At 35.9% G+C, this 70,218-nt stretch overlaps 7 protein-coding genes across 12 annotated transcripts in view; all 7 read left to right on the top strand.

Annotated features, from left to right (window-relative positions):
- Window positions 1-12,363: 12,363 nt before the first annotated feature.
- On the top strand, window positions 12,364-14,084 carry LOC121987585 (putative Myb family transcription factor At1g14600). Of its 3 annotated transcripts, none has more exons than XM_042541331.1 (7): window positions 12,364-12,463; window positions 12,566-12,714; window positions 12,803-12,879; window positions 12,950-12,986; window positions 13,068-13,188; window positions 13,278-13,389; window positions 13,662-14,084. In XM_042541331.1, the coding sequence occupies exons 2-7, from the start codon at window positions 12,573-12,575 to the stop codon at window positions 13,887-13,889; spliced, it is 717 nt and encodes a 238-aa protein (XP_042397265.1). In that variant the 5' UTR covers window positions 12,364-12,463; window positions 12,566-12,572; the 3' UTR covers window positions 13,890-14,084. The 3 variants fall into 3 exon arrangements, with proteins under 3 accessions (XP_042397265.1, XP_042397266.1, XP_042397264.1); XM_042541332.1 differs by having other exon boundaries at window positions 12,371-12,463; window positions 12,550-12,699; XM_042541330.1 differs by having other exon boundaries at window positions 12,371-12,463; window positions 12,550-12,714.
- Window positions 14,085-17,562: 3,478 nt separating this feature from the next.
- On the top strand, window positions 17,563-24,507 carry LOC121984795 (glutamate receptor 3.1-like). Its single transcript, XM_042537928.1, has 8 exons — window positions 17,563-18,337; window positions 18,427-19,775; window positions 19,899-20,176; window positions 20,268-20,299; window positions 20,383-20,789; window positions 20,875-21,335; window positions 23,559-23,646; window positions 24,455-24,507. The coding sequence occupies exons 1-6, from the start codon at window positions 18,073-18,075 to the stop codon at window positions 21,331-21,333; spliced, it is 2,790 nt and encodes a 929-aa protein (XP_042393862.1). The 5' UTR covers window positions 17,563-18,072; the 3' UTR covers window positions 21,334-21,335; window positions 23,559-23,646; window positions 24,455-24,507.
- LOC121984796 (UDP-N-acetylglucosamine--dolichyl-phosphate N-acetylglucosaminephosphotransferase-like) lies at window positions 21,759-28,537 on the top strand. Its single transcript, XM_042537929.1, has 11 exons — window positions 21,759-22,195; window positions 23,559-23,646; window positions 24,455-24,546; window positions 24,715-24,833; window positions 26,418-26,533; window positions 26,611-26,738; window positions 26,849-26,935; window positions 27,697-27,757; window positions 27,856-27,896; window positions 27,981-28,101; window positions 28,191-28,537. The coding sequence occupies exons 1-11, from the start codon at window positions 21,846-21,848 to the stop codon at window positions 28,248-28,250; spliced, it is 1,263 nt and encodes a 420-aa protein (XP_042393863.1). The 5' UTR covers window positions 21,759-21,845; the 3' UTR covers window positions 28,251-28,537.
- A 6,026-nt stretch (window positions 28,538-34,563) lies between these two features.
- On the top strand, window positions 34,564-51,217 carry LOC121984792 (rhodanese-like domain-containing protein 8, chloroplastic). Of its 2 annotated transcripts, XR_006112998.1 has the most exons (9): window positions 34,564-35,011; window positions 35,147-35,200; window positions 36,072-36,221; window positions 36,600-36,774; window positions 48,972-49,063; window positions 49,962-50,065; window positions 50,176-50,454; window positions 50,532-50,753; window positions 50,936-51,217. XR_006112998.1 is itself a non-coding variant. In XM_042537923.1 (8 exons), exons 1-8 carry the CDS (start codon window positions 34,697-34,699, stop codon window positions 50,662-50,664), a joined length of 1,302 nt encoding a protein of 433 aa, XP_042393857.1. In that variant the 5' UTR covers window positions 34,564-34,696; the 3' UTR covers window positions 50,665-51,217. The 2 variants fall into 2 exon arrangements, 1 of the variants encoding a protein (XP_042393857.1); XM_042537923.1 differs by having other exon boundaries at window positions 50,532-51,217.
- A 497-nt stretch (window positions 51,218-51,714) lies between these two features.
- Window positions 51,715-55,451, top strand: LOC121984794 (probable U6 snRNA-associated Sm-like protein LSm4). Its single transcript, XM_042537927.1, has 7 exons — window positions 51,715-51,856; window positions 51,940-51,981; window positions 52,069-52,167; window positions 52,292-52,369; window positions 54,174-54,216; window positions 55,050-55,211; window positions 55,299-55,451. Exons 1-7 carry the CDS (start codon window positions 51,854-51,856, stop codon window positions 55,319-55,321), a joined length of 450 nt encoding a protein of 149 aa, XP_042393861.1. The 5' UTR covers window positions 51,715-51,853; the 3' UTR covers window positions 55,322-55,451.
- Window positions 55,452-55,813: 362 nt separating this feature from the next.
- LOC121984793 (anamorsin homolog) lies at window positions 55,814-58,988 on the top strand. 2 transcript variants are annotated; one of them, XM_042537925.1, is made up of 8 exons: window positions 55,814-55,971; window positions 56,194-56,347; window positions 56,564-56,724; window positions 56,812-56,916; window positions 57,951-58,101; window positions 58,191-58,327; window positions 58,416-58,490; window positions 58,584-58,988. In XM_042537925.1, exons 2-8 carry the CDS (start codon window positions 56,197-56,199, stop codon window positions 58,620-58,622), a joined length of 819 nt encoding a protein of 272 aa, XP_042393859.1. In that variant the 5' UTR covers window positions 55,814-55,971; window positions 56,194-56,196; the 3' UTR covers window positions 58,623-58,988. The 2 variants fall into 2 exon arrangements, with proteins under 2 accessions (XP_042393859.1, XP_042393860.1); XM_042537926.1 differs by having other exon boundaries at window positions 55,841-55,998.
- Window positions 58,989-66,596: 7,608 nt separating this feature from the next.
- LOC121984791 (WD repeat-containing protein 44-like) overlaps window positions 66,597-70,218 on the top strand; it is a 5,744-nt gene continuing 2,122 nt past the window's right edge. For both annotated transcript variants that reach the window (XM_042537921.1, XM_042537922.1), the window contains exons 1-6: window positions 66,597-68,247; window positions 69,390-69,480; window positions 69,581-69,738; window positions 69,828-69,879; window positions 69,967-70,049; window positions 70,162-70,218. The exon at window positions 70,162-70,218 is cut by the window's right edge and continues 37 nt beyond it. In XM_042537921.1, the coding sequence (XP_042393855.1) occupies window positions 66,805-68,247; window positions 69,390-69,480; window positions 69,581-69,738; window positions 69,828-69,879; window positions 69,967-70,049; window positions 70,162-70,218 (1,884 nt within the window). In that variant the 5' untranslated portion in view covers window positions 66,597-66,804. The remainder of the gene's footprint in view (window positions 68,248-69,389; window positions 69,481-69,580; window positions 69,739-69,827; window positions 69,880-69,966; window positions 70,050-70,161) is intronic.

The following is a 70,218-nucleotide window of genomic DNA, read 5'->3' as shown; positions in this document are numbered from 1 at the left end:
CGGGCGCTGAGTAAAAGTCCAGTCGGTCTGGAGGACCGATCTGGCAATAAGTAAACTCTCTTGAGTGGAATAGGTGAGGATGTGTTCCCCGGTGAGGGAACAAAGGCGTCAGTTTAATTTAGGATTTCCGATTGGGAATCCGAAGTTAGAATCAGACAGTCCGATGACTGTCAAATTCGTTATCCTTTATGTCTATATTATCCTAACTTTATTTTGCAGGGTATGTTGGACTAACATATTTTGCAGGAAGTGAATTGGACATGTTTGCCTCGGGTAACCTGGAGAAGCAACCTCGCAGCAAGGCACGAGGGCGCCCTCATGGTGCTTAAGGGCACCCTCGACCTGGTGCGAGGGCGCCCTCATGGAGGTTGAGGGTGCCCTCAGGCGGATAGGTTGTGATTGGGTCAGAGCTCATCCACGCTACGAATTCGGTGCGGATGAGGGTGCCCTCCACGCTGTTGAGGGCACCGTCAACGGGCTTTATAAGGCAGGTTCGAGCAACAATAAAGAACAACAACGAAATTGCAATTTGTCTTCTCCGTGCTGCTCAAAAGATGATCCAGAAAAACTATAGCAAGACCCCGACGACCAAGAGCTTCAAACTTATTATTTTTGTTGTTGGTATAAATTTTACTATTGCTCTAATATTGTACTTAAATTGTAAAGAATTCCCGTGCTTATAGTTATTACCCAAAGTAAACGCTCAACGAGCGTGGGCCTTGGAGTAGGAGTCGCCCCTGCCAGAGTGTATACTAAAAGTCTAACTTTTTGTAAATATTTATTTTGAAATAAAGAATCACATTGGTTAAATATCTACATTTATATGCTAAGTGTAGTTGTTCAATTAATTTATATTGTAGATAATATGATGTATGGTGTCACACATAGAAGATCATGTTATCAGTTCCTTATAAATTATAAACAATAGCTCACGACTAAGATGGAAATGAACAAATCATTGGAATAGTCATAGTGTAATTTGATATTAGTTTATCTTAACTATAAAATTACACTAGTATACTCTAAGTGTATTGAGCAGGACTATTTAAGGTAAGTTCTTTTTATACTGACTGCATAAAAGAACAAGACCTTTGTTATTATGGAAGTGTGTGCTCTTAATCATGATATAATAACAAGCACATATACTCAATATCCATTTCTTTAATTTATCAAAGGGTGTGATTTAGTTCGATAAATCAATAGGCCCAATAAGTTGGAAAATGGTATTATTTATATAATGTGTTGTTGATTATAGAATGAAACTGTGTCCTAGTAATCTAGGTTGATGATGTCCCCTTGAGAAGCTCATAAGGATTGTCATGTAAACCCTGCAGGTGGACTTAGTTCGACATGATGATAAGGTTGAGTGGTACTATCCTTGGAGCTAGATATTAATTAAGTGAGTTGTCAGTAACTCATTTAATTAGTGGGCGTTCTATATCTTAAACACAGGGAGACTAACACACTCATGATAAGAAGGATCTTATATAGTAATATGGGATTGGTGAGGTAGTTCACTAATAACTCTTTAGTGAAATGAGATATTATTGATGAACTCGAGTTGGGTGTTCGGAGCGAACACGGGAAGCTCAAGTTCATCGGGAGACCAAAATCAATTCCTCCTCTCGGTCCCTGTCGTAGTCTCTTAATTATAAAGTGTTATATCCACCCATACCCACCTTCTTACCCACCTTAAGGTGGTCGGCCAAGCTTAGCTTGGAGCCCAAGCTAGGGTCGACCAAACCAAGGTTAGATGGGTCAAATAGGTGGTCGGCCCTAGCTTGAACCCAAGCTTAGGTGGCCGGCCATAATAAATTAAAAAGATTTTATTTTTTAAAATCTTTCCTTATGTAGAAGCTATGATTTTAAAAGAGAGTTTAAAATTTAAATCTTTCCTTTTATAGTTTTCTACAAAAGATTAAGAGAGAGGTTTGATATATTTCCTTATTTGTAGTTAAAAGAAAGATTTTAATTTTTTATAAAACTTTCCTTTTTTGTAACCATCCTCATGATTTTAAAAGAGAGTTTTAAAATTAAATCTTTCCTTTTATAACTTTCTACAAAAGACTAAGAGAAACATTTGATATCTTTCCTTATTTGTAGTTAAAAGGAAGATTTTAATTTTAGAGAAAACTTTCCTTATTGTAATCATCCACATGTTTTAATAGAGAGATTTTAATTTATAAAAGTTTCCTTTTATAACCAACCATGAAGGGAATTTTTTAAAGTGAAATTTTTATTTTAAAAATTTCTGGAAACAAATTAGAAAGTTTTAATTTTGTGTTTAAAACTTCCCTTGTTTGGAAGAGTTGTAGGGGTCGACCACATAATAACTAAAAGGATTTTTAATTAAATTTTCCTTTTCATTGGCAATGAAATTAACGAAGTTTTAATTAAAACTTTCCTTATTTGCCAAGACCAAGGAATATAAAAGAGAGGGTAGAGGTGCCTCACCTCATAACAATCTATCTTCTATTATTCCTCTCTTCCTTGTGGTGGCCGACCCTCTCTTCTTCCTCTTCCCCTATTCTTCTTCTTAAGTGGCCGGCGGCATCATCTTCTTGGAGAGATCTTGGTGGCCGGATTTTTCTTGGAGAAGAAGAAGAGATTGGAGACATTGTTTCTTTGCATCCCTTGGAACTTGGTTGGTGGCCGAAGTTCTTCATCTCAAAGAGTTTGTTGATTGGCCAAAACTTGCTTGAAGAAGAAGGAATCTTGTGTGGATTCTCGTCTCGGTAGATCGTCGCCCACATGACGCCCGAGATAAGAAGAGGAATACGGCAGAAGATCGTGGTGTCTATAAGCTATAAAAGGTATAACTAGTTATTAGTTTCCACATCATAACTAGTTCATCCTTTTATTTAGATCTTGAAATACCAAACACAAGAGGCTAATGAATCTAGGTTATTGAATTTATGTTTTTGATTTTGTGTTTCTTTTGTTTTTCAAATTTGTGATTCGATTGTTCTTTTTGGTTAAACCTATGGTTACTATAAGGAAATTAAATATTGAATTTCGTTGAAAGGCTTTGTCTAGGAAGTGGTGGATGCTCCCATACCCAAGAAGGCCTAGTGTCTCGCCATGTTTAACCTGGAAGTCGATCTCTGAAATTAATATTTAATTGAATTTGTAACATGGGTGGATTTGGATCAATAATGTTAAGCATCGTTTGCGATCCAAGTCTTAACCACTAAGAACAGATAAGTTAAATTTGGAATCAATAATGTTAAGTTCTATTTGTGATTCCAAATTTAATTTCTAAAGAACACAATAGGTTGTTAGGAATGGTTCAGGACTTGTACAAAATTTTTGTACAGGGGAACCGGTACGATATTCTGAGTAGCAACCAACAACCCCAGGCTCCAAACCAAGTAAATCTTGGTGTTCGTGTGTTTTATTATTCTGTTGTGTTCTATTCTTAAGTCTTCCGAAATGAAAGTGAAAGTCATGAGCGCTATTCACCCCCCCCCCCCTCTAGCGCTTTCGATCCAACAAGGCGCTCCTCGTCGGCACTGACCCGGGCACCTAGAGCAACTCCAGGCACTCAGACATCTGGGTGCTTAGACAAGCTCTGGGCACCTGGAGCCCTATTTTTCCAGCCATCTCTTGCTTTCAATCACTTGCACCACATAGTTAGAAAGACAAACAATAATATATAAAGTAATGTAAATTTTGACAGTCTCCGGACTGCCCGATCTTAACTTTGAGTTTTGCTGAAACTCTAGGTCGGATCGGCGTCAACTATTCCCTCAACCGGGAACGCGTTCTCGCTGGATCTCTCCTCTAGTTGCTTACCTCCACTTACCAATACAAACTTCCTTGATGTCAAGTCCCTTGACCCACTAGGACTTCCTACCAGATTTCAACCAATTTAGATTTCAGCCAGTTATCAACCTAATTGGACTTCCTTATGTCAGATCTCAACCAATCTGGACTTCGTGCCGGCTATCAACCTAGCTGGACTTCAGCATGGTGTTTCGGTCCTCTAGACCTATCAAGTTCATATCCTGCATGCATGGTAGATAGATTAGACAAACATAACATTTAACTTTAATCCATTTATTATTCATCAAAATCTGAGTTTGATTATCGATGCTTATTGCACGAATAGTAGGTTGTTAAAATGTCCAACAACCATAGGAACAACAATTTGAGAATAAGTAATGAGCAAAGGTATTTGTACCCTAACATCTTGAATTTCCACATCACGTGGTTTAACACTCCCACTAGTTTCACCATTCTTAATGAACCTAGCATTTCCAATTTCAACAATTTTTTAAGAATGATTAGGATAATAAAATCTATATTCTTTAGACTTTTCTTGATAACCAATGAAAATCCACTAGTTGTTTTTAAATCTAGTTTATTTTCATGTGGATTATAAATTTTTTACTTCCGCCCAGCAACCCCAAATATATAGGTTCCTTAAAGTAGGTTTCTTTCCAGTCCACAACTCAAAAGAAGTTTTTGGAACTGCTTTACTTGGAACCCTATTTAACAAGTACATAACAATTTTTAAAGCATACATCCACAATGATAAAGGTAAAGGAGAATGGCTTAACATACTCCTAACCATATCCATTAGAGTACAATTACGCTTTCTACAACATCATTTTGTTATGGTATCCCAGGCATTGTGTATTGAGCATAAATGTCATGTTGTTCTATATATTTAGCAAATAGACCAAGGCACTACCCAGAGTTATTATATTTACCATAATATTCACCACTCATATCAGATATGATAATCTTCACCTTTCTGTCTAATTGTCTCTCAACTTCATTAATAAATATCTCTAATATGTTTACTGATCGAGGTTTTTCATGCAACAAATAAACATAGCCATAGCATGAATAATCATTAATAAAGGTCATGAAATTTTGTCTCCACCAAGAGATGGAACATCAAAAGGTCAGTGTGTATAATTTCTAAAAGTTGTGTGCTTCTTGTACCTATTTTTTTAATTGTGTGTTTTGTATGTTTCCCCTTAATACAATCTACACAAATATCTAGATCAGTAAAATCCAAATCATGAAGGATTCATTCTTTACTAATCTTTGTAATCGTTCTTTGGATATATGACCCAAATATTTATGCCACAAGTAAGTTGAACTTTCATCCATTAAACTATGTTTTATTTTGACATTATGATGCAAGGTTAATAGAGTCTCAGCAAACAACTTATTAAGCTTTAATTTGTATAAGTCATCACAAAGAACACCAGAACTAATAGAGTGATTATTCTTAAATAAACTAAAATATATATTTTTAAACTTAAATGAGTATCCAACAACTATATCAAGTTTTGATAAAGAAGTTAAATTTGTACTAATAGAAGAAACATAAAGAGTTTGAAAAAGATTTAAATGATATCAAACAATAAGTTCCAATAGCTTTAACCGGAGCCTTGACTCGATTTCCCATAAAAATAAACTTTTCATTTGGTTTTATGGTTTGGATTCTAAGGAATCCCTGCATTATATTTGAAACATGAGTAGTACAACTAAAATTAATCCATTGTGTATTATAAGGAACTTATGCTAAATTTGATTCAAAACATACAAAAGTACTAGGCTTACCTTTTTTTTTCGAACCAAGCTTTTCGTTTTTTGGCAATCTTTTTGAAAGTGTCCAGGCTTGTGATAAAAATGATATTTATCATTCTTTTGTCCCTTCTTTTAATTTTAGACAGATGACACATTTAACTTTAAGTGTTTATTATTGTCCTTTGTATTTTTGTTTCTTAGTTTCTTTCTGGTATTAGGATGACTTATAAAATTAATTGAGTGAACTCTTTATTTTTTACGTCTCGCTTCCTCTTGAATAATCATACTTTGCAATTCTGTCACATTCCATTTATCCTTTATGTATTATAATTGATTTGGAATGAACCATACTTAGGAGGCAAGGTGTTTATAATAAATTGCACAAGAAAGCTTTCACTCAATTTCATTCCCATGGAATTCAATTTTGTTGTAGTATTCGTCATCTGAGTAATATGATCATGCATGGTATAAGAACCATCAAATTTCATGGTGATCAATATACTCATTAATTTCCCACAAAGTGACTTATCAACAAACTCAGATTGAGATATATATTCTACAAACTTCATAAATTCATTAGCATCATGAATTTTAAGGATTGTTAGCTTAATGATGTCTACTACAGTCATTTGCATAAATATCAAGTTAAGTATGTTTGATCTTTCCCAAACCTTATGGAAAGATACTTGTTCAATGCTGTTAGTATCAGTAAGTGCAGCAAATTTATCTGTAAAAAGTGTCAGATCAAGATCCAAAACACCTAAATGTAACTGGATTTGTTCACTCCATTTAGAAAAATTAAGTCTATTAAACATTGTAATTGACGAAGTTTGCAAATGAAAAGCAACAGTTGTTGATGCTACAAAATATGTAGAATGCTCATACTTCAATGCTTTGATTCATAAGTTATAATACAAAATTTAGATAACATTCATATGAACTTTAAATGCATATTGAAGTTCTCCATTAGGTGATATTACAATATACACACATAATTGATGCTCAAATAACATTTTATATAATAGATAATTAAATATGCTCTAATTAAATATGTTTGTTATCTTTGGATATACTAAACATATCTAATAAACTATATAAATTAACCATAATTATATTTATGATCATAAAATAAAGTAATCAATCTTTGGATGATTCTTAATTATTTTATAATCACTGAACTTTAAATTATTCATGATAAGAGTTAAGTGTTTTCATCATATCATCTCATAGCATCACATACTCATGAATAATTTAATAGTATTTAATTAATATCTTAACTTTTAAATTTGGTCACTTTAGTGACTAATAAATTATGCATAATATACATATTAAATTAAATAATAATGATAATAATCATTTAAAGGTTCATATGTGTTTAATTTTAATTTAAATTTTAACTTTATGATCCATCAAGCATAAAACATAAGTAAACATAATAATCATGCTCATAGTGATCTAAACATAATCATGCTCAAAGTAAGAAAATATTCATAACTTACATACTAAACAAATATGTGATTATCAAAATCATTTATTTTTAATGAATGGATATATTAGAAAGCATATAAAGTGTTGGTGTAGTTTGCACTAATAATCAAACTCAGGTTTTGATGTATGACAAAAGGTTAAAGTTAAGTGTTATATTTATCTAACATTTTTACTAAGTGTGTAGGATTGCAAGGCTTAGGACCTAACACCAGGTTGAAGCTCATGTAGGTTGATACCTGGCAGGAAGTCCAGTTAGGTCTGCGAGGCTTGACAACTGGCTGAATCCGATGTAGAAAGTCTAGCTGAGTCTGCGAGACCTGACAATTGGCTGAAGTTCAGATGAGACATCTGGCAGGAAAACTTGGTGGATTAAAGAAGTTAAGTAAAGACTACAACTAGTAAGTGAAGGTAAGTCACTGAAGGAGAGAAATCCGGTGAGAAAAAATCTTGATTGGACTATAGGCATGGTCTAGCTTAGAGTCATTTTAGATGTCTAAGTTGAGACTATGACTAAATCTTGGTTTTAAGAAGACATGATCTAATTAATAATTATTTTATTTTAACTGTGCTAACTCAGTTTTGTAGATTATATTTTATTTATGGATTAATGCTTTTTTGTAGGGTTCAAATGTAAAATTGAAGCCCAGATGAATAGTATCCCAAGTGCCTCAAGTGGGACATGAGGCACCTCAGTTCACACTAAAGGTGCCCTAGATGGCTGAGGGTGTCTTTACATGGATAAGTAGCAAAGATTAGAATTTAACGTTGGAGGCGCCTTAGCTGGGAACCAAGACACCTCAATTCGGACTCGAGGTGCCTTGGATAAGACTAAGGGTGCCTTCGAGAGAATAACCTACGCAGTTTGCGCATAAGATTAAAGCTACGAAGTGAGGCACCTTAGTTGGGAACTATCAAATAGAATTGCTAGAAGAACTATCCCGATCATTATGTCATTTCGTTCTCTAACTGCTACGATTCTACTATGCCCGACTGCTTTTGACAGATCAATACCAATACACGAGCTCGATCAAATTCCATTCTTCTAAGTGTTGGTAACGATTTCATTTATTGTGTATCTTTTATGCTTGCAAAAGGAAAGTGTAGGGTGTTACACTTTTCTCATTTATGTAATCGACTACTCTACCGGGAGTTTACTGGTAGAGAGATTTAGTGATTACTCGTCGAAAAAGGTCCAAGGGGTCTAGGTCTTAGAGTGGGAGTTGTCGAAGGCTCCAAACCAAATAAAAACCCTTGTATTCTTCTGTTTGTGTTTTTGTTCGTTTTTGTTATGTACTCGTATTTCTAAAAATTGAAAAAGAAAAATTTTAAAATACACGTGATTCACCCGCGCCCCCCCTTATGTGCAAAGATCTAATAAAACACAAATAAATGTAACATGATCAATACATTATGTCCATTAGACAGTTGAGATGGTAATAGAAACATACACAACTTTTAGTCTCAAAAATCTCTTTTGGACAATTACTCGACATGTTAATCATATAAGCTTTCTCAATTAAGTTATCATACATGTCAAGAACATTCATAATTACATGTTCATACTTGCACATGTAAATCACAGAGGAAGAAAACATAAAAAAAAATTAACATGGGATCGATCAAGAGAAAAAAAGTATTCTTTAATGGAAAATCATAAGTTTTTAACAAGAGCACTGATACCACATATTAGCATAACATATATCTTCATGAATGTAAATATGCATATGTAAATTAAGTTATTACATATTCCTTAATACCCAAGGTTTTGAACCAAATCATTTTTACAATATGATATTTAAAAGTAAAACATACCTTAGCTCATGATAATCTTTAAGCATGAATTAAGAAATTAGAACCCCTTAGACAATTGTGTTTCTCCTTCTTGACCTCTCTTCTTACTTAGCCTCTTTGAGCAATGTGGTTGGGTAGAGGGAGAAGTATTTTGTAATCTTTCATTTACACATTTCATCAATGTGTGCATTCAATTATCCCTTAATGCAATACGTTAATTCTCATATTGCATGAATATGAGAATAATCTTTTCCTCTTCCTTTAAATTCATTTGTATGAATATGAAAAGAATTGTCTTTTCTCAATATAAATATAGTCATTAATAATAATTATAATTACTTAATCATATTATTTAATTATAATAAAATCGAGACACATGAGCCATTGAATAAAGAAATAAATGATACATATGACATTAATTAAAAATAAGAATTATTTCTAACAATCATATCACAACTAACTTGTACACTCAATGCAATAGCATCAAATATACACTTAACACTCAAAGCACTATGGTGCATTAGTATTAAATATCGATCTCAGGGCGTAGCCGGGTTGGTTATCACATGACGTGTTTGTAAAATTGAGCAAGGCTCGAATCCCGACAAAGACTGAAGAATCCCCCCCCCCCCCCCCCCCCATGTGATAGTTAACTTCCGTTTTCTGGTTTACTTTCAATGATATAGGACAGTCATAGGGGGACCGCTAGAATGACAAATTTCACCTTATTACGGAACTAAGGTTAAATATAATCTCCAAGGAGAAATTATTTCACCAATACACTATGTTTATCTTTTTCCAATTTATCGAGCTCACTTATTTCTTTCAATCAATCAATTGATCGACTTTATCTCTCCAACTTGACTAGCTAACTCGATTTATCAAGCTCTTTCAAATTTCTTACTTATTTAATCGAATTGTTTCATCTAATTAATTTATTGACTCTAATTATTTGGTATGAACTATTTACTCTATTTGGTATAATCTAATTTGTTTATTGCCTAGCTCATTAACTCAATTTTCCTATACTAGCTATCTATTCTACTAAAATAATAAACACATTCAGTTAGGTTCATCCATTTCATCTGGTTGGTCGAACACCTTCAGTCCATTTAAAATAATAAACATTCCAAAGACAAGAATACTTTCTATTTGATAACATTCCAAAACCTACCAAACAAAACATAAATGATCATTTCTGATATCCATATCTACTAACACTCTGAATATCCAATACTCATGTCAGTCATGTCTAATTTTTTTTAATAGAAATACTCATATAGAACATCTAAATTTAGACAAATGTCCAATGCTCATATCCAATATCTGAGTAACCAATCCATTCATCTGATGCGTTCTGTGATCACCCAAACCAGAGTCAGAACTATCAACATTATGCTCTGTGATCCATGAATAGATTGTGGCTATGACCCTTTGGGTGGTCCATCCTCTCTTGAACTAGTACATCAGATAGTCAGAAGAGCATTTAGTGCTGTTTGGTTGCTTATGCAGTGGAATTACAAGGTTTTAGGAAACTAGGGACCCCTCAATGACAGTGCATTTAAGGCCACCATGTTCCATTCCTTCCTCCACAAGTGCAGATCATTTTTCATCCATGTTTAACAACTAAAATCGTTATAACTGAGTTGAATTTTCATTAAAGATGTAACTTTGCATAACAGTAGTACAGTACATCAGTTGTCCATCAAAGCTCGACCTAACTTTGTCCAAGGCACCATGATTATGATTTGACTAACTCTCTGAAGATCGCCTACATGAGAGAGAGAGCGAGAGAAAGGAGAGAAGACTAAGGAAAAGCCATGAATGAGAACAATCTGTGGAGTGGGGACGCTGCTCAGGAGAAGCCATGATTGCAGTTTGCTCGTGGAGCAGGAAAACTGTGTTTGATTGATATTGATTCCCAATGTAGTGTTTGTGTATATTTTATTTACATATATCCAAAAGCCTTTCAGCAAAACTTTTGCTGCTGTGCATGGAGCATGATGGTGGTGGTGGTGGTGGCCTGGCCTGGCCTGTGGCCTAAGTGTAAGTAAGTGTTCACCACCTTCATGCGCTGCCTTATGATGTGGTCATCCTCCTCCCTCGCCGACCACCTTCAGACCCTTCTATCTCCTCCTAAAGACAGGTCTCTTTCACAGTTGTCTCACACACCCCTCTTCCACTTATGATCTCAGTGGCATGAAGGGGATGAATAAGTTTTTTTCTTTTTCATGTGATAGCAAATACTCAATCGATTCACTGTCTACACTTCACTACTATTACATGGAAAAGAAACAGTAGCAGCAGTACCATTATTATTCCTTTTAATAGTTTGGCAACATGAATTCTGCAACCGCAGCAATTCCCATCATTCTTTCTGCAGACCCACCTCTTCAGATCAATGGCGACAAAAAGAATTAGACCGTGCAGCAGATTTAGCTCCCAAGTCCGCAACTTTATCAACACCTCTGGAGAAACATTCAGGACTAGTTATGTGAGGGCTGAGTTGGTTGCACCTCAACCAAGTTCAAGTCCGTCCGTCTAAGTTTGTGTGGTGAAGGAATAACAATTCTGAACCTACTGGTTTTGGATTCAGATTTGGGTATTTGTTCTCTGAACTTCCATTAGTCTAATCTTGGCACCAATCTAGCAGCCATGCATGTAATTTAGACGACTGGACTAAACCAGTCGATCGCTGGAGGTTTGGTTTGGTCTTCAAAGCATTGCCCAGTAGTCCTTTATTAGGTCTGATCAGCCCTGCACGAGGCAGGAAGAATTTTCAGAGGTTGGCAGCCACTGACTAGGCTTTCAAGTACTCACCCTGCAAAAGAGTTCAATGCATGCAAATACTTTTTCCTCTTTGTTTGCTTCTGCAACACCAACATTGCTCCTACAGGGCTACTCCTGTGAGCCCATTTCAGTGCAATATTAGCAAAAAAGGGAAAGGCTTAAATCCCTGAGCAGGGAGGACCTCATCACTAATCTGTGTAAATAAATGTGGTTGGTTCAGGCCAGCAGTTCTGGTTTGGTTTTAAACACATTTCAGGACTCTGATCTCTGGTTTGTATTTCTTCCACTAAGGGACAAACACTGTATCATATGAATGGGTGATGGAGGTTTAAACCATTGAATTTGTACTGAAAGTGCATGCTTAAACCCTCCATTCCTTTTTCTCGAAAAGGACCCTGATAGATAAAAACCTGAATAATAATAAATGAATAGATAATAGCTTTAGTGAGATTGACACAAGATAAAAGATAGTGAGTTTTGGCACAGGAATGGTAAAGAAATCCCCTGCTCAGAGATTCTACGACCGTTTTCTTGTGTTGCTCCTTCCAATGAACTACGAGCTAGCCTTTTGGCTCCTCAAATCTGCTATCTTTGTCCCTAGTGTGTAGGGGGTCAAAAAGTCTGCAACTAAATAATCATGATTATTTAACATTTCTTCTCAGGTCATGGTGGCCATGGAGGAGCCGAGGAACATCACCACTTTGTCCTCGCCTTCTCATATATAATAAATCCCCACTCCACTCCGATGGATTTTACATGCAATGCAAATATGCAATGCCAGTATGTTCTCTTGTGTGCTTTGTATCAATGATTAATCTCATGCAGGCCACGTGTAAGCACCTCAAAGGTAAATGTTTTGAAGAGAGATTTTGTAGTTTATTTTAATGTAATTTGTCTGCCTATAAAATGCCACTCTCGTTACACCTCAAGAAGACTGATCGCCATTCAGAGGAAGAATGGGGAACTGTGGGAGGAACGGAGCAGTGAGGCAGTACACAAGATCTAAGCTTCCTCGCCTCAAGTGGACTCCTGACCTCCATCACCTCTTTGTCAACGCGATTCAGAGGCTTGGAGGCCAAGACAGTACACATCGTTCCCGTCTCTCATTCATTTCAATCATCAAACAATATCTCTTCTTCTTCCTCCTCTCAATTCTCATTCCTTGTTGTTTTTCCTCTTTGCACAGAGGCCACTCCTAAGCTTGTGCTTCAGTTGATGGATGTCAGAGGCTTAACTATATCTCACGTAAAGTCCCATCTCCAGGTAACTAACCAATTTGTGTATCAAGATTCATATGATCTGATACATTACCGGGTTTTCGCTTTCGTTTCAGATGTATAGAAGCCTAAGGAGTGACCTGAGCAGACAAGGTAAGGTCAATTATTAGTATGTTCTTAATTCATTGACAATCATTCTTGCTGCATTACTTCTATTCACTGTTTTTAATTTAGAGTTGCAAGCGAGAAAGCACCCTGCGAGCTACGAAAGTGAGGAGAAAGTTGATGCTGCTTCATGTCCTCATTCGAAGTTCAGCAAAGAGTTGCACTCTCAGTTCTTTAAGCCTCTGAAAAGGTAGTTAAGTTTGTTATGTTTCTGCAGTTAAACCTTATCAAATTTGCTCTGGCCACGCACTGTCTTATTTGTGTTTGATTTGCTAAAAGAATTAGGGCGGAAACGCAGCAGAAAGAAGCTGATTTCTTAGGGTTTAACGATCGCCATGCCAAGCTCATTAATGCTCCAGGAACAGTGAAGCAGGAATTCAGGCTTTGTAAGGTAAAAGTGCAGAAACTGAAGTTGAGAGAGCTTTATCATATTTCGTTCTTCACATTGTTAAAATTTTCTTGAAAGACTACACTGAAATGCTTTATTATCAGGAACAGTGTATTCAAATATCTGACTAATTATGTTCTGTAAGCATCTGTTCTTTTATTAAAAACACAAAAAGAAAGTGCAAGAAAAGTGGCAAGAGATTCAAGGTGTTTATAAGATCTCATTTTGAGCATCATTAAAGCTGATCGTTTGTTTAACTTTGGAGAAAAGTGCAGAACAATTTAAACACCAGGCACTGCTACGTAAATGGATGCTACAAGTCCCCAAACTTTATTGATGAGATATTGGACAAGGAAGAAGCCTATGGCTGTTCGTTATCGCTATCGTTATCACCGGCTTCTGCTCAAAGAAAGGCAGTTTCTTCGTCGAGTAGGCAGATCAGTGGATGCTCTGGTGGTCGCAGAATCAATCTGGATCTTTCCATGTCTATTTGCAGCTCTTAAATAGAGACTCTTGTGTGTGGAATTGTGAGACAAGTGATGTATACTAGTTCACTAGAGGGATTAATTGAAGCTGCTTTTGCTGTAGGATTCTTTTTGCAAGCCCTGAGTGAAGTAAAACCTCTTCTTGTAGGATGAAAAATATGTTTTATGTTTTTTTATGTTTTTTTTTTACAAATAAAACATCTAATTGCAGGATGGAAAGCATCATTTGACTATTTATGTGCCAGGACAAAATTTGCTGAGTGGCACTTGAAGACAGGAAAGACTGGATGCAAAATAGTCTAAAAGCTAAGAAAATGGCAATTAAAAAAATACTCAAAAGAGCAATTAAAGAAAAATCAAAATTTAAATAAACGTGTATAAATTAGGTTTCGAATTTATCAAAAATTAGGATGGAAAAATATCCACCTGTAAGATTAATAGACAAAATCCTTCTCTAGGGCATAACGGAGTTTATTATCACATGATAGATTGAACATGATCTAACGGGAGTTTAAAGTTACTTGACTAAGTTCATGATTTAGGCTCCTTCCAAGAGCACCTTCTTCAGCAAAGAACAAGCAAGGGATATATTGTAAGGAGGCTGAAATGACAATAACATTAGCAAATTCGATAAATATTCATCTTTAAAAAACATTTAGAGAAATAACTAAGAGAATCCGAATTTAAATCAAAGTGAGATGAATATCAACCAGAAATGATCTTTAACTTCAAACTCACTAATGATCGAAACCAAAATGAGCACCCAAGAACGCAAGGAGAAGAAATGCATCGTCCATATCAAATTTAAACTATCGTGTCACAATAAAGAAAGGGAAAAAAAAAGTGGAGACCTCCAATAATGTATTTTGGAGGAACACAATTGATCTCGTCTGAAAGTGGTGAACTGTGGTATGCTGATAAGTTGGCTGGGAGTTTGACTAGAAGAAGACTTCGATAGGGGAACGTTGAAGAACGCCCACAAACATCAACAGAAGGAGGGAAAAATCATCAGTAGACAAGTCAGAGATCCCTGGTGTAGCTATTCCAACGATCAAGTCAGAACTCAGAAAAAAGAAGAACAATGACGTAATGAGAGAGAGGCAATAGACTCGCGTACCTGTGCTAGCGGAGAGGAACCCCTTGTATAATGTCTTCTATAATCTTCGCATTTAGTGAAATATTATATCACTGCTTGACAATCTGTCTAATCATTATGCTTCCACCGTATCTTGCAATATCATCGTAGGCACAGGGGAGTTTTGCATATTCATGTGAAGATAATCTTCTAGTTTTTTAACAAACTTATGTGTGGTACTAATGGTAAAATGAGCTCATGAACTGCGAGGCATATTGGGCTGCTTGTCAAAAGATGGAGAGGAGTGAATGAGCTATGATAGTATCGGGGGATTGGCCCCATAGACCACTGCAGATTGGGGAGATGAGCCCTTTGGAGAATGTCTAATCAGCCTTAGTTAGCCGTGAATAGTGGGGACTTGGACCCTTGAGAATCGATCCAATTGGTATTAGCCGATCGAGAAATGGTGGGGTGCAGAGCCCCGTAAGCGTCCGACAAAGTTGGGGAGTTGGACTTTTGAGAGTAGGTCAAATCGATATTAGCCAATTGATAAATAGTGGAGAGTAGAACCTCGTACGCGTCTGACAAAGTTGGGGAGTTGGGCCGTCGAGAGTTGATCCAAATTGTCCAATTGGTATTAACCGACCGAGAAATGGTAGAGAGCAGAGTCCTGTAAACATCCGACAGAATTGCGGAGCTGGGCCATTGAGATTCAGTCCGATCAACCTTAGTCGATTGGGCGATTGTGGGAAGCAAAATCTCATAAGCGTCCGACAAAATTGGAAAGCTCGGCTCTTGAGAGTCGGTCTGATCGACCTTACCAGGTTGGAGATGGTGAAAAATAAAATCCCGTGTCCAACCCAAGTAGATAACTGGGCCCTTTGGGATGCACCGGTCGGCCCAAGCTGACTGACATGGGGAAATCCCATTGGACAGATTATTTGTCTTATTTTAGACTTTATCGTCATCTATTCCGGTCTGTTGACCTTTAGACCCTCCCCATTCGCCGAACCAGCAATAATAACAAATTTCGAGCTGTTTTGCTTAGTTTCATGACGTGCTAATAAGAACCTAATCCATTGACGCATTTGAATGGCTTCAGTAAACCTAAAGAAAAAACAGAAAAAAAAATATGGTGATGAAAACGACCCTTCAACAGCCAAAATCATGTAAATTCATAATGTGTTTTGAGATGCAGAATCTAAAGAGCCTTTTTTCACCAATAATGTGGATTTTTGACTATATATCCTCAACCATTTCTAATCAGATTCTAAGTCCTCTCATTCCATTAATATATAAAACGACAAATTATCGAATCAGGTAGGAAATTTCCCGATATATATATTCAATCCCAATTTTCAAATTATTAAAGCATGTACTCAATTTTATTTTACCTTTTCGGATCTATTGTTATAGTTTACCAATAGATTCAGATATAGTTCATCAAAATAATAATGTTCTAAATCTTAAAATAATAATATTCTGAATCGATTAGAAAAAATAATTTATGTTTAAAAAATTATTACTCTCAATATAATGTATTTAATTGATATTTGAGGATATGTATAGAATTAGAAAAAATGAGATGAACACATAGAACTTAGTTACTTGTCATTTTGAGCTCTTCAGGTCAAACAATTTGTTTTAGTCAAAAGCAGCTGATGAATTTAGAGAGCTTAGAATACCATAAAATTAAGTCCTATATATTCATTTATTTATTTTAATTATATATATACTCAGAAACATTAATTCAATACATCGTATTGAAAGAAATGAATTTTTGATCATAGAAGATTTTTTTAATTATTTTTAAAAGTTTTTTTACTCGATGGCTACAATATACAATTGATTTAACTTATTATTCATAATCACATAAACATTTTGATTAAAAAATATGATTATCTTTTTAAATTACCGTTCTTAATAATGCATTGAATTGATATTTGAAGCAGAAATATAATATGAAAACTAGATGAGTATATAAAATATTAATCCATATCATTTTAAAATTTTTAGATTCATCAGTTAGATTCGATTAAACTCGATTGATAGATCTAAAGAATTCAAATTGACATAAAGTTAGGTTTTACATATTTATCTAGTATACACCATATTGATTATTATTTTTTTGAAAACTAATATGTCTAAAAAAATTTGGTTCTATTAAAAATTCACTATTTTTAATATTACAGATTCAGAGAACTCATTATATATTTATATTATACATTCAAACATTAATTTAATATACCGACAACAACAAATTTTTATCATAAAAAACTTTTTAATTAATTTTTTAAAAAGATTTTTAATCAATTGCTAAAATATAATAATCAGCAATCGATTAAACTATTGTTATTATTATTAATCGAGAACTTACGGTAGCATTAAAATTACTGTTATTCACGTAAACATTTGAATTGGTAGGGATAAAAATGAAATTGAATATGTGATTCGGTAATTTTAATATTAATGCACGCGATTTAAATATTTTCAAAATTTCGCGTGGCGATTATTTAACGTATCGACTTAAAATATGATTTTTTTTTTTTCACTCATGCGATAGATATTTTACAATGTTCTTGCGCAGTAAAACAGACAGGAATGTTATTTGATTGTTTTTTCATCCTTACAAGGAGCCCTTTTGATATTTGTTTCCTTGCATAGTTTTCATTGCTCGGTCTTGTTCCTCCCAAAAATTCTCAGAAGAAGTAGAACAGCATCCAGTGAGATGTTTTCTTCTATATTTCTTCTTAATCTGGGCAAGTAGTTTCCTGTCCCTGTCTCTATTAATTTCTTCAGCAGAACACCAGACATTTGGATCCATTTCGATGGAAAGAACGTGAAATTTGTTTGCGCTTCGAGTTCGAAGTTGGGCCACATGTTCCTATTTCTCCTCCTTATCTGCTCTAAGTCCTGCAATTGTTTCCTTTGTTGGTTTTTCCCCTTGGATTCACACCTCGACTTCTTTTGAATTGAATTTCTTTTCTTTTCCAGTTCCTCATGGATCTTATTTTCAGCAACTCTTCTTTTTTGCTTTTTTGCTAATCGGCGCATGTATGAGATGGATTTATGATAAGTTTGTAAAAATAGGGGAAAAGTTGAGATTTTCAGTGTAAATCTCATACTATGAAGCTTGCTTTGCTTCTATTTTTGGCTATCTTTCTTAATCTTTCCCTGGGCGGCCTCAATATGAATGACTCCACCATGAGGCCTGCTACAGTGCACGTTGGTGCCATTTTTTCACACAATACCACCATTGGAAGAGTTGCCAAGGTTGCAATTGATGCTGCAGTGAGAGACGTCAATGCAGATCCAAGCATTCTCCGAGGCACCAAACTTGCTGTTGTAATGCAAGACTCCAATTGCAACAACCTCATAGGCGTTGTTCAAGGTGCGTAGCACATTGTCTGTTTGTTGAAATGCCTGAATGAGCTCTAACAATATGAACTCATTGTTTCTTCTTGGATTTGACTTGCACAGCCTTGCAGTTCATGGAGACGGACATTGTTGCCATCATTGGCCCGCAGTCGTCTGTGATTGCTCATGTCATTTCGCATGTTTCAAATGAGCTCCAAGTCCCTCTTGTGTCCTTTGCTGCAACGGATCCCACACTTAACTCTCTGCAATATCCCTTCTTTGTCCGGAGCATCCAAAGTGACCTCTTCCAAATGGCTGCTGTTGCTGATCTAGTCGATCATTATCAGTGGAACCAGGTTATAGCAATCTTCATCGACGATGATCATGGTCGAAATGGAGTAACTTCTCTCGGAGATAAGCTTGCAGAAAAGCGCCACATGATATCATGCAAGGCTGCATTGCGGCCCGGGGCTACATCGAGCGACATCATGGACTTGTTGGTGAAGGTTGCACTCATGGGTTCAAGGATTATTGTCCTACATGTGAGCCCAGATATCGGTATCAAAATTTTCTCGACAGCAAGATACCTCGGTATGATGTCGAATGGGTATGTTTGGATAGCAACAGATTGGCTTTCTTCTCTGTTAGATTCTTCCGCGCCGTTGGATGCAACAACTATGGAGACAATGCAAGGAGTTCTTTCACTGCGCCAGCATACTGCAGATTCAAAGCTCAAGAACATGCTAATTTCAAGATGGAGCCAACTAATCAAGAATGAGAAGGCTGAAAATTTCAAGTTGAACTCTTATGGACTGTATGCTTACGATACTGTTTGGTTGGTTTCTCATGCATTGGATGCCTTTTTCAGCGATGGAGGGAGGGTTTCATTTTCTAATGACTCGAATTTGCTTGACACGGAGGGAGGGAGCCTACATCTCGAGGCCATGAGTGTGTTTGATCAGGGACAGGCTTTGCTGGACAAGATTCTCAGCACAAGTTTTGATGGTGTAACTGGTAAATTCCAGTTTGATCATGAAAGGAATCTGATTCAACCAGCCTATGATTTGCTCAATATAATAGGAACTGGGTGGAGAACAATTGGTTACTGGTCAAATTATTCTGGTTTGTCAATTGCATCTCCTGAAAAGTTGTATGAAAAACCAGCAAATCTTTCCACTTCAAATCAACAACTGCTCAGTGTGATTTGGCCCGGCGATACCATGGCCAAACCTCGCGGATGGGTCTTCCCTAACAATGGAAAGGAACTGAGAATTGGAGTTCCAAAAAGATTTAGTTTCAGACAATTTGTTTCAGTATCATCAGATGGCAACGACATCAAAGGTTTCTGCATAGACGTGTTCACTGCTGCAGTCAACTTGTTGCCTTATCCTCTTCCCTACAGATTCTTACCCTACGGAGATGGCCGTGAGAATCCCAGCTATGCGAAGCTCGCTGAAATGGTTGCATTGGGTGTAAGTCTTAAGGAAAAAATGGTTCTGCAAAAACAATTCAATGAAGATATTGGATTTTCAGATTACTATATAGCACTAAGAAGAAACTTACTGATCAGCATGATGAATCTTTGCTTCTTGTAGGAATTTGATGCTGCCGTTGGTGACATGACCATAGTAACAAATCGAACTAAGATTGTTGACTTTACACAGCCATATGCTGAATCTGGGCTCGTACTACTGACCGCCGTGAAAAAGACTAACTCCGGCGCATGGGCTTTCTTGCAGCCGTTTACTTGGGAAATGTGGTGTGTCACAGCGATCTCCTTACTTGTAATAGGAGCAGTGATTTGGATCCTCGAGCACCGGCTCAACGATGAATTCCGTGGCCCTCCTAGAAAACAGATAGTTACTGTGTTTTGGTTAGTGTTCATTTGAACTTGATCTCACACAAGAATAAGCATTTTAATTCATTTGAACTTTGACACCATGCGATCTCCGATGGCTTTGCAGGTTCAGCTTCTCAACTCTATTCTTTGCACACAGTAAGTGAACCCTACGTGATCTTCAGTAACTAGGATCAGCATTCTCATGCCTTGAATATTCAGATTTCTCTGTTTGTTCACAGGGGAAAACACTGTAAGCGCTACAGGGCGTATGATCCTCATAATATGGCTCTTCGTCGTGCTGATAATTCAGTCGAGCTACACAGCGAATCTGACCTCAATTCTAACTGTCCAACATCTGCAATCGCCAGTAACAGGCATTGATAACTTGATTGCTAGTGATGAGCCTATAGGGTTCCAAGGCGGTTCATTTACTGAAAACTATCTCGCCGAGGAGCTTGGCATTTCGAGGTCCAGACTAATCGCTCTTGGTCCCCCTGAAGACTACGCAAGAGCACTTGAGCTTGGACCAAACAATGGGGGTGTTGCCGCTGTGGTGGATGAGCTGCCCTATATCCAGCTCTTTCTCTCGACTCAATGCAAGTTTGCTGTGGTAGGATCAGAATTTACCCGAAACGGCTGGGGATTCGTAAGTTACATAAGAAGTTGAATCATCGTGTTCGGTTTGCATGAATCTTAGCCTGTGTGTTTGACTTCATTCATCATTCTCCTAGGCATTTCCGAGGGACTCTCCTTTAGCCGTCGACTTCTCTACTGCGATCCTTACGCTGTCAGAGAACGGCGATCTCCAACGAATCCACGACAAGTGGCTGAGCACGGACGTGTGCAGCTCCGACATCAACGAGCTCGATTCTGAATCCCTCCAAATAAGAAGCTTCTTGGGTCTGTTTTTGATATGTGGAATGACGTGTGTTCTTGCTTTGCTCATATATTTCGTGACCGTGATTTGTCAATATCTTCGCCACTGTCCCACGGAGGAGGCCAATTCTTCCGCGGTGGGCAGCCTGCAGAGGTTCTTCTCTTTCATTGATGAGAAGGAAGAAGATGCCAAGAACAGGTCGAAAAGAAGAAGGATGCAGCAAGAAGAAAGCAGTGTGGTTGGCAGTGGAAGTCTCAATACGAATAGTTCCAATCAAAGTTCTGTGGGATTTAGCACTACTATATCTCCATAACTGTAAGTATTCAGATAACATCAAATTGGACACTGGATTTTTTATTTTTTATTTTTGAAATATTTTTAAAGTTCCAGAATTATGAAATGCTTTTCAAATTGTCAATGATTTTAATGGCTAAGTTATAAATTAGTTATTTAAAAAAAAAATTGAAGAGAAGAGAAAAGAGTCGGATCTTAACTCTATCGAATATTTTCACCGTTGATTCAGTCCGACTCAATTTGTAGATGTTTTGATTCAGCCCGATCTGACCCGGCTCAGTTTTTCAGCCCGCAAGACAAGACGAATTGGGCAGCGGACGGTCTGACCGTTTGCCACGTCTGATCTCATTTCGCACCCAATAGCCGTCATGGCCCCATATTAGTGGGCCCACTCTTTTTAATGCCCTTTTGACACGTCGAGCGCCCACTAACCGGCCGCCGCGTGGACATCTTTCTCTCACTTCTTCCTTATTCGTTCCGTTCGCCCTTCCCTTCGGCTTCCCGACGAGTCGACGACCCACCGCTGCCGCCATGGCGACTCGCCGGAAGCCCTCCTCAAAAACTGTAGACGTCCGGCCGCCGATCTCGGCTAAGGAAAACAAACCGCTGCCTGTGGAAGACCCGCCCCTGGCTCCGCCGAAACTTGGCATCATCGTCCCAACCGCCGCCGCGTTTTTCCTCCCATTCTTTTACCTCGTCTTCGTGCACTACCAGATCGAGCCCGAATTGCGTAGATCCATCTCCATAAGTGCCGCCATGAGCTTCGGCGCCTTCGTCGTGGCGCTGCGAATGATCCCCGTGGCGGCACGCTACGTGCTGCGCCGAAATCTCTTCGGGTTTGACATCAATAAGAAGGGGACTCAGCAGGGAGCCATCAAAGTGTTGGTTTTCCCCTCCTTGCTTTCTACCTTGATTTTCTTAATTAAACTTCTTACCTTGATGAACTTTTTTGCCTTTTCGTTCGCCTGTTTGATCTTAATTTCGCTAATTTCTGACTTACTGCAAGTTGATTGCATGAAATTTATTGTAAATTTCCGAGTTTATAAAAAGTGGCGATTAAATTTACTTCATTTTACCTAAATAAAGTATGTGTCTTATGTTTGACCGTAGAGACACAAGCATTTCCACTTTCCACATCTTACGTTAAGTAGACTAGATCTAATACGCTGACTGACTTTGTTAGACTTCAGTCTTGTAAGTTACCCCAGAGCATAATGTCTTGAACACAATCGGGAATTCTATGGTCTTCAAACTTCTAAATTAGTGCAAACTTTTACTTCTTAGAATTAGTAGAGTTGCATGCAGTTTTTTATTTTTATCCAACTTGAAAGAGAAGATTCAATTTAGGTGAAACTGCTTTTGTCCTAGTTGACTAGCTTTGGCCATTTGAATTGAAGCTACCCGTTCACACAAAATATTCGTATCGAGGCTTTAATGGGTTGGTTTCTTATTTGTTGAGGTTGCCATAATGATAAGCAGTATGAAGTCTCCATATTATATATAAATTATTGACATTTGAATCTGCTATACATAAGAATTAAGGTATCACCTGAGTATTATGTCTTCCTTGGTTAATGTTTTAAGTTATTCATCAAGTTGGGGCTTTTTCAATTTATGCATTGAACTTGCTGACATTGTTAAGCTGCCCGATAATGGAGAGACACATCATGGAGACTTCAACCATCAACATAACTAAACTGATGATCATTTACTTTGTTTTGGTTTGTGTATCTTTTATTTGTTTCAAAAGTTGGCTTCTCTTATGCATAAATATGTAGTAATAGTCTTTAGGTTGGACAATATTTGTAGATTTCAGTACAGAAATAGCTAAATAACTGAGTAAATAGGCTGATTTATTGCTGAAGAAGTGTTTTAGATTTTTATGAAATTTTTATTTTCGTTTTTTTTGGTTTAATTTTAAGCTACTGAATTCAAATTCGAAATGTTTATTTTCTAGTGCTGTGGTGTTTTACTTGATTAGAAATCACTTAATATAGTTTGTTTTATTTTTCATTTAAACTCTCACATAAAATATTTATAAAATATCAACGTATTTTCACTGGCTATTAATGAAGACTTCTTGCGTGAGCTTACTGAATGGAGAAGTTATTATGGATTAAATATATATGAATCTGTATAGTGCATTAAATATTTATGGATTTCTAGACATACTTATTCTCTTATTGATATTCCATCATATTATGCATAAAGAAAATCATAATAAACACACCTTTTTTTTTTCAGGCCTGAATCTTTGGGCATCGTTATTGGATTTGTCTACTTGGTTGTTGCTATATTGTTTCAGCATTTCAACTTCACATCAGACTCCAATGTATGTATATTTGTCCTATATGAAGTTCATAAATACATGTGATGTTGCTGTGTAAATGTGCATCTCTCAGTTTATTAATTTTGTGAATGACTCTTCATAAACATACCAAAAAAATAACAAAATTGTTTGTAGGCTTTCTTTTGCTGATATAATATGATGCACTTTAAATGCTGTTGGAATACTGTCATAGTGATTAAATGGTTTAGTTGAAGTTTGCAAAATGACAATTTTGAAATCTGCCTAATATGCACTCCTATCTTCAGTGTGGTTTAAGATTTAGAAAAGATGATGTATGCCACCATCGACATCCAGTACCTAATAGTATAGGTTCTCATACATGTCGAAATCCTATGACAATCTATTAAACAGTTACACTGGTCCATGCAGTATGCTTTAATATCCGTTCCAGGTGTCTTTTACATTAGGAAAATTTTGTTCTCATTTCTTATCACCTTGTCAGTTGTTTGGTGATGGAGACCAGCATGGCCATGTATGCTTTCACTCCCATATTTCAACATTATGTTGTATTTTATATTTATGGATTCATCAGGAATTAACTAGTGCAATGTAGCCTTTTGACTTACCATACTTTTCTGACTATCTAAATGTGGTCTATTCATGGAGATGTTTTTGTGACTTGTTTCACATTCTGATTTCTGATATTTATGTTCAAAAACATGTTATGGGCTCAGAATTGCAGATGGCTCTCTTTTTAGATAATGCAAGTGCATGACGCATTTCTTTCAGAAGTTTAACATGTGTACATGGATTTTTAGTCACATGGTTGAGCTTCTTGTTCTGAATGCAGTGGCTTGTTGAATATAATGCAGCACTGGCTTCTATCTGCTTCATGATTCTTCTGGGATTTGTGGATGATGTTCTTGACCTCCCTTGGAGAGTGTATGAACTTCTGAAGGAACTTTATTATATTTAATTCTTCTAGTATTTTCTTGTGTTGCCTTTATTCTTGACAAGTTCCCGCAGCCACTATATCTCATTCATCTGGAGTCCTGCAAGCTGTTCCTTAGTTTCTATTTGAAGCTGATTCTCTTTTCTTTTCAAGAGCAGAAAATTGGTGCTACCCTCATTTGCAACTCTTCCCTTGTTAATGGCATATGCTGGGCATACTACCATCATCATACCAAAGCCACTTATTCAATATGTTGGAGTAGCTGTTCTTGATTTAGGTACTTTTTTGTTGGACATTAATCACATTAAGTTTTTGCGTACACTATCTGTCCAGAAAATATTAGTTTTGATTTTTGTGTTCACTGCAGATACTGTGGTTTGCATGGCATTTAGTGCAACAGTCTCAATCCAAAAATGAATATGGTTTTAACAATTATCATTTCGGTTGTTGCATTTAGTTATCATGTCAATAAAAATATTTACACACACACACACACACACATACGGATGAATCATGGGAATGAACAAAGATATCTTATGCATGATGGTGACATCTCCCTTACTGTTTTTTAGCAGTAAAAAGGAACTTCAGCATAGAATAACATGACTAATCCTCATTTTACTTGCTAAAAGGAAGTAAGTCAACTAAAAGGAAGTCTTGCTTGCTGAACACGCCATGCATATGATTCTACATTCATTTAATCTCCTTAAAAGATTTTGAATATTTACATTATTTTATCAAACAAGAAACAAACTTTGGATTTACCACTAAACATTTCTTTTTATTCCAGGTATTTTCTAATATATTTTGGGAATGGATACTACTTATCATTCCATTCAATTTCAATTTTTTTCCCATTCCATTCCCTCTTACCAAAACATATATGTTTGGTACAGTGGAATGCATTCAGGATTGAATGTAATAGAAATTGGTATAGAGTGAAATTGATTCTCTTCCTATCTTTGGTTTCAATATTCCAATAAACATTGAAATGATTTTGGGTAATTAAAGGAAAGTTATGTAAATATGAGATGCATGCATACCTTTTTTTAAGAGAAAAATAGGTGCAATGGTTGATTTAATATTTGAACTTGGAATTAAAATTCCTTCTACTTTAGGTGTTCTTTCCTACAAAGGAAAGAAATAGATGGGGAAAAAGGAGGGGGTCGAGAGAAAAATGTCACGGAAATACTGTAATATTTTTAAGGAGAAAATTTTGAAATTTTATTTATCAAAGATAAGAAAAATATAAATAAAGATATATATAGTTGAAAAGAAATAAATTTATATTTTAGGCATAGATTTGAGCTTCATTCCAAATGAGAGTGCAATTTCTGTTCGGAAAAATTATAGAGGAAAATTAAAGAAAGATCACCCACAGTAATTTTTTCCATCAATAGAAACGGAGGGAGCTTATTTCCTTTTTGGTTTCTTTCTTTTATAGGAAGCACACCCTTAAGAACGACAATTCCATTCCACATTTTCAAATAGCAGACACAGGATTGAAACCCAAAGTGCAATGGTGATTCTGTTCCTCTTTTGATTTCAACATACTAAACATGCCACAACTGCCATTTTGATGAGGTATAATTTTAATTTTAACGGACTCACAATGAAAGGTTGGCAAATCCTGAATTATGATAAAAACACTAATTTCAACCATATTAACTTGTTTAATCTTGAATTTCTCGACAAAGATATTTTCTCACAATAGTTATTTCATTCTGGTTATGCATGGTGTCTTTTGGGTTCTGTGGCAAACTTTGTTGTTTTTTCTTTCTTAAATGATTTTAGGCTGCATCTATCTCAAGATATATTCATAGCTTTGTTCTTTTTTCTTGTATATTTGTGGGAAGAACAGGTTGGATTTACAAGCTATATATGGGCATGCTGGCAGTCTTTTGCACAAACTCCATTAACATCCATGCTGGTTTAAATGGCCTGGAAGCTGGGCAGACTGTTGTAATTTCTGCTGCAGTAAGAAGGCTACAGACATCATATTTCTTCTAAATGTTTCATTTGGATGAAATTAATAATAGTTAGTCCAATTACAGGTCTTAATCCATAATGTGATGCAAATTGGTGCATCCACAAACTCGGAATATCAACAGGCTCATGCATTTTCTATTTATCTTGTCCTTCCCTTGCTGGCTACTTCATTGGCTCTACTTTCGTATAACTGGTATTTAAAATCAGCTCAACAATTGGTTATGGTATTCTTTACAAAACATTTGCATTGCTTGGTGTTCTGAAGTTTATACAAAGATGCAAATATTTCTATTTGTATGCTAGGTATCCTTCATCAGTCTTTGTTGGTGATACGTACACCTACTTTGCTGGAATGGCTTTGGCTGTAGTTGGAATTCTTGGCCATTTCAGGTAAGTTCAATTCTTCATTTACTTTCTATCTTCTTTATATATATGTAGTTATAACAACTGTAACTTCTTGTCTCTATTTGTCTATAAACTTCATAATATTTCTCTATGCTATAATGAATGGTCTCTATCTAAGGAACTTAATGCGGGCTATTATTTTTAATAAAACAACTTTAGTTGCCCTTGGTTCATTAGTGTACGTCCAGAACATAAAGAAGGCAATTGGCAACACTAGCAGAAAACAAATTAACTACCATGACACCTATAGGCATTTCGATCTCCATGTTGGATGCAAATATTTGTAGAAACATAAGGACTGATTCTGAGGGATGGAGATCTTAACATCAACTTGAAATCTGTATTTTGGCATATGAACACTATTTCTTTAGACCAGTAAAACATAAAATCTCTGTTCTTGGAGTCCATGATCTATGGAAAGGAGAGATATAGATGGTGGAATATCTTTGTTGACGAGTGTGATTTGAGATGCGGTCAGAGTAAAGGAAGATTTTTCTATGTCTACTTCAATGTCACTTTGGAGACTAATTATAAAGACCCCAAGTATGGTTTAGATGGTATCTATTCTATTGAATCATGAAGGGATTTACTGGTGATCTTCTATAGTCGTTGAAGTGTTTGGCATGATATCATACCAGTAAAAGCATCCATATGCATGGCTATACTTTTGTGTACTGTATTTTACATGCGCATGGCTGTAAACTCTTATCAATTATCCATGCTAAGTCACTGTCGTTTCTCTGCAGTGAGACACTCCTGCTCTTCTTCTTGCCTCAAGTTTTGAATTTCCTGTACTCCTGTCCTCAGGTTGGTTTAACCTCCCTCCTGTAATTAAATACTTTTTCAATTATATTATTTTGCGTCACTCGTTCATTTATTTTTTATTCATTTCATCATCATTGCAGCTTTTTAAGATAATTCCTTGTCCAAGGCATCGCCTACCAAAGTAGGTTCATGCTAGATTTTTGCTACAATCATGTTACCATCTTTACCAACCGTATTGACATTACAAGTTGTGTTCTTCGTCCAGATTTGATCTTCAAACAGGACTGTTGACCGGGACAAAGGATGGGACCCTGGTCAACCTGTTCCTCAGATTGTTCGGCCGGTGCACCGAAAAGATGCTATGCATTAGACTTCTTATTTTCCAGGTGAGTTTGTGGAATTGTGGTAATTTCTTCTTCACCTTGCATCCATGCCTACCAGTGTAATCAATACTGCAAACTAATTCTTGGCGCAGGCTTTGTCATGCCTTTTCTGTTTCTGGCTGAGGCATTTTCTTGCTGGATGGTACAAATGAGATTAGAACACCGAACTTGGAAAATTTACAGTTGTTTACTCACATCTCGGCGGGTAGATTCCTCGAGGCAACTTTTTTTGAAACTCATAAATTATATGTTGTTCTGGGCTGAGGAAGATGATAAGATTTCTGGTTGGTACTTCACTTACCCGTGTAAAAAAAAAATTAATATTGACTGTATTCAAGTTGAATAGAATCATTCGACTTTACTTTTGTAAGATTTTGTGCACTTGTCAAATGTTGTCTGAATTAGAAGATTCATCAATAAAATTTCTGGTTTTCTGAAACTTGTAGCTGGATTTTGTAGAAACAATTCAAGATAATCACTTGACCATCTCAAACTCGAAGAATGCATTGTAAGATAAAGTCAGAGGAAGGAATCGGACTCTCTTCCTCAAGTTCATATTCGCTCATTTTGTTTCTTTGGGCAGATCGATGTGAAATAAATCAATTTTACATTTATTTCGCAGAAATACCATTATAAATCAGTTTGCACTATAAAAAAGCATTTATTTTATAGAAAATTACTTACCAGTGTAAATTAATTTTCTGTAAAAAAAATGGTAATTTACCAAAACGTGTAGGTGGTTTTGTAATTTTATCATGTTGTCCTCGTTCTTTTCTCTCGATTTCCTCCCTCTTTGCCTCCTCGTCTTGTTGCTATTGAGTGTCATGCTAGTCATGGAAGGGCATCTCGAGTTCTGTGATTGGGAGATCCTGATAGGCTCCAACGTCAGAGAGCATGATTGGAAACCCTAGCAGGAGCATGACTATGACAATGGAGCCATCATACTTGACTACTTCATGTTAGATTTGTGCGAGGAGCATAGTAAAGGAGTCTCCTTTGATGGAAATGACCACGATGCGGAGACAATTGAGGTGGCGGTGATGGATGATTCAAAAAACCCTAGTGGGTCAACTCAGACACGAAGGGGAAGGACATCAGTTTTCTGGAGGTGAGTACTGATTCGGATGGATGTGGGTTCGATAAGCTGGAGGAGGAGAAAATAGTTCTCGGTACCCCACTTAGTGACAGTATAATACAAGAAACCCTAATAACCCTCTAAACAGAATAATCAGGAATTTTATCATTTTTTATATATATTATCTTTTTTTAGACAACAAAATTATACAAAGAACACGACACAAAACAAAACATAAATACAATGAAACGAAAATTAAACCAAATCAAGAATTAGCACGTTGAGTTCTCTGAGCAACTTTATGTAAAGCTGGGACCAACTATAACATCAAAAAGATTCCTGTGCCTACAAAACTGGAGGCCAAGGAATACAGAAAGTAAACTAAATGGATAAGTGAGTAATCAAGAAAGATGTACATAAATTTAATCTTATTTAAAAAGTCAAAGAAGTAGAGTAAATCATAATCTTTTATTATAGCTTTCAGTTCTTCTTAAAATTCTCCATTCATACACATATATATAATCATCTTTAGTTATCATTATCTATAATTATATAATGTTTTTATATTAGAATTTTGAATCTTCACTTTATCATCATTTGTTATCATTAATTAAAAATAATTTTCGAGTCTTATTATTTAATCAACCGGTATAGAAGTCATCCATGGTAATATTAACATGTATATAAATAGTCTAAATATGATAAATCAACTAAAAAGTAAATCACTGAGCCAATATTATCAAAGTGTAATGTCATATGTATAAGCTAAAAGTCTCCTCAGAATATAATACTATCACATACATTATCTAACGTACGGGCTACCAACCCTCACTGGTGGAAGATATAATTAACACTGACCGAGGGCTACATCATATCACCATGCTTCGGGTGTACGGTCAGGTACTCTGGACCGCGGGCTACCATGCTACTACAATAACATATGTGCATCCCAGTACTCAGGTATAGAGCTCTGATATAAAGCTAAGCTTATAGTTTTCACTTTTTAGTATTCTTCATTTACCATTTTTATTATTTCACTTTAATTCTTGTTACCATCATTGTTTCATTCTAATTCATATCTTATTAGTTAGTCTAAATGACCAATCTAAGTCAACTTTTCATATAAATATATATAATTCATTTAAGTATCATCACATGTTTCATAGGTAAATATTATCAATCAAAAAGCTACAAGTATCAATAGGTAGAATATCAAAAAGCATGGAGTATGGAAGGTCAAGCAAGTAAAAAGGACAGAAATCAACGAAAGAGTAATTCAGAATATTTGTTTAATTTTTAAAACAACCTTTCACGTATTAACCCCCATATGAACCCATAGGTCAATAAAAAATAATATCAATTATTTGCCCTCCAATAATTTAATTATTTTAAACCCTCATTTCACCGTTTTAAATATCATTTGAATCCTCTTTTTAAAATAGGAAATAGGTGAGATGGAAAATTAGGAAAATAGATAATCTTTTTTATTTTTATGCTTGGACTCTAGGACACAAAAATTTATTTTGGCATTAATCAAGGGGGAGTGAAAGAAAGGTGAAGGCATTTTTTTAAAAAAAAAAAGTTTTTTTGGGTTGTTAAATAAACCTTATTTGAAAACGTAAGTTCAAATACTTTTGAAAAAGTTTTAAGTTTATAAAATACTTAATTATGCTTTTTATCTATTTTTTTTAAAAGGCTAAGTATTTTTCAAAGCTAAGTACTCAACTATTCTTTTATGAAAAACTCTCTTTAAGCTAAGTACTTAACTGAAGTTTTTATCAAAATTCTTTTAACCAAGTACTTAAGTAAGTTTCTTTTGAAAATCCTTTTAATATAAATACCAAATTTATCAAAGTCTTTTTAAAAAACTAAGTTTTTCTTTAGCAAAATTGTCTTATTTTTTTAAATGAAAGTGGACTTAGCTAAAGTTATACAAATTGATACTATTTAAGCTAAGTACTTTTCAAATTTAACTAAGTAAAATTACTTTTTGAAACCCTAAAGTGTTTCTTTTTGAAAAATTCTTAGCTAAACTACGTTCCAAACTTAGTTTTTGAGCAAATATTTTATAGGAGAAGATTTCTTAATCTAAATTTAAGTTTTAAAAGCTAAGTATTTTCAAAGAAACTCTAATTTAGCTAAAGTCCTAAATTATTATAATTAAAGCTAAGTATTTTTGCAAAGAAACTCCTTTTTCAAAACAAAGTGTTTATTAAAATCCTTTTCAGCTAAGTAATTATCAAAGCAAATTTTCTTTTAAACCTAGTCAATTTATTTTCCAGACTTAGCTATTTCGCATAGTATTTTCTCAACTCAATCATTTTAAAACTAAGTTTAAGCTAAGTTTTTCAACTGAGGACTTTTTCACTAAGTTTTTTTTCTTTACAATTTCTAAGTCCTTCACTATGTAAATCCTTGACGATGTTTAGGGAAGCTACCCTTCAGGGGGAGCTTAAGGTTAAATAGAGTAAGATTTTTTACTATTTTTAGTTATTAAAATAACCTTCTCCCTACTTGTTTTTTTTTTATTTATGTCAAAGGGGGAGAAAAAAGTCACAGTTAAGCAAAAATTAAGCAAATTAATGCTTGTGTTTAAATTTCTTTATTTATTGCTTATTATATTTTTACTTAACTTTGAACCGTGTTGTCATAATCAAAAAGGGGGAGATTGTTGGTGCGGGAAATATCCGACGATCGAACCTGTGTTTTGATTATGCCAAAGGGTTCAAAGTTAAGTTGTTTTGTTATCTAAAATGCTTGAATGAGTTTGCAGGAAAGTCCTAAGTGTACTTAGGCAAAAGTCCTAGTTGCGGTTAGGTAGGTGGAAAATCCTAGGTGAAGAAAAGTCCTAGCTGCAGTTAGGCAAAGGGAAAACCCTAGGGGGCGGTAACCCTAGGTCCTAGGGGGTGGTAACCCTAGGCGGAAAGTCTTGGTGGGTCGAGAGCTTCGGGCAAAATCCTAGGGGGTGGTAACCCTAGGTTGAAATCCCGGTGTCGCGGATCGGGTGGAAGATTGGACGGGTCGTGAAGCGGACGTTCAGCATGAAGACCGGAAGCATCGGACACTGAGCAAAAGTCCAGTCGATCTGAAGGACCGAACTGGTAAAAGATAACTTCTCTTGAGAGGAGTAGGTGAGGACGCGTTCCCCGGAAGAGGGAACAGTAGGCGTCGGTTCGACCTAGGGTTTCCGAACAGAAATCCGAAGTCAGAACCGGACAGTCGGGTGACTGTCAGGTATTCATATTTATGTTATTATTATGTGTTAACTTTGTGTTGCAGGGTATGCTTGGTATTTTGGGACTAACATATCTTGTAGGGACAAAATAGCGTGATTTGTCTCGAATGAACAGTACCCAAGGCGCCCTCCATGGAGCTTGGAGGCGCCTCGGGTGCAAGAGCTAGGGAGTACGCGCAGCAGAGCTAGAGGCACCCTCATGGAGTGCTAAGGCACCTCGGATGCCCTTGGAGGCACCTTTAAGGGCATCGGAGGCGCCCTCAGGTGGATAGACTGCGAAGAAGTCAAAGCTCATCCATGCTGCGAATCTATCGGTAATGGAGGCGCCCTCAAGGGGCTTAAATGCGCCCTCAACGGCTTATATAAGCCTGTCTCGACCAACAGTTTGAAATAACACAGTTTTGGCAATCCTTCTTTAGCGCACTGTTAACGAGACGATCCGGCTGAGCTACAACAAGACCCCGATGATCCGAAGCTGCGAAATTTCAATTCCTTGTTGTCGATATAGCTTTTTCAATATAGTTTTGTAATAATCTCTTGTAACCTTTTGCGCGATTATAGTTGTTGCTCAAAGTAAACGCTCAACGAGCGTGGACCTTAGAGTAGGAGTCGCCACAAGCTCTAAACCAAGTAAATCCCTGTATTTGCTGGTGTCCTTCTGTGCATTGTTTCTTTTGATTTCCGCTGCGTTATTCGATAAGTTTTAAACCGACAAGTGAAAGTCACGAGTGCTATTCACCCCCTCCTAACACAATCTTCTTTCGATAAAAATATAAAAAGGCATCGAGCATCCATTATGGATCTTAAACATAGATGTTGACATCATCGATAAGACTAAACAATATAAGGAAGATGACTATTGCACAAGCATAAAATCTAGTGACAAAGAAAATGAGTTTCTATGAGCAATTAGGGACTCAGAGCTTTTCTACTCAAGGTGTCTGGATGAGCTTCATAACTAATAGGAAAAATCATCTCGTCTTGTTGGAGTCAACTCTCCTTGGGCGAAGCCGCGACACGTCTCACTAAAGGGTTAAAATTGACCATGAGGTCAATCCACCAGTAGACAATTGAGATTTTAGAATCGAAACTAAGGTGCCTCATGATTGAGAATGCTTCATTGAGACGCATTGGTTGGGTCTTCAACCAAGACTGGAGTGGCTTCTGCGAAGAGGAACAAGTATTAAAAGAGAGTCTTTGATATACTACCTAACATTTGTTTAGTAATGAACTCTGATAGTAGCAAAATAACAATGGAATAATTTTAAAGGAAAAAATAATTGATAGATAATAAATTGCAAAACATAGAATTTTAGAAGCTCAAACGGGAGCTTTTACCAAACCATCACTTTCTTCTCTCGTCCATTAACCAAATCATTTTGCAAGCCAATGTAAATCTCCCCATGTTCTTTACACCCTTCTTCCTCGGATTTCTCAATTTCCATTTTCATGGTACTCACTACTACTTCACCCTCTTTATCTTCATGTTTCTTTACGACAATTTCCGGCACTCTAGCACCACCAAGCTTGTTCTTTTAGCTACCAAGATGTAATCTTTTCTCCTTCGGCTCATCGAACCCACATCCATTCGAATCAATACTCGTTTTGGAAAACCGGCATCCTTCCCCTTCGTGTCCGAGTCAACCCAATTAGGGGTTTTCGAATCATCTATCGCTGCCGCCTCAATCATCTCCTCATCGTGGCTATTTCCATCAAAGGAGATTTTTTTACAGTATTCCTTGTCCGAATTTAATATGAAGTAGTTGAGCACGATGACTCTATCGTTAGAGTCGTGCTCCTATGAGAATTTCCAATTATCCTCATCAATATAGGAGCCCATCTGGATCTTTTAGTCATGGAACTTGATATGATCTTCCATGACAGGCGCAATTCTCAAGACTAGAAAGCCGAGGAGGTAGAGTGGGAGGAGAACGAGGGAAACATGATGTTGTGATATTAATTTTAAAATGAACAATAATAAAGGAGGAAGGAGGATAAATGGGAAATGAACTCAATAAGACTTCGACAATTCCAAAACAAGTACTGAAATGGAAAAAAAAAACATAAAACCACCCGCTTTTGGTAAATTGCCAAAATAAAATACCGGAAAAGATTTTTTTTCATTTTTGACTGCTAGATAAGGAAGACGTTTTTTTCCCCATGGTCTAGGCGTCTAGCAAATGTGGCAACGGCAAAGTTCTTGAGGTCGATGTCCCTCTCGCGCTCCGCCGTTGCAGATAAGGAAGACGTTTTAGCAATTGGCCGTTGCAGATAACGCAGCTCGAGGGATGGCGACGGCATGCTTCAGCGGAAGCGCCGCGTCCACGTCCCTCTCGCGCTCCGCCCTCTGCCTCCGCCGGCTTCCCCTCGCATGTCGCTTCCCCTCTTTTCCCCCCTTCCTGCTCCGACCTTTCTCTCCCATTCGAGCGGCGTTAAGAAGCACCGGGCTCGCTGGCTCCCGCCGCTGCGCCGATAAAAATCCCGAATCAAGAGCTAGAAAGTCGATCTTCCCGGAGGAAGATTTCGTGGTTGCCAATTTCTATAAGTTCGTCACCATCGAAGATCCCGAGGCCGTGGTTGCTAAGCACCTCGATTTCCTCCAGGTCTCTAAACATTTCCTTGATATGTTTTTATAGTCTGTATTAGAATACACTAATCCTACACAATGAATAGCCAATCGTTTATTATAATATAGAGAGAATGCTAAATACCCGGTGGCATCGCCTTTATGGTACCAGGAATGGGATATTCACGGTCGCATTTACATCAATGAGCAAGGAATTAATGCGCAGGTACCTTTTACATATATTTTCTTTTTTCATATAAGAACGATGTAAATCTAGAGCATCTGTGGTTTCCCTCAACTTCTATGTTTTGCATGCTCTTCTAATCAGTTTTAATGATTGATAAATGTCTGTTAATGTTATTATTCTCTTGTGAGCTGCCTATTACACAAGTACATAGGTATAAACATGTAATTGAGAGTAAACCTCATATCTAATTATTGTTCGTGGCAGAAACGAAATTAAATAGTCTACACGCATGCAATTGAGAGGAAACCTCATATCTTAGATTATTGTTCATGGAATTCTTCCAGTGTCACCTTACATTTTCTGAAAGTAGACAAGGGAATGTAGTAAAAAAAAAGTAAATTGATCAGAAAACATTTTATTTATAATGGGCCGATCTGCACTCAAATGTCCACGGCTTTGATGAATGTCTCCATGGCACTGACTGGTCAGAAACTTAGTTCATGGGGTTGGGAAAGTGATAAAATTTGTTTTCGTTACATCAATGCAGAAGAATGCAACTACTACATACCTGATTGACAGATATATGACACTTGCTCAGAGAACATCCAGTCAAATTTCTTACTGCTTTACCATGGTCTCAACCTGGAATATAAATTTCCCCTATTTATTAATCTAAAACTGAATAAAAATCTGATGAACTAGATTTTTCAGTTTGGTTTGCTGAAGCATTCTTAAAAACAAAGAAAGTGCTTTGCTTTGATTTGTGAATGCAACAAAGACAACAACGCATGATTTGCTTGCATGCAAAATGTTTTACATTCCATAGCAATTTGAATCGTTTTGAAGCTGACTCTTTGACTTTTTACTCATCTTAAGCTTTTGTTGGATCATTGACATACTATTTTTGCAGTATAGTGGTCCAAATGGAGATGTTCTGGCATACACAGATTGGGTGAAGAAAGATCATAGATTTTCTAATCTATTGGTCCAAGTTTCACCAGCTTGTGATGGCCATGCTTTCCCTCGATTGAAATTGCGATACAAACCATCACTTGTACAGGCAAGCGACTTTTTTCCTCTAGATTTGTCTTTTCATTTGCTTTGGCACACAGTGCTCTTAATCTGTAAGGTGGCTCTGATATTTAAATTTTCTTATTTATTAATAAAAATGCTCTGTGATTATTTTGTAATCTATTGGAAATTTGATTACCCCATTAATTTAATTTGAAATTTTTTCCTCTCTCTCTTGGGTCTTGATCTTGTAACAAAAAATTCAACTTCATAATGCAGTTTATCTCCTAATGAAAAAAATTTTCTTCTAGATTTCTGCAATATCTTTTAGAAGTTCCACTTTTTTCCAAGCAACTTGTAGTAAGCTGTAATATTCAACTTATTTATATTCTAACCTTTCACCCCTAAATATCTAATATTTCTTTAGATGGAAGGTGGCACTGCCCATCTTCCTCTAGTAGATGATGCTATGAGAGCTCACCCATTGACTCCATCTGAGTGGAGGGAAAGACTGCAAGCTATGGATGACTTTGGCATATCAACAAGCAAAGCGGATAGCCAGGGATCTGTTAGGAAACACCTACTTCTGGATGTGAGAAATGGTAACTCTTATTCATTGTTGTGCACACTTGAAACATTCCAATTACATAACTTGTGTCTCAGATAAAGTAGGATGTCGTCTCTGCACAAAACTGAGTTGTAAGATATGATGCTCTGAACTATTTAAAGTTGGTATAAACAGTTGAGTACGGCATCAACAAATAATCTACATCCACTTATCAAACACGTAATGTTTTGAGAAGCTTTGAATTGCTTTTAGCATCATAGGAATTGTTTAGAGTAATGGTGAAAATTATAAGGTTTGCTTACCTTATATAGTCCCCTCTACTTGTGTATATATATTTATTTTAAAACTTGATGCATTACACTCTATACTATATGATATTTACAATTAGTTACCTTGGTCCATAATCCTCACCCTTAACCTAATTCAAGTGTATTGTGGAAATTCAACTTGCTACAAATATATTTGATTCTAGGATTCTTTGATGATTTGATTAGAAAACTACCAATTTATCATTGAAGTCAAAAAACGAGTGAGAGTTTTATTGGATTATACCTTCTATCTATGGAGGTGATATCAATTTCAATATGTTCTGGTTCTCATGAAAATTGGATTCAAGATTATTTGTGTGGTGGATTGATTATCGTAATACAATTTTATAAACTTTATTGGATGTATGTCCTAACTTGCTTATCAATTATTTAATGACTTTGATCCAAATGATCTCACATGTTACTGGAGTCAATTTTATCTACACTCGGTTCTTGTTCTTCTAGGAAATTAGATTAGCTTAAAAGGGCAGTCCGGTGCACGAGGCTCCTGTTATGCGGGGTCCCGGGGAAGGATCCATTGTACGTAGCCTTATCCTGCTTTTTGCTAGAGATTGTTTCCAGGATTCGAACCCGTGACCTTTTGGTCACAAAGCAACAACTTTACCGTTGCGCCAAGGCTCCTCTTCTGGAAATTAGATTACCTTGTAGAAAACTATTGTAGTATGGTGCAGAACATTTATCTATTAAAGAACTTGCCTAATCAATGTCAATCTGCCTTTGTTGGTACCAAATTCGAAATTCAGATATTGTGTTTCTACACTTCTATGTGCAGCGGAATTTTAAATTTTTTTTTATGATTTAACAATTAAATCAAAAGAGTGTTCGTATGGATTTTTAAACAAACATAAGTATGATCTTTATCTAAGCATGTATTACAATCTAACTGTTGAAGTAAGATCCTATAAGCATAACAAAGATAAACTATCGTATGATTAATTCATATAATGCTAATTTAATCATTTTATTTAGACATGCTAAACTATTTAAAATAAATATATTAGATCATTTAAGTATAATCTAAATAAAACTATTAGCATATGCATCAATATACATATGAATCATATTACAAGCATAAACATACTTTCCAAACAACCTATGTTTGGGGATGACTCCAACTATTCCGGTTGTAACGAAATAACTCTTCGTTGATTGTCACGAGCTCGTACTTTCTTCGTCTAATGCGGTTCACGATCGAAGTCCTCTTTCCAACACCTGATCACACTAGAGATCAAGTGTCGTTTTTCGTTTAGATAGTTGAAACGTCTTCCTCGAAGATGAAGAAGGGGCTACCCAATTGCCCCTTCACAAAGGGTTGTCTAATAGCCCTCAACAGGGGCTATGTCTTCCAAAATTCTACAAGAAGATGGGTGGCAACAATGCTTCTTGAAGAGGAGAAGCAACAATAAGGAGATGAGAATTTTCAATGGAAGAGAGAATATCTCTACCTTCTTTCTTTGGAAGGGGCTGCCGAAACTCTCAAGGAGAAGAGAGGATGTGGCTACTGAAACTCCAAGGAGAGGAAGCAAGACTTGTCCGAATTCAGCAAAAACAAGAAAATGTGTTGCTGCCATATCTTTTTCTCAAGCAAAAGGAAAGAAGAAGTTTTTCCCAAATTATCCAAGGAGAAAAAAAACGTTGGCAGCACAACTCTTCAAAATGGATGAAGTGGTGGAAGTGGGGTTAATGGCTTCCATCATCTCCAAATAAAAAAAAAACGTGGTGGGAAGGTGGAGGATAAGGAAAAAAAACAAAATTAATTTTTTCTTTTCTTTTCATCTCATGTCACATTGAAAATGAAATCCCTTTTTCCCTTTTTTTTTTTCAAATTTATTTCATGATACGTTGATCATCCAAGCCCCCTTTTATTTTCATAATATATTTCCTCCTCGTGATGCAAAACTTAATGTGATTGCATTTTCTCTTAGACTTGAACTTTCAAAGCCCATTGTCTCTTCTATCTTTGTCTATTGTGTTTTTAGAACCTTTCTAGAACCCAATAATGTGAGTCTCTTGTAATCATATCAACGATCCAATATCGTTGATGCAACAAACTCACTTGTTCACTATTACAATAATATAAATCTAATTTATAGAATTTATGTGGAACTCTTCCACTCTTCTTTTTTCTATTCATTGGAAATCACTCTAACATTAGATCATATCAAACTTTATTTGTCAATACTCTATTTGATTACATCAAACTTTATTCGTCAAATTCAACTACTTGAATTTAACTTTCTCAACGGAAAATAGAGAAACCAATATTTGTGTGACTCTCAATGGTTCAGGGATACAGCTAGCCGTGGGTTCACAACTCTTTGTGATTCAGGACTATTCTTGTCCTTTATTCGGGCATACCCTTAATAGTCTCATCTTATGATCAACTCCTTAATTATAGGATGTCAAAACTAATTCTGATTAACACCCAATGAATCATGGTAAGAGCGTTTAGCAGCACCACCCTATGATTCCCTAAATATCACTGAATAGTGGCTACAAGAACTAGTCGATTATGATTAATGTACAATCCAGTCCCTTCATCTCATATATCCCGATCGAATCTACAACCATTGGTACATCGAGGATTGTATATTGATTCGACAACCATGTGATATATCTTATAGTGATATCGTATGTGTAACTAGGAAATTCCTTTCCTAAAGTACATCTTACAGCTCTGATCAGAGACTTCATATACTATAAAATAATATATTGCATAGGATATTCATACCTGTAGGTGTGTGGTGAATCTCTAGCTACAATACACTGACTCATATATGTTTCATTACTGCACTCAATCTCACCGCCTGATGACTCTAATAGAATCGGTAAACGAGTCAAAGTATAGCCCCAGCATATAGAGTCTTAGTGTTATTCCAGGTCATAAGGACTACTAGTGTACAACCACAACCAAAGACTTATCCACTCGATAAATGATAACCACTTGGAAAGTCTGTGTGAGGGATGTTCGATGAACTCATCATATGATCTGTATGTTTAAACATCTCTATGTCCTTACCAATGAAACATGGTACATTACATCACAGATGCTAGTCTCTAGCTCAAACGGTCTTTTATCCTTGTTTATTAGACGACTCAATTGACTAGAAATAAATTTAGAATATACGGTAAATATTGATGTATTTCCTGATGACCATTATATGTACTACAATATCTCACTATAGTATATTCAAGGACTTTATCTATGCATCTAGCATGGGTATAAAGATAAAATAAATGTCAAACTGAATTGAATTATATTAAATAAAGTTGCTTATTTACAAGAGTCAATAAAGCCCTAGCCAACCGTTGGCTTTGCAGGACACCTACTCTAATAATAGCTTGAGACAAAAGATCTTGCTCAGGAGCATTCTTATGGTATTATAGAATCTTCAAGGTTGCCTCATAATAATGATTATGATAATCATACTAACTATAAATGAGATGTCATGCAGTATAATTCTTTGTTAATTCAATTTCTCTATCGGCCTTTTGTACTTCAGAATCTCATGGAGTCTTTGCTATTTGATCTCTGACACATAAGCCGCTTCAAGCGTATCAACTACATACTTCCTTTGAGAGTTTTAAATGCCTCCACTAAGAAACCTTCATGCCAAAAAAAAGTATGACATATGTAATATCTTTAGCCCAAGAATGCTAATAGAGGTACTCCTCGGTCATGTGATCCTGATGGAATCATGATGATGTTGCCTACCTAGACAATAAGTATTTGGGCATCTTCTACTAAAAGGTGAGGTATTAGCAAGGTTCTAAAATTTACTAGGCACTAGTCGGGTACCACACTAGTGCCTAGCGCCTAGGCCGCCTAGGCGAGGACTAGGCGTCGTTAGACGGATTCTATGGTATCAACATAAATTACATAATAAATCACATTATATAACTTCAACACAATAATATCAAATTTAAAATGAGTTCAAAATTACACAACTAATAAAATATCTCAAATTTATTCTACTTTTCCATAATTTTCAACAACTTATTTTTCATCGAACACAAATTCAATATCATCATTATGACCCTCCTCTTCTTCAGATGTAAAATCATCCTCGTGAAGTTCTCTCACTCTAGAGCTTCTTCTGGTTGTAGATTTTCATTTGCTCCAGTTGAATTTGCCAAGTGATCCCATAACCTGGTTCAACTTCATCATCTTTACCACCATCCACAATCCAACCTTGTGCATTTGAAGCATCTTTTGCAAGGACATCACCATTCCTTTTTTTCTCTCTTTTTTTTTTGTTCAACAATCTAGCATTAAATTGGACAAATACTAGATTGTTCAACTTGTTGACATCCAACCTATTTCTTTTCTTTGTATGAATCTTTAAAAAAAAAGAGAAAGTAAATATCGTAGTTAGTAAGATGAATATAAACTTTAAAAATTAGTACTTTAATTAAACTTAAAGTTTAAGCTTACTTCTTCAAATGCACTCTAATTTCTTTCACACCCAGGTGAACTTATAGTTAATGAAAGTATCCTCAAAGCCACTCTTAGCAAGTTGGGTGTGTGAGCACCGTAGGTACTCCACCATGCATATGAATCAAATGTATCATCATTTTTTTCACATGCTTTCCCAAATAACCCAGTCTTGTCTTTATATTTTGCATATTCCTTGTTAATAATTGCATCTTGTAGATCAAATTCATCGGCATGCAAAATTTCCATGTATTCAAAAATCCACGTCCCGACCTTCTCATAAAGAGCAATAGAACTATCTTTATAGTAAAACTAGGGATTCATCAAAAAGACAGTGGTATGCAATGATGTATCAAGTCTATCATTCATTTTTTACTCAATAATCATTATGATAGGTTGATTATTTGATTCCATGTTGTTCAGAGTCATCTTGATATCTTCTTTTGCTTGAAGAAACTCCCCATATAGAAACCTCATGGATGACTTTCTATCTCCATCTACCAATCAAAAAACTCTTACCAAAAATATTTTCAAACAAAGTGTCACACCATTCCAAAAACTCATGCTCATTACAGTAGAGTAAGCTAATTTTCCTTTGTTTGTTTTAACCATTTATATTTCTCCTACATATCACTTGTAAACATGACCCTTAAACTAGATTTTTTTTTTCAGTCAAACTTTGCAATGTGAGGAAATTTGATGCAAACCTGGTAACTCTTGGCCGGACTATGTCTCTCTTCTTCATGAACTTCTCATTAATGACAAAGTCTTATGGTGAGCATAAATAAAAAAGGGTAGCCCGTGCACGAAGCTCCCGCTATGCGGAGTCCCGGGGAAGGATCCATTGTACGCAGCCTTACCCTGCTTTTTGCAAGAGGCTGTTTCCAAGATTCGAACCCATGACCTTTTAGTCACAAAACAACAACTTTACCGTTGCTTCAAGGCTTCCCTTCTACGGTGAGTATAAATGAAAATGGTAAAAGACTTGGTTTGTTCAATAACCTTTTTATATCATGGAAGCTTGTCTATACTTTCAAGCATGAGATTAACAGTGTGAGTTGTACAAAAACTTCAAAAGATCCTAGACCATTTTTCTCTCATCAATTTAATTGCAGCCATATTGTTGGAGGCATTGTCAATTACAATCTGAACAATATTCTAATATCTTATTTGTTCAACACATTTGTCAACATACTTAAAAATAAGTTCAGTTGCATGTGTCTTGTCTGAAGACTCCTTAAACTCTAAAAATGTAGTACCCTCCTTGCAATTAACACACAAATTTAGGATGCTTCTTTTTTTTCTATCACTCCATGCATCTGTCATGATTGAGCACCCATTCTTTACCCATTCTTTTTCATGTTTCTTCACAATTGCTTTGTTCTTTCGACTTCGGCTTTCAAAAGTGGCTCCCTAAGTTGATATTGAGTTGGAGGCTTAAATCCTAGTCCAAATTGACCCATTACCAACATTAGTTACTTGAAGCTATCATTATCAACAACATTGAATGAGAGTTCATTTTTATAAACACATCTCCAAATATATTGTCGAACTTGTTGAGTTCAGAGAGCCTCATTTATATTTGTTTGGCGAAACACTTTACTCCCACTTGAACTTACATTTTGTGGAGAAATCATCGATGCATATCTTTCCATGGGGCCAAGTGGAAGAGGTTTTTTAAATCCATCTATCCCTTTGATTTCATTACCTTCTTATTCATCTAGAAGAACATTCACCTCTGCTCTACGACTCTCTTCTTCCATTCTTTTGTTTTTCCTTCTGTTTCTTCCGCCTAAAATAACTTGTTTGCACTTATTGAAATCTTCTTGAGATGCTTTTTTGACAACTAGATACATTTCCAGATATATTTTCAATGTGTTCCTTGATCTTATAAACCCCACCTTACATTATTTTCTCACACAACTTGCATTTAATTTTGTCCGGGTTCTTAGGATTATTCAAAATCTCAAATTTTCATCTGATGTCAGTTGACTTTCTTCTAAGAATCTCATATTCGGGCTGAGTGATATATGTCATCGAAGATGGAGGTCGTGACATTGTTACCTATTGTTAATCACTTTATCAGTTAATTGTAATAACTCAAAAAGAGATTTAAGAATAAAATCAGCAACTTTGGAAGCTATGTGATTTAATCATCTGATTCATCTTATTTACCATTTTTCTCACAATTTTATTGAACCTTTGGTATTTAACAAGTAAAAAGCCATTGCTCCAACTTCAAAACTTCAATTGAATTCATAAATCACTTTGAAATTTATTTTTGTCTCAAGCTCTAATATTATTAGCTAAAAAAAATAACAGAACAAGATGCTTTAGCAAAAACATATTTTCTTTTCATTAAGAAAAAAAACATAAATGGCAGACTCACGTAGAAATCGAGTGAAGAAAAATCAAAATTAAAATAAATTATCTTTCAATTTGCAAGTATCAAAATTAAAACAAATTACCTTTCAACTTCAATGAATATTGCGAGTGTATGATGAAATGACATTTCCAAAGGATGAGGCTTTGATCAATCTTCAATTGAATCCCTTCCAAGTCACTTAGTTGAGGAAAGATCAGACAACAAATTTTTCTTCAAATCGATTTCTACAGCCTTTAACTCTATGATTTCTCCAAAATGTGGGCTTCTTCATTCGCTCTGATTTCTTCAGCTCTGGTTACTCAGTACGATGAAGATGAAGTTTGGTGCTTGCCTCTTGGGGAAGCCAACAAATCAATTTTCTTATTGAACCAAAGTTTAGGGCTTATAAAACTTAAGCCTAATTAAAAAAAGGTTGCATTTCAGTTTTTTTAATTGGACTTTAAATTTAGGGCTTATAAAACTCCGCCCATGACGACTGATCATAGTCGGTCCTAAGCCTGAATAAAGGAGGAGGGTTGCGTTAGGTTGTCAGCCAACGTTAAAACTATGACAAGCATTCAATGAATGGATCCATTCAACTATTGTGCTAATGCTAAGTTATTTCCCGGAAGGAATGCGTTGTAGGGTCCAACTGTAATGTCTCGGCAATGACCGCTACATCTCTAGAACTCGGGTGTAGTGTTAAATATGCAAATGACCGCTACATCTCTAGAATTCGGGTGTAGTGCTAAATATGCAAAAGTTCGCATTACAGAGTCCGACTGTAACGTATCAGCAAGGATTGCTACATCTCCATGAGAACTTAGGTGTAGTGTTAAATAGTCAAAAGTTCTCACACCATTGGTTAGATAAGAACACATATGATAGGAAAACTAATAATCTAAGATTTGGAACATGAAACATAGGAACCCGAGGTAGTAGATACGATGTTTAGGATAAAAATTAGTATTTTATGTATACAAGAAACAAAATGGGTAGGCGAGAAGGCAAAGATGATAGAGAACTCAGGTTTTAAGTTATGGTACGAGAGAGTAAAGCAAGAAATGGAGTGAGTATTATTGTAGATAGTTCGTTAAAGGATGAAGTTGTAGGAGTAGTTAGAAAAGGGGATAGAATTATAGCCTTTAAGATAATAGTAGTGAAAGAAACTATGAACATAATTAGTGCATATGCACCGCAAGTAGGATTAGATGAAGCTACAAAATCAAGATTTTGAGACGACTTAGATGAAATATTACAAAATATTCTACCAAATGAATGATTTTAATAGGAGGTGATCTAAATGAGCATGTCGGAGTGAAAAATGAGGAATATAAGGGGGTACATGGAATTATGAGTTTGGAACGAGAAATGAGGAAGGGAAAATTATATTAGATTTTACGATAGTATATGACCTTATATTAGCAAATACATTTTTTAAGAAAAGAGACAAATACTTAGTCACGTTCAAAAGTGGGAATAATAAATTGCAAATTAACTTTCTTATGGCTAGGAAGAAGGATAGAAAGATTTATAAAGATTCTAAAGTCATCCCTAGAGAAAGCTCAACTACCCAGTATAGGTTAGTAGTGTTGAATATACGCAACATAGTATCAATAGAAAGAAAATATATATAACTCCTAGAATTAAGTGATGGAAATTAAAGGATGGGAAACAAAATATATTTAAGGAGAAGGTAGAAGTATAAGCATTAGGTGAAATATATGATACTCTAATATAACATGAGATAAGATGATATCAAAATTGAAAATAGTAGCTAAGAGTGTACTCAGTGAGTCAAAGGGACATGCACCACTAAGTAAGGAATCTTGGTGGTGGAATGAGAAAGTACAAGAAAAAGTGAAGGAAAAACGAATAGCTTATAAGAAATTCTATGTTTGTAAGAACGAGGATAATTTAAGAAATATATAATAGCCAAGAAAGAAGCTAAGAAAGTAGTGAGTGAAGCAAAGAATGAAACTTTTGAACGATTATATTAAAAATTAGATGCAAAAGAAGGTGAAAGAGACATTTATAGAATAGCTAAAGTGAGAGAAATGAAAATAAAAGATCTTATCCAAATAAAATATATTAAAGATGAATGTAATAGGGTGTTAGTAATGATGGAGAAATAAAAGAGCGATGGAAGAGATATTTTCATCAATTTTTTAATGAATATTTAGGTCAGTGTTGTCAAAATCGAGAGTTTATGTAAAATCGTTAGAGCAGTCATAAAATCGGATCGTAAAATCGAATTGTAAAATCGTAAGATTTTAAATCATACTTTAAATCAATTTTAAAAGAAACCTGATATATTCTATTTAATTGATCATTAAATATTTTAATCCAAATTATAAGATAAATCTACATATAGAGCATTTTAACTCATATAATCATAAACTACTCATATTTAAACTTTTAAACAACCAAATACTCATCATGAAAATACAACATAAACATAAATTCAAGTCTAAACGTAAATCTAAAGATAAATAAAACACAAGATAATAAATTAATATAAATCATTTATAGACAAATGCAAATCTAAAATCATCCCAAAACGATATCATTTTGTCCAAAATAGTTCCCTTTTATTTACGACACAAAATTGATAAAATTATCTCAAAAATCATGTTTTTACAAGTTTAAATGCGATTTTACGATTTGATCCGATTTTACGATTTTGATCCGATTTTACTTTAATACACGATTTTATCACGATTTCACTCGATTTTCATAAGAAAACTCACAATTTTGTACGATTTTACGAGTTCACTCGCGATTTTGATAACATTGGTTTAGGTAACCAACTTAACTCAGATAATTTAAGTAGGTCAATTGAGCATAGAAATTTTAATTTTGTTCGTAGAATTCAAACTTTAAATGGGATGTACAATGGAAAAGTCGTTGGACCAGATGATGATCCGATAGAGGTATAAAAGTGTCTAGGGAAACAAGGTATTGAATGACTTACAAAATTATTTAATTTGATATTGAAAATGAAAAAAATGCTTGATCAATGGAGGATAAGTACTTTAGTTTCCTTATATAAGAACAAGGGAGACGTACAAAATTGTGCAAACTATAGGGGTATTAAACTAATGAGTCATACTATGAAACTTTTGGAAAAAGTAATAGAAAAAAGATTAAGGAAGGAGACTACAATGACCGAAAATCAATTTGAATTCATGCTTGGAAGGTCGACAATAGAAGCTATATATCTTTTTAGACAATTAATTGAAAAATATGGGAGCAAAAATAAGATTTACACATGGTATTTATTGATTTAGAAAAAGCTTATGATAAATTATAAATTATATGGAGAATTCTAAAAAAGAGAGGTGTTAGTGTAACATATATTGAACTAATTAAAGATATGTACGAGGATGTAACAACCAGAGTAAACACTTCAGGCGAATTAACTGAAGCATTTTAAATAAAGATAGGGTTAGATCAAGGATCAACTCTAAGTCCCTATTTCTTTACACTAATTATGGACGAACTCATTGCGCACATTCAAGACAGTACCGTGGTGTATGTTGTTTGCAGATAATATTGTTTTGGTAGATGAAACACGTGAAGGAGTAAATGCTAAACTAGAATCTTGACAGGAAACTCTAGAAGAGAAAGATTTTAGGCTTAGTAGATTAAAGATAGAATATATGAACTTTAAGTTTAGCAATATTAGAAGTAATGAGACAATTATTAAGATAGGAGAGGACGAGTTGCCCGGAACCGAGAGCTTTAAATGTTTAGGATCAGTTTTACAAAACGATGGAGGGATTGATAGAGATGTCATATATAGAATACAAGCAGGATGATTGAAATAAAGGGGAGCGTCGAATGTTTTATATGACCGTAAAGTATCTCTAAAACTTAAAGGAAAGTTCTATAAAATCGCAGTTAGACCTGCTATGTTATATAGAGCTGAATGTTAGGCTATGATTCGAACACATGAGCAGAAGATAAAAGTTGCAGAGATGAGGATTTTAAGGTGGATGTGTGAACATACGAGAATAGACAAAATAAGAAATGAGAGCATTAGAGCGAAAGTCGGAGTTGCATCTATTGAATGGAAATTCCGAGAGAGATGGTACGAACATGTACTTAGACAATCAATAAATGCTCCAGTTAGGCGATGTGAAAGTATAACAAACACGCATATCAAAGGAGGAAGAGGAAGACCAACAAGACCTGATTAGCAATAATAAAACAAGATAAAATTTATTTAAGTATAGCTAATGATATAGTAGGAGATAGAGCTCAATGGCGTAAAAGGATTCTTATAGCCGACCCCACCTAATGGGATAAGGCTTGGTTGTTGTTGTTGTTGTTGGACTTTAAATTTAAAAGCCCAAACTAAAAAAAAATCATGAAAACGCTACACTATTTTCGCGTCACCTAGACGATTCGACCGATTAGTCGGCGCCTAGGGGTGCCAAGGCTGCGAAGGCTGCCTAGGCTGACCGATTAGCATGTTTTCAGTGCGGCAGGCTGGTGCCTAGCGTTTAGGTGGCCGCCTAGGCCAATTTTTTAGAACATTGGGTATTAGTGATCTATCAAGCTCTTGGTCATTTTAAACTAAAAAAGTGCATAGCTATTTTTTTGTTCAAATTAAGCCCCTGAAGATTGCACCAGTTCATGCAAAGCATTTTTTTGCTTGCACACTAGGTCAAAATTTCATCCATGATGCTTCACCATATTAGACTTCCTTAGTAAGACTACCATGAATGAAGATGTTCTTATTGTGAAGTTGATAACACAGTTGCCACTTGAGCAAAAGGCGATCAAAAGTAATTTTGGCCTCAGGAAAAAATAAATATAGTATCCTAAAGAAAGTGTTGTGTGAGGAACTCATCCATGAAAAGCAATGGATGCCTGCATTGTTCAAACAATAACAACACAGTTTGGGATTAAGACAGCCTGGTGTGTAATTTAAGAATTTTGCCTTTTCCCTTCCATTGTGTATGACCATTTATGGCATTTTACCCTTTTTAATTTCATAGAATGCTGTTTATATATTTGTGATCCATATCTTTTTTTGCTTTTTGCATGCTTGCTTATTTTTTTTCATGCCAGTTGGATTTGTCACATCTATGCAGGCTATGAGTGGGATATTGGTCATTTCCAAGGAGCACAAAGACCTAATGTCGACTGTTTTAGAAGCACATCTTTTGGACTCTCAAATGTAGAGGTATGTTCGCCTTTTAGCTAATACATTTTATCTTAATTTAGTTCCAGAACTGACCAAATGTTAGCATAGTCACCTTCAGATACAAAACAATTTTGTCATTGTTTGGTTAATTTGTACACCCCAGTTAATCTGATAGCATTAAGCATGTCAAACGTCAGTAGTTGCTTTCTAATGGCAGCACCAAGCATACAATCAATTCTTTTGTGTGCTTACCTAATGTAGATATTTGTACTGAAAATTTGTTAGCCACCTTATTTAATTAGATTTATTGCCTCAAAAGATAAAAGGACAAATGCCTTAAAAAGCTCCTATTTTTCTAAATTAGCCTGCATCAATTTTTTTTTTACAAAATGGAGAGAAATTATCCTAGGGGTATATTTTGTTTTTTGTTTTGAAAAGGGAGCCTTGCCAGAGCATTTTAAAAAAAATAGGGTCTTGTTAGGACATTTGCCCAGGATAAAGCAGCTTTTGGGTAAATCTTTTTTGTTTTAATCTTCATCTTCACAAATATATTATTGATTTACTTTCGTGTTACAATTACAATTCTCGCTTGGACCACCTATCAATCTTCCCAAGCCAAGCCAAAGACACAACATGAATGAGAAACTCCCTAATATTTTTTCTATTACTAATCTCCACGTCGACAATATTCATTAAAAGTGACGGAAAAAATAGTAGAGTTTGATGATATTACACACAGACATGAGATCCATATAAAAACCTTCCTTATCTGTCCTGCTTAGAGAGTGATGATGTGGTCTGTAGGAAAAACTTGGAACTTCATACACAACTACATAGTTAAGACAATGCTGATAATTTATGTAAACAGCTGCAATTTTATCCCTTTGGTAGTTCTATTCTCCATTTTTCAAACTCATTTTGCATCTTCTGCATCCAGGTGGCCTCCTCTGATCCTTTAGCTAAAATCGACAAGGAAAACACTGATATACTGATGTATTGTACCGGTGGCATAAGATGTGATGTGTATTCCACAATTCTTAGGTACCATATTGTTCTTGCTTACACTGCTCATGTGAAATACACAGCCTTCTTGAGTTATGACTATTCTCATCGGTGTGCTCATTTATCTGACTTCTTATTTCATATTGCAGACAGAAGGGTTTTCAAAATTTATACACTTTAAGTGGTGGAGTCTCAAATTATTTGAATAGTGAAGGTTCAGCTGGATGGATGGGTAACCTTTTTGTTTTTGATGCACGCCTGTCCTTACCTCCTTCCATCTACAAGCCAGGGGCCAATGACAGTGCCTTTGCAAAACCTGAACTGGTGCATGGAAATAGTGCATTTGCCAGGTGTTATGTATGTGGATCAAAGTTGCTGGAATATCGACACCGCAACTGTGCAAACCTCGACTGCAACCGGCTCTTTTTGTTAGTACCTTCTGACCCACCTGGCTTGTTTTAAAATTAGAAGTACCATGCCATGATTGCAAGCCTTCTCTTTCCAGGTCATGTAGTATTTGTGTGTCACAACTTAGCGGGTGTTGTTGTTTAGACTGCACATGTTCCCCTCGACTTAGACCTGTACTTCCTGGCCATCAGAGATACCAGAAGTGGCACATGTATCGCGGCTGTGAGTAGCAAAGGAAGATACAAGTATCTGTTTTTCATTTCACCGAACAGTTTCAAGCCTACTTTCTTTCACTAGAGCAGTACCAATTGTTACAAAGGTTTGACAAAGTTATCATAGCTGTTTCACGCATCAAAACTTTGAATATGCAACCGATAATGTTTCTGATGCTATTTTGGAAGTTTTAACTACCATGACCATTATTCGTTCCACTGGTTAATGTTCTACCCAGTTGTAGTAAGCCATTGCACTAGGACTGATAACTTAATGTTTGTTTCTCAGAAACAGTTGCATCAAGGCTCTCGACCATTTTCAAAAGAGTAGGTGATGGATGCTGGGGTTTGGCGGAAGGAAGAAAGGCAACAAAGATTGTAAGGTGCTAAGTTCATTAGGTAGAGCTCAATGGATACGGTCTCTTTTGTATTTCTTAATTATCTCTCAGAATCTGTGTGTTATGGAAGATCTGTTGTACAAATAATGGTCTTCAAATCAGCTGCTTTGTCAATGGTTCAATTGTTGACCAGTATTCATTGGTATGATTATAATACATCACTGTGTTGTCCATCTACACGTGAAAGGTGATACAGACCTAGCTAAGCCTGTTTTGGCTGGTAACAACCGGAACCAACTAAGGTGTAGATATTATTCGGAATGGACATTAAGCAAACATAAAATTAATTTATCTTCAGTAATCATGATTCTTATTCAATAAATAATATTTATTTTAGTATCAGTTAAATATGATTATTAGTTAAAACATTTATTATATTATTTTGGTAACATTTTTTTTTTTATTTTTTTTCATAATATTATATACTCGCCCGTAATTTATAGTAAATTCCATCCTCCTCCCAGGTTGATCTGACACTAGGAGGGCGAGGAAAACGTACTCAGAAATTCACCGGCGAACCGGTCACATAGCCTGCCAGAGGATGTACTGCAATGCCCATTCTTTCTCGTCCAGGTAAATGGTACTTTTGTACAAATGATCCGCCAAGTTTTTGAATTATTATCGGGTCGGATCATGTTTGCTGTGCAAAAGACTCGGAAGCATCATCCTCCGCACCGAGGCGAGGACTGGGAATCAAGTTAGGGTTTGGGGCCACGCAGCTCGAGGTTTTTGCTCTGGTGCAGGCGATCGCTATTTTCATAACGTATCTGATAGCTGCCTTCCGTTATTTGGACGTCTGATCTTCGAATATGGTACAGTTCTTGATGTTTCTTAGTGTCTGTTGAACTTTTTAGTTAATTTTTTGGTCCTTTATGTGTCAATCATACTTCTCCAGCTTCCCTTATCGCTTCTGAAGACCGCTCAAGGTCATCCCATGGTAGGCAATCCAGTTTGTGTACTGTTTGTCTTTTTTTTTCGTGTGATTTGAGCCTGAAGTTGCTTGCTTCATATTGGTCGGGTATAGTTGGTGGAGTTGAAGAACGGGGAAACATACAATGGGCACTTGGTGAACTGCGATACCTGGATGAATATCCACCTCCGTGAGGTTATTTGTACGTCAAAGGTGAAACCTGTTTTCCTCATCAAATTTCCATTTTTTTGTGTGTGTGTGTGTGTGTGTGTATGTTTAGGAAATTTTGATAGACTGGCTCATTTATGTCTCTTATAGGATGTGATTCTGGTTGTAGGATGGTGACCGATTTTGGAGGATGCCTGAGTGTTACATTCGTGGGAATACCATCAAGTACCTTCGAGTTCCAGATGAGGTATATATCAAGTGAAGAGTTGGATTTATTTTTCTTAATCTCTACCTTTTCAGCAGCTCAGGTCATGAAATGCTATTGACAAAATTCAGATTTGAAAATTTGATGTTTTAAACAAAAATCTAATGTACCATATAATTTCTTAAGTTATGAATAGAATATTTCTCTTAAATTGCTTCTGAATCGCGAAAACATGATCCTGCTGATTTGTCTCTACAAAAAATAGATAAAATTAACTTATTTTAGTTGTAAACTCTTTATCATTTTATAATTTAAAGTTTACAAAATTTAAAATGATGGAATGATGATTCTCTACTTCTTTAAATTCCTTGAAGGAAACGATGCAAAAAAGAAAGATGCATATGTTTCTTTTCCTTCAAGGAAATAACATGATGGATCATTCCAGCATTTCTCTTTTCTCGGTTTCTGTCCCTTGCTTCGTACTTCATCAGTTTCTATCTCTTCTAGGAAATAGGGCCTAGAGGACAGCATTCTGGTAGTTTGTAATCTTTTGTTGTTTGCATTCTGTTAGATATATTCACATTTTGGTTCAATCTTAAGCTATGGATTCATCTTATGAATATTTCAACCTCATCAAGATGATCTTTTATATGAAGTGATGCCATGCTTGTTTTGAGAAATTGGACTAAATTTGGTTTAATTTGTTCTTAAGGTTTTTAGAGTGATGCAAACATGTTAATTTGACTTTAAACAAGAGTTTCAAACAAAATCCAAAGTTAAAAAATTATGAGTTACTGACTTGACAGTTGACACAAAACCTAGACTGCTATTTTTTTTCAAATTTATCTATATTGTATTTTATTTCGTATATAATTTATTTGTTTGTAACTTGTAGTTTTAAATCATCTGAATTATTTTCTTTGAAATAATAGTTTTATATCTTACACCCTTTAATGTTTATTGAGAAGAGTTGGCTCAATATGCTTGCAACACAGTAAGGTTAACTTGCTAAATGAACAAAACTAAGTTTTTGATGAACAAAACTATCTAGCATTCCTTGGTATAAACTATCTAGCATTCCATTCCCTGGTATAAGAGGGAAGGGAACAACCAATTCACATGAAAAATTAAAAATGGCCATCCATGTTATTTATTACTTGAGGGTTGTAAACAAGCCGAGCCAACCTTTGTGGTGTTCAAGCTTGTTTGATAAGGAACCGAGCCGAACCGAGTCGCGCCTAAAATGAACTAAGCCGTTAAAATGATTGTTTAAGCTTGGCTTGGTTTTTTTATGAGCTTAAGCTTGGTTCGTTCTCAATTCAAGTTTGTTTGATTGTTTGAAATTTTTACATTTTAAGCTTATTTGATTAGTTACTGAGAGAAAGTTGATAAGAGTTTTATTGATGAACGTGTTTCACGAATGTTGTTTACAAACGTTGTTTACGAACGTTGCTCACGAATGTTAAGCTGAACACATATGTGTTCAAGCTTGTTCGTTTAGTTAAACGAATTGTTCAAGTTTGTTTATTTAATTGATCTTGTGTATATTGAATGAACATAAAAAAGCTCTGACCAAGTTGAACACTAAGTTTGTTCACGAACGTTCGGTTCATTTATAGCCCTAACTGAATTATGGCTCTCTATTTTTTTCTTTTCTTTTTGTTCTCATTTATTTATTTTTTTCTCTTGATGAGATCCCTTGTTTCTTATTGCTAATGTTAATATCTTCCATCAACACTGCTGTATTTAGATAGCTCGAGCAATTCCTGTTGCTCAAAAGAAATACCATGATTTTGATTAGTTTCTTTGCTGTTCATATAATGATGATATCTCTTTGATGTTGTAGGTGATTGACAAGGTTCAAGAAGAGACCACCAAAAGTCGTACAGGTAATTTTGTGTGTTTCACATATTTAATTATGCACAATGTATATAGAAAGCTGAGATTTATCAATTTGTTTGGTTACACGAGAGTATTTAATAAATTCAAAATAGATATGCTGCTTAATTATCATGCTGAATATATGCCAAAAGTAGACTAATTAGATGACGTTGGCATAGCTACCAGTAGTAAATTTTTTCCCCAACATATTCTATGAATAAGAGAAGTATGTCATAATTTTAATGATGAAGCCAAGCTTTTAGGCTTTGCATTATGTATGGGGAAAAACACAAGGTTAGGCTTGTCTAAATAGCTAATTAAGAAAATTGACATTTAGTTGGCTTATCTGTTTTGCCAATGTTAGAGTAGAAGTATTTTGGGGTTATAAGAGATAATTGTATGTTGAATAGGTTTAATCCCCTATCATCTATTTAAGGATAGGTTAGTTTATGGAAAAAAAACAATAACAATACAAAATTTTTCTACTTCTCTACGTAGTATTTGAGCATGGTTTCCCTTGAGATCCTTAAATGGAGGTCATGAGTTTGACTGCTGCTGGGTTAAGGTTCATAAGCAACCTTGCAATGTGCAGAGATGGCCTATATTGGGAAGCCCATGAAGCTCACCGCAAACACCCGCAATAGTTGCTATGTGGCATTGGCCTCACCATTTCCTGGAAGAATGTTTTTTAAAAAAGGCGGATAGTGAAGGATTTTGTATCAGCTCTTGCCACTATCGTCGTCTGCACTCTGCTACCTCGATTCCATCTGCTACACCTTGTTATGCATGTGCATCCGTGCATAAGTCACCTGTGACTTTGATTTTTTTTGTTTTCCTGCAGATAGGAAGCCTCCTGGAGTTGGTCGTGGAAGGGGACGAGGAGGCAAGGAAGATGGCATTGGGCGATCTGCCAAAGGGATGGGTCGCAGCCAAGATGATACAAGCGGCAAAGGTGGTGGTCGCGGCAGGGGTGGAGTCGGCGGTAAAACTGGTGGTTCCAGAGGTATTCAGTCTAAGCTTGTGTCCATGTCATCATCAACCAAATCTACTTCCAACTTGCTCATCACGCATATGGACTTCAAACTCACAGGTGCAGGGCGCAGCCATGGCTGATACTCTGAAGCTGAAGGCGACCTCCTGTCTAAATTGTTTCAATATTTCTTAAATCCGAAGACTATTTGGTGGATGTTAACTGTCAGCTATGTGAATCATCTACTTGATGGAATGCCTTTTCACCATTGAATTGAACGTTTTCATAGTGCAATACAAAAAATATATATATATTGAACTAGGTAAATACCAAATCTGGTGCGATAGGCCCAGTAGCTCATGATTGTGTATTCTATTGGGAGGGAGCCTAAGAAAGGAGTATGTTGACCCAAAAAGAAGCAAATTTGCTATTGGCTTTTCCTGGTGTTTTTTTCCCATGACGATCCTACTTCATTTTGGACCGTTGGATGCGTTGACCAAGCAGCCGCGTGGAATGCACGGCGATGCAGTAACCGCCTTCGTCGAAACCGAGAATCCCGTTTTGAATTACGCTCTCATCCTGGCCGTCCGATCCGTCGACGTTTCACCTTGCCGTCCAAGTAAGAATAAAGAAAGAATATTTAGAGCTCTGGAAATTAAAGCGAGTCGCAGATCGAAATCACGCGAACGCGAAGCGGCGGCCGTCGCCATCTTCGGAGATCGGTCTTTGCCTTTCGAGGGTTCGAATTCGCTTCCGAGGATCCAAGACTGCCTCCTTGATCTCCCTTTAGAAGGTTTTTACTCGAGTTTCAATCTTGCTGGTTCGTTGTCCTGTTTGATCCTCGTCGTTCTGCCTGGATCTGCCCCCAAAATGGGCGGATTTTTCTATACATTTGTTTTCCACAAATTTCTGTTTTTTTCCATATGTTTATGTTAGAATTGCTGCTATTAATATTCCTATTCTGTTTATATTGAGTTTTCCACGATCTGTTTCTTATTTTTAATTTATTGGTTAGGAAATGTCGGAGACCAGGAAACGAGCTCTTCTTCTGACGGATAATGTCTTCATCCCTGTCAACGTAGTGCTCGATTCTGTAAGTGATTCGAGTCTTGGGTTGGGTTGGGTTGCTCGAGACGACGTGCTCGTCATAACCCTAGCGGCCTCGTTGGGTAAGTTGCTATTTCTTTCGTTCTTTCTTTTTTGGGATTGACTGCTTTCCTTGCGGCAATGCAATTGTCCAATTCTTGTTATATCATCACTTTTATGTGCTTTTTTCTTCATCACTTTACCTGTTCTATCTCGTTCTAAATTTAGACAGCATGATTCTAAGTGATCTTGTAACGACGTGCAATGATAATTAATTATGATACAATGATTGGTTGCAGGAGGAAAGTTACCCATGGAGTCTGGTTCGCTTGATTTGGTTGTGTCAGTCTCTGAGTCACCTGAACTTGTTGATGAAAAATGGGTCGAGGAGATCTCTAGAGTGCTCAAACCTGGTGGAGCTGTTTTAGTACAGGCTTTTTATGATCAGAGTGAATATAAGGTAAGAATTCATAGATGATGGGATATGGTGCATCTTTTGTATCTTAAAAAGCTAGAGTGGATGTTTATGTTGTTGCTTCTGTTGCAGCAAACCTCCACAATTGAACGAAAGCTGTTGATGGCAGGATTTTTAGAAGTACAAGCTTTGGAAGTAAAATCTTTTCTACCCAATGAACAGCTTCAATCATTTAGTGTAAGTTCAAATTTTCAACTCAACTTATACCCTGAGGCATCTTTCTTTTCTGTGTTAGGATCCATGTATTGGCAAGAACAGAGTAACATAATTGTAACCTCACTAATCGTTTAATGACAACAAATTGCAATTAGTTACGTATTAATATTACTGAGAGATATATATTCCTGAAACAGCCATTTTAAGAACTGCCGAAGGTTTTCATTTATGGAGGCCTAACACTATACTTGATTAGTCTGTCAAAGCATAGCTTGAGTATGTCTTACCTAGCATATTCATATTATTGAGTCACTTAAGTCTTTGCAACCTGTCATGACCTTCGTGAGCTTAAGGATTGTAATTTGTCAATGGATTCATCATTCATGTTTTGTAGTTATCAATGGATAAGCAGCAATAACTTACATTAATCTGATGTCGGATATAGTTTTATATTTAACTTAAAAAGGGCAGCCCGGTGCACGAAGCTCCCGCCATGCGGGGTCCCGGGGAGCAATAACTTAAATATAGTTTTATATTTAACTTGACTACTTAAAATTAATAATTGTACATATTGGTTGTATTGGCCAGTACTTGCACCAGTTCAGATTCATTGCATGCCATAGGAGAGAGAGCAGTGTTGTGCAGTTACTGCTGTTACTCGCTTGGTTCATATATGTGTCACTATTTAGACCTTGCTTAGTGGTTGTAATGTCAATATGCTCTGGTATTTAATTCTTACCTACCTGGTACAACTAATCCACCCTTGCATACTGGTTGTGTTGGTCATAATATGAAAAAAAAATGAACATATCGAAGTGACTGAAAATTGTTTTATTTATTTTTGGTAGATAATTGTTGATTTCAAAGGCTTATATATGCTCACTTTTGTCTTCATTGTTATTAACAAATTGATGCACATGCAGATCAAGATAAAATGGAATCTTGAGTTGTGGCACTTGTATTTGAGTTTGAGTTTCATCATTTATTGTTGATTGTAAAAAGGATACTTGCCACTCACTGTTGTCTTTTTTTTTGTTGTTGACAATTTGATGCAGATCAAAGGAAAAAAGGCATCTTGGTCAGTGGGTTCATCATTCTCCCTAAAGAAAACAGTTCCAAAAATTCAAATTGATGACGACTCAGATCTAATTGATGAGGATAATCTTTTATCGGAGGAGGACTTGAAGAAACCACAGTTGGCTCAAGGTTAGCTATATTTGTCTATAATACTTGTGCTGTCTTTATTTTACTCTAGGGTTGCCAAAAATTGGCTTATGATTGATTTCCCAATGCAGTTGGAGATTGTGAAGTTGGGAAGACAAGGAAGGCCTGCAAGAGCTGCACTTGTGGTCGGGCAGAGGAAGAAGCAAAAGTGCTGAAGCTGGGTCTGACCACTGACCAGATAAATAATCCTCAATCAGCATGTGGCAATGTAAACATTTGTTCACATTCTCGTAACTTGTTTGAAGCCCCTCAAAATTTCCCACTTTTCCTTTTGATAACCTTTTGCAATTGCGCAGTGTGGTCTTGGTGATGCATTTCGCTGTGGCACATGTCCGTACAAAGGCCTTCCTCCTTTCAAACTTGGTGAAAAGGTGAAGTTTGGAGCTTTCTGGTTTTACTTGGGTTCAAATTTGTCATCCCTCTCTGAAATCTGAACTCATGCTCATTGCTGTGTGTTATTTCAGGTATCTCTATCAACAAATTTCCTAGCTGCTGATTTTTGATCCGTGAGAAGCATGATCTATTGTTTGTAGTCTCCGGTGAAGACCATAGACAAGTTTGCTTTCAGATCTCTGAAACTAGGCATTTTGAAATGATTCTGTTGAACAGTCGCGGTTGCATGCAAATTGGATGTTTTTTGTGTGTCATGAAATATATACAAAAAAGAAGAAAAAAAGGAGTCTTGATCGTGTATGAGTTGTTTGCATGAAATAGTTTTGGTGAAACAAGCATAGTGTGAACTTTGTCATGCAACTTACAATGTCTTTCAAGTGGCATTTCTACGATAGCTGCAAGTTAAACCGTTTCTGGTTATATTGTCTGCACTTGTCCTGTTAATATTGCATGCAGTATGTTGTGATTTGTTCAAACAATTGATTTCTCCATTGTGTAAAAAAGATGGTACAAGAGAAAAGTGAAATATCTATTGAGAAAATAAATCTCAGCTTGTTTGTTTGCCATACCGTTGGCTCCTAACTCTTTGCGCTCAACAAGACGATGAACACACAGGCCTTCAATGCAGTAGTACAACCTAAATCAAACGCACACTACTCTTAATAATCAGTACTAAACACGACTTGATAACAATGACGGTGAGGAGAGCGATGGCAATTGCGAGACTGAAAACAAGGCAAAGGCAAGTAGTAACTAGGGCGCCCTAGGACCGCAATAGCTAGCCTAGCACGAACAACTAACTAACTCTCTTGTCTCAGCTTGATTTTCTCACATCACTTCAAACCTTCTTTTCAAGTACTAGCTCCAGCAATTCCTCTTCTTTTGTGCCCTACATGAAACAACCCTCGAAAAGATTCGAGAAGTCAAATTTGAAAAAAGCTTGGACCAGCAAGAGCTTGTGTTGCTCCTCACCAACCCATCATTATCAACTTCCAAAAAGAAGAAGCAACCTTAAAATCACTTATTAGCTTGACCTTTAAGTCACAGCTAGCCGATGCAGTTTAGGGCACCCTCACATATCCCCACTGTCACATCACTATAATTATTTCGCATCGCCTTCAAATCAATGGACCAGACCTTAATTCCATCTCAAGAACATGCGTCCAGGCCTTGTTCATATCACCGATTAATGCAAACCATTTCATCGCACTGAAATTCTTCATCAGTCGAATGACACAAATTAACGATGATTCGGCAAAAAATTAAACTAAAGGCTGACCATGAAGATAAAACTAGCAGACAGATTTGTCGGTGTGTGGACCTTGAGGCAAAATGTAGTTGTACAGTCTCTTTCAATCATTACTATTGTTTAAATGAAGAGAAGAGAAGAGAAGAGAAGATCTAGGAGAAATATATGGAATTTGCTCAGCCAACCCCATGCAAAGATTATTGCCGACAGCGATTAGACTGTGCTAAGATTTTCAAATCAGTATTGGGAGAATATTTCATTTTGCTCATTTTCCCCCCTTTGGAATATTACATTTTAAAAAAATAAAAATATAATAATAAATTTTATATTTCATGCACTTCGCGCTGATAATAAATTGAGAATAAATGAGGTAGATTTTATTGTTCCTTTTATTTAATATTTTAATTACATCATTATCATATTAAAAAAAAGTGAGATGTAGTTTAACTCTTAATCTGTTGGAGATCATATTTTACATAATTTTATGTAATTTAAAATTTAAAAAAAAAACAAATTTAAATTGCTGTCAAAATAGTAAAAGAAAAAGAGACATTAAACTTAAACCATATGTTCACTTTAAATATCACAATATTATTTGCCATATTATTTCACGTAAATATATATTTATATATCCCCAATCTCAAAACAATCTTCATATAATATAATAAAAATTTGTTTTTATTTTCCTTTAAAAAGGAAAAATAAATATTATAACTCGATGGGACAGGCACATGCACGTTACCTGATTCCCCTTCAAAATGACACACAAGTATACATAAAACTCATTCCACCTTAATCACCAATATATTATCATTTTTTTTATTAAATAATAATTTCCTATAAAACCTAGACTTTAAATATTAAATATCCAATCATGCAATATAATTAATCTAATTCAATCTAATAAATTAAGGAACAAATTAAAGGCGAGGCCCTAAAACATTACAAATAATCTATAAGATTTATTAATTATATATGGAGTAACGATCGGGGACCATCGTATATAAATAACAATGATGTGATTCATGCCCTTTTCTTTTAAGCTTTTTATTGTTGGGGGGACCTATTAATTACGATCCTTTAGTTAATCTGAAAATTTATAATTTTACCGAGATAAATTATATTTATTATAGTCTAATTAATTAACTAAAACATAATTAATAGAAATGAGTAGAAAACGGGGGGAATTAAAGGGGGAGGGAGATCACATGGTTGCCCCCAACCAATGACAATGTGGAGATGTATTATTAAATTATATATGTGATTAATTAGGGATGGAAGAGATTTACTTAAGATTGCGATGGTTGGTTGACAGCGATGTATATACGTGCAAAATTAGATGCGTGATTCCTATCCGTACCCTTCCTTCCTTCTTCCATGTGACCTCCCTCCCTCCCTGTCTCCTCCTCACCCTAACTTTTCCCAAAGGGATTCTAGTCATTCGACGGTTGATTATAAGCTGATCTCATAATTTACCTTTTTTCATGTAACCGCGTAATTAGTTTTTACTACAATTGAAAGGGACCCTTGCTAATTCCTTCTTTACTTTTCTCCTCTCCTATGTTAATCTTGTTGAATTATGGTCTTTAATTTCTACACATGGATTGTACATTGTATATGAATCCGAAAAGAAAAATGTGGAAGCAAAATAAAATTGTAAATCTGAAGTTGGAAGCCCCGTGATTATCTTGAAGTCGTCGAATCAACTTGAAGATCAAGAAGCAAATGAATTGATGGGTTTGATCTTGCTTAGGGGTGTCTTTGGCTCTAGTCCAACCCAAAAAATAAAATTAAAAAAAATCCATCCCTTAATCCACCTCATTAAGCTCAAGAAATCAGTCTTTATATAATTTTAGACTCATATAATTAACAAAGTAATTAATATCTTGTATGTATATATATATATAGAGGAATATAATTAACAAAGTAATTAATTAATTTATGATCTGAAGATCGAACCAAAGTAGACCTTAAAAATTAATTAAATGCAGGACAAGTACAGAGCTAGACTTAATGAATGAATTCTGCATCCACTTAATTCTCTAGTTAGCTAGCTGCCAGTACTTGCAGTTCATTTTTCAACTTAATTCCATGGAAGAAAGAAAGAAAGAAAGGCATCTCGATCCTCAGCCTTTTTCCAACAAAGGCATGCAAGCATTCGCCAACAAGCAGCTAGCTAGCTACCTAGCTACCTAGCAAGCTAAGGGAAGGGAAGGGACTTTAATTAATTAATCTCACAACTCACAAGCTAAGGTCCCCCCTCAGCTAGGCCTCTCACTGAGTGGCCGAATGATCCTTACTGTAAAGCTACATCCATCTCCATTGAATGACTGGACCACGTAGGTACTATACAGCAAGCTAAGGTCAACTAAACCAGCAGTAATATATTTTACAGAGCTAGAGGAGTTGAGATATATATATATGAAGAAGACTTATAATTAAGGTGGTGGCTCCACGTTATGCCTGTAATGGGAGACAGCAGAAGCCACCATGCATGCAGCTGCAGGTCCGCCAGCCAACGAAATCCTCCTAGGTTTTCAACTATTTTTACACTGCTAGTTGCTCAGTAACCTGATCTTTTAGCTAGGGCTCTTCTCTTTTCTCCTCTCCTTTTCTCTGCCGTCTGTACTACTGTGCATATGTCGAGCTGAATGGTGATGGTGGTGAGGCAGCTGCTTAATTGTGCCACAGAATGGATGGAGACAATCATGAATGGTGATGGTGCTTCACAGTTTTGGACCAAGATTTTGCTGATGAGGTTGCTGGTAAAGTGTGACGATGGTACAGTGAAATAGCATGGAATGGTCCATTTCTGAAGAGAGAAAAAGGAAAAGAAAAGCATATGATTAATGGTCCACACAGCTCAGAATTATTTTTAGTATTATTCATTACTGATCAGTAAATTGAATTAATTAATCACAAATGCATGTAGGTGAAAATTGTTCTGCTTGTTCTTTTAGTTTATGATGATGCATGATCTCTCTCATCATGTAAATGCACATTAATTAATTGTTTATTGCAAGAATTTTTATCTTGATTGAAAAGAAGTAGCTAGGTACTATAACAAAAAATCTCTTATTTCTTCTTTTTAATGTATGAGTTTGATATAGTCACTAAGATCTTGTGATTACATATTATATGCAAAAAAAATAAAAAAAAATGAAAAATCGATTCCAAATAAAATTAATAATACTTGTTGCATGTCATGATTGCTTCTAGTGATGGCATGAGGGTTCATCCAACCTCATGCTGTTCCCCTCCTTCCTTATCCTTCAAGGGCTCTAGATCTTAATGCAAGAGAGAAGGATGGAAGGAGATAGTGGAGGTGGGATCGTCAATCAAATTATTGATTATGCATTTGGCTACTAGTCCAAAATGGTCCCCGACCTTTCTTTCGAACCCTAATTATCTTATCTCTCGTTCGTTCCGCATTAAGTTATTTTCCTTTCATCATGTAGTTTGGGCACCACTAGGGGGGACAAGTCTTGCGAAGTAACCAAGAAACTGTTAGATCCATAATTTGAATGCTTTTGGTTCACTTGTAAGAGAAAAAGGTCCCAATTTTATAGTTTTGTACTATGTGTTCCCTCCTAGCTAGATCTCTTCCATGTTGTAATCATAGTAAAAATATATATATATGTTGAGTTAAAAAGTTTAGATAATTTATGAAAGAGATATCGACTCCCTCTTAGATGCCATAATTTGAGACTCCAATGATTTAATGTTAGTTGTGATATGCATGATAATTAGACTTCTAATGATTTAGTATTAGTTGTGATATGCATGATAATTAGACCTAATTGGATGCGACATCAAACATGATCATGATAAAATTGATTGACTCAAAGCATTTAAGCAAAATTATTTATTGAAAATTTGAATAATTAACCTAATAAAAAGATAATTTTGTAGTAATTTTCATTGAGACAATTAAGCCTAAACTTAGCCACATGCGTGCAAAGTGAGTCATATGGCGAAGGATTCATACAACTCAAAATCATTCCCACATGAACACCAAACATGTTCTTGACTCTAATCCATTAACTTCATTCTCTTATTATTTTGAAACAAAAATACATTCTAATCTAGTGTTTTATTTTCCTCTTATGCTGAGTTTGGTTAGGGGTAACATAATCAAGCTTATAATGTAATAAAATTTATAATATAATATAATATAATATAATATAATATAATATAATGTAATTAATATTATATTACTATATTTAGGGAAAGAGTTGTATACTATGCATGTAATATTTAATTATAAGGGTAATTATATTCTTTTGTTTTATATCAATTATTTTTTATAAGAAATGTAATTATATTATTATAAAATGATAAAAACATCCTACGATCTCTGTCCTCGGTGGCAGTGACATCAGCGATTGATTGGTGCAGGAAATAAACTAGAGGTATATTTAACTTTTAAATTTTAGTTAAATATTGAGTTTGGAATGTAATTGGATTATATATATGATGTTGGCCTTGTAATCCATATTACAAAACTTTATTATGTTTTATAATCCAGATTACATTACATTACAACTTTAGAACTATACTAAACAAAATAATTAATATTTTAATATAATCTTGATTACATTATAAGATTGATTACCCCTCACCAAATCTTGTCTACTAGATAAATCTTGAGCACAACTTATACATACTCAAAAAAGGAAAAAAAACTGATCTATAAAATATTTGTCTCATTTACAAATTAAATCTTGATCTTTTTATCATTCCATTTTACCATTGCACTAGTGTTTTAGATCATGTTGGCCTTCACTTGCTCATAAAGAGTATGATAAAAACTGATTGAATTCAATTGGTACTGAAAGAGTTGGAATGGTATAAATTGTCATGAATGTCTTCTTTTCTAGACCCAGTCTACAAGTACTCCTTTTATTGGGACTAGAGCCTCAAGTTCAGGTTCATTTTTTTTTTCAAAAATATATTAATAATAAATTGATAAATATGCCAAACAATAAATAAATTTAGATCTAGATTTATGCAATTTTATCAAATTATTTAATCAAAGAACTTGATAGATGAGATTTTATATTAAAACTGACTTAAATGAGTGACAAACTGTCAAAATTTACTTAACTAAACAAACTCAATGATTAATATTTGGTAATAAAATAGTGCAAATGAAGACAATTGTTTTATTGTGGTTGTTTATTTATTTTTTATTTTTTTTTAATTTTTTTTTGTTGGCTTTTTTGTAGGCTTTTTTGCTTTGGTTTTAGCATTCACTTTTATCAATGAACAAAGTTGGAAGGAGGAGCAATCAATTAAATGAGGGCAGTGATATGTAGCTGTAGCTTGCAGAAGCCTATTGCTATTAATTTCCTGTAAATCTTTGTAGCCATGTTTTTTTTAAAAATATTTTATTTAATTAGAAAAAAATTAAAGAAAAACATTATTTAAAGTTGTGGAAAAGAAAAAAATCTGGTATTTCCTTGTATTTTTTTAAAGAAATATGATAAATAGTCATTACCCTAGTAAATTGATTCAAGTCCTGTAAATTGCAAGATTAATCCTCAATATATATATAGATATATATACACACACATATGAGATTTTGCATGGGCTGTTCATTCACACAGTGTGACCAACTCTCATATTTTGTGTTGAATAGTCCTAACTAAATTTATTTAATATAAATTACATTAAGATCAACTATTTGATTAAGAAAGATCACTCATAAATTTGCAGTACAAGGGCACAAAAAGGATCAATGGACATTACAATCATTATTATTATTATTGATGGATTAATGTGTTTGTGAATATATAAAAATATAAAAACGATGTATGTAGATTAAAAGACTAAGTTGTATAGCTAAATTAAAGAGGACCATGGCAATATTTAAATTATTATTATTATTTATTTATTTATTTTGTTAGTTCCTTTGTAGTTTTCAAGTTAATAGTTTGGATAAAGAAAACACACGGCTATCGCTATAAAGCTGCTCCCTATTAAGCATTTAAGTCCAAATTAATAAAAGGAGAGGTTGTTTTCATATACAAAGATTTGAGCAATAATAAGGTTGGTAGCTAGAGAGGATAAGTTACCTATAACAATCTTCAATATGTGAAAATTGAAAGGTCATTTCATAAAATTTCATGTGAAAATAATAATTTTCATATCTCAATAATAATAATAATAATAGTAATAATGCTTTATTTTTCAAAAAAAAAAAGAGTAACGTGGTGGAGGCATATTGTGAGGACTATGCACATAATTAAATAAATAAAGAGTTGAGAATCAAGAAGTCAATTTTTATCATGCATTATTTTTCATTATTTTATTTTCAACATTTTTATATGTGGAAAGGGGGAATATACCAATATGAGAATGAGCTTTCAAGCCCTTTTTAATTTGTGAACCACATAATTTGATTTAAAATATTACAATAAAATGGTCAATTATAACTTTATTAAGCACGCTTTCTTCATTATGTTTTTCATATGGTAGGTACATCGATACTTTGTGGCGAGGGAGGAATATGTCAAATTAAATGGGGGATTGAGATTTGAGGTTGATAAATGAGAAAGGTCTTTACAAGAAGCTTTATAAGGTTTAAACATTTGAATCATAAAAATGCAATTCAATGTTCTCTAGATATGGCGTAATGAAAAGACGTCCAACAAATTAATCAAGTGTCAATGGTTTGAATCTCGATGGATGGATGTTTTATTCCTTAGGAATTAGGAAATGACTATTCATTCCTAACTCATATCCAAAATAAAGGAACAGTAAGTATATCTACTGCAAGCTCACCATTAATTAATTAATAAATAATTAAGTCCTTTCCTTCCCAACTGACATGAACTAAAACGGCAACTCATATCGCCAGCCTTTTCTCTCCTTCCTTCCTTCGTAATCGTCCCCCTCGCCTCCGTGTCGTTTCGCCCGTTACATCGCCGATACGATCGATTCCTTCTCCTGGCGGTGGCGGCCGCTTCTCTTTGTATATATATATCTCTTCCCCGCGGCGAGGCTGCCGTCGCGGCCGTATTGCGATTCGGAATGCCGGAATGATGAGACGTAACGCCGTCGCGGAAGAAGCGGAGGGCGAAGAAGAGTTCTACGAGTCCTTGGACCGGATCCTCTCCTCCTCCGGCTCCTCCACCTCCGGCTCCGCCTCCGACGACGACCACGGAGACGACGGCTCCTCGCCGCTGCTGTCCCACGACGTCTGGACCTCCGAGCCCGCCCCTGTGGCCGAGCGCCGCCGTTTGCTCTTCCAGCGATACGGCCTCGCCGGAGACTCCATCCTTTCCCGCCTCCCTCGCCCCGGCGACGCCCCGGCGCCTGCCCTCGATGCCCCCTTTTCGTCCGACGCCAGATCCGACGGCTACGTGGAACCCTCGTCTGTGCGTACGCCCGAGCCCCTTGTCCGCCCGCACCGGCACCACCACCGCCAGAGATCCGCCAATCTGTCGGTTTCGATTTCTCGATCCTCGTCCTCGGGGGTTATTGAGGTCTCCGACGGCGACGGCGGTAGAGGAAAACGACGCCCCGAGGACTGCGGCGCCGCCGATTGCGACGATCCCAGGTGCTTGATCAGGAACCTCGACAACGGGAGGGAGTTCGTGGTGAAGGAATTCGGGGAGGATGGGATGGGGAAGAAGTTCAGGGAAGTGGGGACTGGGCGCCAACTCACGATGCAGGAATTCGAGATGTGCGTTGGCTGCTCGCCCATCGTTCAAGAACTGATGAGGCGGCAGAATGTGGAGGATGCAGAGGCTGGGCGGCGGAGCAGCGTCGGCTCTGGTGAGTCTGGCAGCGGGCCGCGAACAGATGGGGTTTTGAAAGGAGGAACACGGTCGAAGAAGAAAGGCGGCTGGTTGAGGAGCATTAGGACTGTGGCTGGGGCTGCTATCACCGGAGGACACCACCACTACCACCAGGACCGTCGGAGCAGTGATGACAAGGATACATCCTCGGAGAAGGGAGGGAGGAGGTCGAGCTCTGCGACCGACGATAGCCAGGATGGCGCACAAGGCCTTGACCTTCGGGTCAAGGTCTCTCAGTATGGAAAGTCTCACAAGGAGTTCACTGGTTTGTACATGAGCCAGGCAATTCAGGCACATAATGGTTCTATTTGGAGCATCAAATTCAGCTTGGATGGCCGGTACCTAGCCAGTGCAGGGGAGGATTGTGTCATTCATGTTTGGGAAGTCTCTGATATCAGTACAAAGAGTGATTTGCTCAAGGCTGCAGAGGAGAATGAGAATTTCAAGCCATTTGCTATGGCAATCAGTAATTCCCCTTCAGATCCAAGATCAGTGTTGGCTTGCGCAGAAGCAAACTCCTGGGATAAGAAGAGAAGAGCAAAGATCCCTAATGGCCGGAAGTCTAACAGCTCAGACTCTGTTATAATGCCTGAGCATGTGTTTGCTTTGTCAGACAATCCTTTCTGTTCTTTCAGAGGGCATGTTGATGATGTCCTTGACCTCTCCTGGTGGAAATCACAGGTTTGTTTTAATGATAAAGTGCTAAGTTCGTTTTTGAATCAATTTGAGTTGAAGAACTGAGTGGTGAAGGGTAAAGAGAAATGAAAATCACATTATCTGATTATATAAATTTCTTCAGTATTACTTGAGATATATAAGTCCAATGACTGCTTGAGATCCATCTAATTGAGTTACAATAGTTGTGTTTGTGCAATTCCACATAATTGTGTTCCAACGGTTAACTTGCAATCAGGGACTCCAAGTTATTTTGCTACTAAATATTGAGATGATTATGTTGGAAGAATTTGCGAAGGCTTTCCTATGTTTAGCATTATATATCTCGAATATAGTTATTGGTTTAAGTACTCAAATTTAGTTGATATAGCAAAAAACTAAGCTACCACATACAGATAGTTGGCTTGGGTTTCATAGAACTCATATCACCCTGGATGTCTAGAAATTTGTTTTTGCTGAAATTTGAACATCAAAGTGACTCATACTCAGAGCAATTACAGATAGAAATTTAGCTACATTGAAATAGACGCTACTGGACATGGGCACAAACCAGCACCCCCTCGAACCTAAAAGGAGACAACTCAACAAACATTTAATCCTATCATCTGAATAAATTAAGACCTGACACTGACTGATAGTTTCTGTATGTTAGGACAATTAACTTATCTTTGCTGAAGGATATTAGCTTACATTATTTCTCCATTTGCACCGCCCTTGATTTATTAGTGAACTGTGCCTGGTTTGAGATGCTCAATTATCTGCTAGTTAAATATCAAATTTATGTTCAAAGTGCTACTACAGTGTATTTAAATCCACAGATTCATTGTTTGGAATGATTTTATACTATACAAGAACAATTTAAACTTATATTTGACAATTGTTTTACATTGTTCATAATACGTGTTGCAGTAAAAAATAAATGTTTTTGATCCTGGAATTATATGGGAAATTATTCCTGAACACATTTTATCTGCGCCTATCTCTTTTGATCATAAATTTTCCCCTTATTGAATTCTTCCATGTTAAACTTCATAATTTATCCGTGGATGTTGCTGATTGCCTGCCCATTTATATATGTGGTATTGTTATTCAGAGAGTTGAATTTTTTTGGAACAAAATTCACAATACCGAATTTGTTTGCTTTGCAGTATCTTTTATCATCTTCCATGGATAAAACTGTTCGACTTTGGGACTTGCCCAGCAAATCCTGTTTAAAGATATTCACACATAGTGACTATGGTAAATTCAGCTTATCTTCAAACTTTTCTTTTCCTTGTCCTGTTATACTTCCTTTTTACTAATTTCTCCCAAATTCTCCTTATTGTTTGCATTGATGCAGTGACTTGCATCCAATTCAATCCTATTGATCATAGGTATTTCATCAGTGGATCCCTGGATGAGAAAGTCCGCATATGGAGTATTCCTGATCGACAAATTGTTGATTGGGATGATTTGCATGAGATGGTCACTGCTGCTTGCTATACCCCTGATGGACAGGTATCAAATATTGACGGCCTTCAATTTTCTTCCTAGTTTCCAATGAATTCCCATTAATATGCAATGTTTAATGTTTTGAATTCTTAAAGGGTGCTCTTGTTGGTTCACACAAGGGAAGTTGCCACCTGTATGACACATCTGGTATGTAGCACTCAAACTTATTATTGTCCTATGTATTTGTTTTCAATGCTTCATTGGTTATATGACATGGATCCTTTTCTTTTTTAGATAATAAGCTTCTCCAGAAAAGTCAGATTGACTTACAGAACAAGAGAAAAAGATCCAGGCACAAAAAAATTACTGGCTTCCAGGTACTCTAATGAATTATGGTTCTTTTGCTTTGAAAATATATATGACTGTCTCTGTCTATTTAAGTGCCAATTTAAATGGTTGTTAAGTTTTGCTGACCAGCATTGTTAACAGTTTGCTCCTGGGAGAAACTCAAGGATATTGATCACATCGGCAGATTCACGAGTCCGG

This window comes from Zingiber officinale, chromosome 5B (genome assembly GCF_018446385.1).
Source record: "Zingiber officinale cultivar Zhangliang chromosome 5B, Zo_v1.1, whole genome shotgun sequence".
Classification (NCBI taxonomy): Eukaryota; Viridiplantae; Streptophyta; class Magnoliopsida; order Zingiberales; family Zingiberaceae; genus Zingiber; species Zingiber officinale.
The sequence above is the reverse complement of the archived record's forward strand: the minus strand, read 5'-3'. Positions and strand labels throughout refer to the sequence as shown.

Coding starts and splice junctions, on each gene's coding strand:
- LOC121984793 (XM_042537925.1), top strand. CDS start 56,197: ATGTCGGAGACCAGGAAACGAGCTCTTCTTCTGACGGATAATGTCTTC. Junction 56,725..56,811: donor ATGATCAGAGTGAATATAAG/GTAAGAATTCAT, acceptor CTTCTGTTGCAG/CAAACCTCCACAATTGAACG. Junction 58,328..58,415: donor CTCAATCAGCATGTGGCAAT/GTAAACATTTGT, acceptor GCAATTGCGCAG/TGTGGTCTTGGTGATGCATT.
- LOC121984792 (XM_042537923.1), top strand. CDS start 34,697: ATGGCGACGGCATGCTTCAGCGGAAGCGCCGCGTCCACGTCCCTCTCG. Junction 35,201..36,071: donor AGCAAGGAATTAATGCGCAG/GTACCTTTTACA, acceptor CTATTTTTGCAG/TATAGTGGTCCAAATGGAGA. Junction 50,455..50,531: donor GACTGCAACCGGCTCTTTTT/GTTAGTACCTTC, acceptor TTCTCTTTCCAG/GTCATGTAGTATTTGTGTGT.
- LOC121984796 (XM_042537929.1), top strand. CDS start 21,846: ATGGCGACTCGCCGGAAGCCCTCCTCAAAAACTGTAGACGTCCGGCCG. Junction 26,936..27,696: donor GGAATTCTTGGCCATTTCAG/GTAAGTTCAATT, acceptor GTTTCTCTGCAG/TGAGACACTCCTGCTCTTCT. Junction 27,897..27,980: donor CCAAGGCATCGCCTACCAAA/GTAGGTTCATGC, acceptor TTCTTCGTCCAG/ATTTGATCTTCAAACAGGAC.
- LOC121987585 (XM_042541331.1), top strand. CDS start 12,573: ATGGGGAACTGTGGGAGGAACGGAGCAGTGAGGCAGTACACAAGATCT. Junction 12,987..13,067: donor GAGTGACCTGAGCAGACAAG/GTAAGGTCAATT, acceptor TTTTTAATTTAG/AGTTGCAAGCGAGAAAGCAC. Junction 13,390..13,661: donor AGGAATTCAGGCTTTGTAAG/GTAAAAGTGCAG, acceptor AGAAAAGTGCAG/AACAATTTAAACACCAGGCA.
- LOC121984794 (XM_042537927.1), top strand. Junction 54,217..55,049: donor GACCACCAAAAGTCGTACAG/GTAATTTTGTGT, acceptor GTTTTCCTGCAG/ATAGGAAGCCTCCTGGAGTT. Junction 55,212..55,298: donor TAAAACTGGTGGTTCCAGAG/GTATTCAGTCTA, acceptor TCAAACTCACAG/GTGCAGGGCGCAGCCATGGC.
- LOC121984795 (XM_042537928.1), top strand. CDS start 18,073: ATGAAGCTTGCTTTGCTTCTATTTTTGGCTATCTTTCTTAATCTTTCC. Junction 19,776..19,898: donor CTGAAATGGTTGCATTGGGT/GTAAGTCTTAAG, acceptor TGCTTCTTGTAG/GAATTTGATGCTGCCGTTGG. Junction 20,790..20,874: donor CCCGAAACGGCTGGGGATTC/GTAAGTTACATA, acceptor TCATTCTCCTAG/GCATTTCCGAGGGACTCTCC.